Source organism: Clupea harengus, chromosome 5, assembly GCF_900700415.2.
Source record: "Clupea harengus chromosome 5, Ch_v2.0.2, whole genome shotgun sequence".
Classification (NCBI taxonomy): domain Eukaryota; kingdom Metazoa; phylum Chordata; class Actinopteri; order Clupeiformes; family Clupeidae; genus Clupea; species Clupea harengus.
In genome coordinates this window covers 22742181-22806577 of record NC_045156.1, presented here as the reverse complement: position 1 = coordinate 22806577, position 64397 = coordinate 22742181, and the positions used below count along the sequence as shown (strand labels likewise).

Genomic DNA, 64397 nt, shown 5'->3' with positions numbered 1-64397 from the left:
CGGAGGATTAACTCTTTCCCTGCCTGCCTCTTCCTTTTTAAAACAAGAATTTACAGCTGATTAGCCTGCGCAGCTGAAGGCAGCCTATCCCAGAAGGGAGCGCACCAAAACATTTATGCAAGGCCTGGCGCAAGGGCTCCTTATGAAAACCATGTGTGGTAGGGAAACCGTACTGAGGGGGTCCCACCACAGACAGGGGGGCTGTAGCTCACATGAGAACACATGAGGGGGAAATGGTTGGAAAATCAGAACATAGAGCAGGGTGGTGGGGGACGTGAGGGAGTGTGTGTGTGTGTGTGGGGGGGGGACCCCGCTCATTTGATCTGGGCACGGTGATAAATAAACAGAAGAAGTGGATGTGACACGGGAGACCTGGCTGTGGACTTCCAAGCCTCGGCTGAAATGGCTCCCAGGTTCACGTTCGGACCAGGCCTCTGTATCAAGTCCTCTCTTCCCCTTCCTCCACTCCCTCACTCCCTCACTCACTCGCTCACCCGCTCTCTATTGCTCCCTCTCTAACTCATCCTACTTGCCTCTCAGTCTCTCATATACCCCCCCCTCTATCTCCCTCTCTCTCTCTATCTAACTATATCCCCCCCACCCCCACTCTGTCTCGCTTGCTCTCCCTATTTATTTCTCACTTTTTCCTCCCTCTTTCTCTCTCTCCCCCGTCCCTCTCTCTCTCCCTGGCTAAATATGGAAAAAAGAGAAGTGGAGGCTGATTTAAATTCAGCAGCAGGCTGACGATGAGGTTGGTGGGCGGGGGGGGGGGGGGGGGGGCTGTGTTATTATTGGGGTACCGAGCAAGGCTTTGGCACAGCGGGCCTCAGTAATGGCAGCGCCCCTGTGCGCGCGCCATTCCCGCCACGTGCCCACAGAGCACACAGGCCCCTACCGCAGGTATGTCCCCCGTCTCCACGGGTAACCCCCGCCTCAGCCAACGAGCTGTCAGAACCTGTCTCTTCTCCCTTCAGCCTAACGAGACCTGACCAGCCCCCGACCAGCCAGCGACTTGGGTTTTTGGTTCCACTAAACTCCGGCTGAGGTATGGACCACCCCACCCCCACCACCACCACCCCCACCCCACCCCCACCCCTCCACCACCTCCATCTCCGGCTTCCCTTGCCTGGTCTGATAGGGCCTGCCAGCTTTTGCTGGTTTGTTTCAGTGGAAAAGATCATCTTCTACTAGGGCCGCACTGAAGCGGAGCCAGGTGGAACTGGAATCGGCAAATGTATACAAAACATTAGGAGGCCAGAGTGGTGGAGGGAGCCGTATGTGGTCAAAGTCAGCATGGAGTGTGTGTGCGAACATGTGTTCATATTGCTGTATATTAATTGGTCCTGAGCCAGGAAGAATAAGGTCTCATTGAAGACTCCCGCTGTTAAAAACTACAGCACCCAGGTTGCTTTTTGTATGAAATACTTTCTGGGGCCAGTGGTTACTGGGATATGCTCTGGAAGCAGATGAACGGATTAAAATATGGAGCTACTACACATTTACTGAAAACACAGAACAAATAAGAATTGGTCATGGATCGCATTTCCTATGAAAGGAAATTACACTGGAGTGAAATTCATATTCAATATAAACACATAGGCAGCAGAGGACAGAAAGAGTCATTGTGGTTTAAAAATGACACAACAGTAATAATGCAATGATATGTTTCCAACCTTTCTCATCCTCACTTGGCACTTTAAGTACCCTCAGTCTTCCACTAACACGCATAATCTCAATTTCAATTGTGTGTGCAAGCCATGATCAGAGCATTGGATGATCTTTTTTTTTCTTCAAAATGTCTATCTTGCACAATTTCCCGTCATGTGTCTTTGGTTGAAAAGGAAGGCAACAGACGGGGGTGCATTCCTCAAACGACTAGCTCTGGAGCTGCGTAGAGATGCTGGGACTAGCCCACGGAGAGGGGCGCCCGCTGGGCCAACACAAACACAGCAGTGCCTCTCCAATTAGAGACGGTGAATGCATTGGACTCGGTGCCCTGCCAAGGCTCATGCATGCAATTAATATTGCCCTCATCACCGTAGCCTCGTTCAAACCGATTGGTTTACAGTTCAAGGCATGCTGATTCCTCCCCCCCCATCCCCCTCCGTTTCAACTCTCTGCCCCGCCGGCACCACCACAACCCCCATCCCCCCCACACCACACACACACACACACACACACCCAAACAGTGGATTCTATTGCCCTGCTCAGACACATATGTGCGCGCATACTTGACATGGTCATTCTGAGCTGAGGGCAGACAGGTCCAGCTGTGGCGGTAAGTGCAGAGAAGATCTGATACAGAGGTGCTGAAAGTTGGACCCCAGTGTTTTAAGTGCTACAAATCTGGTTGAGAGTGGTCAAGAGTGAGCGTAGGTGTAAAAGTAACCATGAATTTGAATACATGTTTTGTGGACTCTACATGTCAAGTCAAAACATATTTGCATGTTATTGAAAGAGACCTCTGGACTGTGCTGGTGTGGGGCCCACTATACAGGGTGTTTGCAACATGACTGAACGGTGTTGCTGAAAAGAATTTCAAAGAGCTTGCAAAGAGTTTGCCAACATCACTCTTAGTGATAATGAAAACCCATCTTGAAACATTCATCTCTAGGTGGAGTTAGATGTAATCAAATTCAACACTTAACTCAATTTAGGAGTTGCTACCATGGACCTAATCGAACAAATGGAAGCAAGAGAGGAAACAGATTACGGTGTGCATTTTACAAACAAAAATAAAGGGTTTGAAATATTAATGTGAATAATAAAGTCTCACATATTTCTCATCACAGCATACGATACAATCAGTCCAATCAGTTCAATGTTTTAACAGAGCAAATCAATCGTGCAGCCACAAATACCCACACAAAGGTACCCTTTCACAAACTAATGGTCACTCACTGATGTGAAGGTCAATGGTAAACTAATCAGCTCTATGGAAGGCACAGGAAGTAATCGTGTTAGCTCTCACTAAGTCTTCTTGGAGAACTTTCATTCCTCACCCACTCTGTCAAAAAGGCTACATGTCAATAGCCACCTCTGTACCCATTTCCTAATCAAACTGTTGAGTCAGTGAGATTCCAACTGCAAAATGGTGCTGTAGATCGTGAGCGACACATACAAATGTACCGTATTCAAACATTACGTTAAGATAAAACAGATTAAATATACTGTGCAATTATTTGTTTTTGTGCTACCTGTGGTGAAAAAACAATAAACACAATCCAAATATCTCAACAGATGTCATAAATCAAATAGAACTCGATAGCTTCAGTAACACTATCTGCCTTTGCTGGCTTATGCTTCCTTCATCCGACACATGCAAACTTGCAAATGTGTTGTTTGCAGTATTGGGTAGCTACACGGATGCACCATAAGACTGAAGTGTTTTAATGCGTCCACTTTTAAACACATACAGCCCAACATGCTGAAGGAGCACAAGGACACAGTGGGAAAAATATCACCTTGCTATAGCTTTTATTCATAAACTAACTGTCTTACTACTCATGCTGCCTGTTGTTGATGTGAGAACAATTTACTCCATCACTCAAATCTCAAAGGTGTATTTACACTCATAGTGTTACAGCTTTTTCAGTTGACAGTGTGCAAACATTAGTTACAAATTAATACCACAATGCTCAGGTTGCTTGTCAGTTTAACAGTCAACCACACCCTTAATATAACATCCCATCCTAGTCTAGACTATCTTCGCTGTGGGATGCAGCTGTAGACTCTCACCTGATCTACTTGCAAAAACCCTCAGCCTACACATACCAACCCTTCCACACTGCCATATACGTATTCTACCCCATACTCTGTGCTAGCATTTACCTGTAATATAAATAGCAGCCACTATCGACATTGTTTTCTGTACCATTGCTCTACTTACCCCTGTAAGAGTAACCTTAAGAACACACTGTGTACACACAAAGCTGCTGTACAATACTTGAATGCTCTCTCCCCACCTTATCCGCTATCACTCTTGTATGTATCATGTATATACCATGTTATGTTTGTATGTATTGTGTACATTTACCACATGTATGCTAGCATGCTCATCCAAATACGTGTATGATTCCATCTGCCATGTTTCTGATTGTACCCCCCCCCCCCCCCCCCCCCTTCTTTTTCTATCTCTACCTCTACCCGGCCGACTCCAAGCAGATGGGCCGAGGTTCTGCTTAAGGTTTCTTCCTGTTAACAGGTTTTTTCCCTTGTCCCTGTCGCCATTGTGCTTGCTCTAAGGGGGTTCAGGCCCTGGGCTCTGTAAAGTGCCCTGAGACAATTTTATTGTTTTGGCTCTATATAAATAAAATTGAAGTGAATTTAATTGAATTGGCTTTATTGTAAGATGAATGGTGCTGCTAGATGGCCAAAATAAACAAACAAACACTTTCAATTTTCTGATAGCCCTTTCAGTTCATTGGACAGATGCAATTCTTTCCTCATTTAACAACTAAAGCCCACATTTTCAATTGAAAACAGCTAAATCATGTGTTAGATGTAATTTACAGTAGAACATACCATATAGAAAAAAAAAATTCTACATGCAAACAAATAAGCAAAATGCTTAGCTATTTTATATTTAGCAGAAAGATAGTCAGAGAGTTAGAAAGATAGCCATAAATGGGTAAATTCCTTTGCAATGTAGGCTACATACTACCATCTAGTGGTGAGCAGCAGAGAAATTAAAACATTTTAAACGATAGGGGGCGGCATAGGAGAAAGTTAACAATAAATCCAAATAGCCGCTCTTGGACTATTTCTTTGATTGTTTACAAATGTTTTGTCGACACAACTTGTAATTTCACCGCTAAGGTTACTTACAGAGTCCAAATCAACACGTTATCATGGGATGTGATGGTGGAACTATTCCTAAAAGACACGAGTTGGTCAAAGGACCTAAGAAGGTCGAAAAGGTAAGTAACGTTACTGTTACGGAACTTAGCTAATTGTAAAACGTACGATAGCGAATTGCTACATTAGTTAGCTAAGCTAGCATAGCGTTACTCTTAAATATGGTATATTACTATATAAACATTGGTCGCACTGTGAAGTATGGATTAGCAAACAAAATAAATGTACAAAGCCAACAAGGTAGGGGTGCATCATCGCTAGCTAGTTAGTTATGAGGTAGACTATCAATGTTAAACCTTTTACTTACACTGACGGTATGGCGATTGCTAACGTCAATGTTAAGTTAACTTACATGAGTGAAATTAGTTTGCTTAGTAAGATGGCGTTTTTTTGTCTGTTGGCCGTGTAAACTTAAGCGGCGTTTTGTGCTGTTTTTATAACTATGATGGTTATCCCTGCGATTTGATACCGTATGTGGATGCACATGACGGTATGTAGTCAGCTATGCGCATAGCAAACTAGCAAGCCATGTTAGCCTAGACACAGCAGTCTATGCATTTTACCATCAAGTTACTAGTGACGTTTACGTAGTTAACAGTTGGTTGTTTTGAGCAGCGTGATGCTCTTTGAAATTGCTAAAGCAGATTGTGCAATCTAGATTATAATGAGCTAGCTACTTTAGATATTTGTCTGCTGTGTGTTGGGTTATATGCCAGCGAAGTTAAAACTCCATTTTGGTCTTCAAATCATACAGCGTGGCTTTGCTGTTCAACCTGTTTGTAAAGCTAACTCTTACCCAAAATTATTTTGCAGGTTGACAAGAATGCTGCAATTGCTGCCCGATGGAAGTACTGTGCACTGAGTCAGGAAAAACTGCGTCGCCCTATAGTTTCCTGTGATTTGGGAAGGTGTGTCTCACGTTTCACTGAAATGGATTTATTTTGATTCAACTGAGTGCTCATAGCTCATAGTGATGTGAAACTTATCAACGCTGGTAGAATCACCCTGCCTTTTTAAATGGCACATTTGTCATGGAAGACAATGTATTCTCGAAAGGACTTAGACATTAATAAGTCAGCCCATTTCGTGTATTACTTTGTCACTTTGTTATATGTATCTTCATATGTAGGTTTTACAACAAAGATGCAGTGATTGAATACCTTCTGGATAAAACTGCTGAGAGACCCAACATTGAAGTGGCAGTGCACATCCGTGGCATAAAGGTCAGATTCAGAATGCTATAATACTGTGTTATTTTGTGATCTGATCTCAGGACCCCATGATTCTGACACCATTTCAAGATTAAAGCTCGTATGATAGCATCTTCTGCAGAATATTTTTGAGTGCACTCATTCGGGGTAGGCCTGACTCACCAAGTCAAGGTCTCCTGCAATTCTGTAGAACTGGTGTACAGGAAACATTGTAGATTGTATTATGGTAGGATTGTGACTTGCAGCCTCTGTTTCAGTGTAGGCTTGGTTTTGCACTGATATGCCCCTCTGATGTGTTGTTGCTGTGAAGCACCACTGTGGTCTAGTGCAGTGGTCACCAACCTTTTTAGGCCCAAGATCACCGACCTCTGCCTTGGTGACAGGCAAGATCTACCTATTGAGGCATTGAGAGAAAAAGACTGTCCGGACTCCAGACTGTACTTACAACTTAACTTTTTATTTGGCCTAATTGTAATTGAATGAAATCAAACACTTTGGTCCAGCTTTCAAATTGATGTGACCAAGAACACACTAAATTACTTAATTTCAGTGCAAAAATTATTTGTTAACCGCACACAATATGAACAAGAAAAAACACATTTGCAGTGAGCAGGCTGGATATGAACTGTTTTATTTATCAACTGAAGTTACAACACAACACTGATACATTTCTCATGTGACTCAAGTCAGTGTGATGGCTGTGACTGAACAGTCTGAGGTGTCTGTCAGTAAGCCGGCTCCTGTACTTAGATTTGGTGATTTTTCATCTGTGAAAATGCCATTTCACAGAGGTAGGTTGGTCCAAAGTAGGCACTCACTTTTAGTGTTCTCTCGGCTGACAAGTACCCAAAAGTCACAGTCCCTTGACCTGGCTTTCAGCTCTGTCATTTTGCATATCAACCATCTCCATGTCCACCTAACCTGGCAAAGCAAATGCTTTCTGGAATTTGGCTGCAACCTCCTCTGTATCAATAGGCAGGAATGGGTTTGAAACAAATGCAGCAATATCCTCCATGACGTCTAACTCACCAAAACGTCGACTGAACTCTTAGGGCCAATGATTTTCTGTTTAAAAAAAAATGCATTTTCCGTTTCACATTTGGTGAATTCCGTTTATTTTTCCGTTTCAGCTCATTTTGTTCACCCTGAGGTAGATTGATGGCTTAAAATGAGTGAATAATATGTGCCCTTCTTAGATTGTTGTTTGCCAGCCATCAACAGAACAGAAGACTAAACATTTTTTTGTTTTAAATGCGATTGGGAAGACGAGCGCGTGAATGTGGCTTTAGCGGAGATCTGTTGGTCAACCATTGAAAAGGGGGGCGTGGCCGGAGCAGAGTTCAGCGCAGACGTGACATTTTCTCAGTGGTTTTGTTCTTTAATTAATGTTTGTTCATCGTTGCAATCGTTGTTGTGTTTATTTGAAAGAAATATAGCCTTGCAGCCCAAAATACAGGGGAATTTGGGCGATTTGTATGCACAAAATGATGTTTCCGTTTCAAAGTTGCAATTCCGTTTCAAAGTGTTCATTCCGCGAATTCCGTCCGTTTTCCGTTATCGCGGAAAATCATTGGCCCTAAACTCTGCTGCCAGTTTGTCCAGGTGCACACAGTACTGCTCAGGGTAAAAATCATAATTGTCTTTGATGGACTGACATTTTCTCCAGGTTGGTAAAGTGTGTCAGCCTCCCTTTCTTAAGATGTGTGGTCCAGACACAGAGTTTGGCCTTGAACGCATTCACTGCGCTTATCATGTGGGGCAGGTGCCGGCTTTGCCCGTGGAGCTCGTTGTTGAGTGAGTTCAGTTTTGACTTTAGGTCTGTCAGAAACCCCAGGTCCAGTAGCCACGCATCATCTGATAGTTCCTCGTGCTCCTCGTTCCTTTTCGACAGAAACGCCTATATCTCAGGCAGCAAGTCAACAAATCGCTGCAGCACTTTGCCGCGACTCAACCACCGGACATCAGCATGCAGAAGCAGGTCTCGATACGCGGAATCAAGCTCATCTAATAACGCCTTGAATAAGCGATGCTGAAGCGCTTTTGCTCAAATCGAGTTTACCACTTTGACCACCAGTGTCATAACATGAGAAAAGTCCACAACTTTCCCAGCCAAGGCTTGCTGATGAATCACACAGTGATACTTCATGAAGTCGGGGAAATCCAGATCATTACGGCACAGTGCTATAAAACCAGTGATTGCCATCAGTTTATGAATGGGGATGTTATTTTCACGGACATAGCTTTTAAACACATTGTAAATATCCTCACCTCTCGTTCTCTGCTTTAAATGGAGAAGAGTGAGGAAGTCCTCCTTTGTTGTAAAGTCCTGGAAAGCCATTCTGACAAATACAACAAGCTGAGCCGTGTCATTACATCCAGCGATTCATCAAACTGCAGTGAATAATATTCACAGTGATAAGTCCTTCAACACCGGTTGACAAACGTTCTCTGAAAGTAACTCGACCCTTCGTGTCCCTGTTGCAGGACCAAGCGGTACAGCACTGAATGCAGCTATTATGTCCTCTAGGTTTTTGAAGTTGCTGCAAACAGTCTCTGCGGTGACGGCCATTGCTTCCTTAAATAAATCCCCATCTGTAAAAGGCTTTTTGTGTTTAGCCAAAGGTGGCCAATACGAAATGACGCTTCAGTTGCAGCCTTACTTTGAGAAGTGGGTTTTGAGAAAAGCGACTGTTGAGCCTTCAACTCCACTTTCAGCTCTTGAACTTTCTTGGCGCGGATTGCGATCTTTGGTGGATATCCGTCTTTGAATTTCTGATGGTTAGTGTTGTGGTGCCGCTCCAAATTCCCTCGCTTTGACAGTGCCTGTGACTCGCGATCGACAGGTTGGCAACCACTGTTCTAGTGGATATGGCTAGTTTCCCAGCTGTGGGCATAGCACAGAAGTAAAAGTTCAATTGAAGAAAAAAAACTTTCTAAACCAAGGCACTGCTTAGGTTAAAATGTCTTTATTCTGTTGACATGTCCTTCGGTGGACTGATAAAAATACCCACGTGTAGCGGCTCCTTTTGCTGCATAGTACAAGTGTGCTGAGGAAAGTATATATGCTCAGCTCATTAGGCAAGAACACAAGTGCCTCTAATTAGACTAAACCCCACCTCCAACACAGTTCGCTTGGCTAAATGTTCAAACCAAGTAAGCCTGCAGTAACTAGACATCTGTGAAGCCGACTCAAAAAAATGCACACTTGACATTGATTTATTCATGTGTAGAGACCGATCAAATAAACCATCTATCTAAAACGACTATCCCAGTAAAGGTTTATAAGGCATTTCTACTTTAAGACCTGGACATTCCATGGCTTTAAAAGACCAGATCTGAAATGTTTCATGTTAAAGTAACAACTTCAGTCTGTTGCCCCTGCGCATAGACTTTTATCTTGACCTGAATCTTTAATAGACAAATGGTTGCTGTGGTGTGTCTCTTTAGGGCCGAGGTACACTTCTGGACACAGGACACAGCTTTGCACAATACGGACGTGCGCATTGTGTTTTTGTGCTTTTGCAGACAAGTGGATATGGACAAGCTGACCTTATTGTATTGAGGACATGCAGACTACTGCACAGTTTCGCACATGTGCAGGGTTTTTCCTGGGTCAAAATGGGTCTCCGGTGCTCCAAAAAAAAAATTGCGCGCTATGCGCGCACAGTCTGTGTTACCGTGTCACCTTATTAGCTTACATTTTACCATTTCATAAATAATGGAGGATATGCTTGAGGAAATCAATTTGCTTCCACTTTAGATTTAAATAGATAGGCTAATAGATTGACAATAGTCCAAGCCCTGTGGTGCTATCATGTATGGTTCAAAGATTATCAAGGTTTACCTCTTTACATACAGTACCAGTCAATTGAATGGGAAGGTGTGTCCAAACTTTTGACTGGTACTGTATATATGCAAACTACTGAAATGTATATCAATATAATCTAGAACTAACCAGTGGTCAGAAATGGAACACACAAATTATGAAATTCAAGTTTATCTATTATTACTATTCATTTTTATTTATACATACCTACATACCATTCTTTTTGTTTTTATTATTAAAACTGTCCACAAATATGTTTAATAGTGTGTTTAACTTCTATTGGCCCACCAATGGAGGCTGCGTTGGAAATCAAACTTTTGACAGCATTTTGAGTGGAAATTTAATTTGCATTTGTACAGGTGTATTCGTGCACGTCGGGCTGGCCCTCGCAGCGGAACGACAGTATACAACCGCACCGGTTTATCAATGATAATATTAATATTATTATATTCGAGATGCAACACAAATCTATCCGCTCTCCTCAGAACGAGCTGAGCTTTCATTGATAAACCAATGCGTTTGTCTGCCTCTCCCGAGGCCCCACGGTCTACTGGTACTCGTTCAAACGGGTAGATAAATCAAATAATAGACTACACCTGTGTAGGTCCTCAACATAGCAGATATTGTAATACATTGAAAGCCATGAATACTGAAAATGGAATGTTATGCTCAAAATCACCGCCGACTGATGAAGTCAGGATGCATACGCAAGTTGAGTGATTGGCAGCTGGCCGTTCTGTCCGTTCTCGCACCTCACAGTTGCGTATTGTTTAGACAAGAAGACACGCTTATCAACTCGATTACTATTGATCAAAACGGAACGAGGTTTCGGCTGTAGCCTATAGGCTACTTGAAACATACTATTGAGAACATATTCGCTGACATGCATTGCACGCGTGATGAATTGCGGCTTAATGGTGTTTTGACTCACCATCGACTTCAAGGCAGCAGCTGCCTGGAAGGCGCATCCCGCCTCCCGGCCCCTAATGTGTTGATAAAACAGCTCTAGACTGTGTTTTATCGCAAAATATAGTCGCTGGCTCATTAAAATGTAACAAATGATTAAATCCAACATAATGCATAATGATCCGATATTAAAATACATCTTTCCTGATCCACCTATGACAGTGTTCAAAAAGGCACCATCCATAAGAGACAGGCTCGTAAGAAGCTACCTACCAGGTTCCAAATCAAAAACATGGCTCAACAAAGAGCTTCTGGGGACTTTTAGGTGTGGTATTTACAATAGGGGTGTGATTCTCTCATGAAAAAGTCGATCCGATTCGTATCTCGATACATGGGCACGATACGATACAAGAAAAGATGCATGTTGATAAAAAGCGATTCAGTGCGATTCGATGCGATGCGATTCGATGCAGTTCAATAATTGAAAACACCGCGGGCCATTCTGACTGACCTAACAAGACATTAGTCTCTGCGCACAGGCCTAATGCAAAACTGCTTCATGTTAACCACAACACTGTATTATAACCATGATTCTCAACAATATTGATTTGCAGAAGTGGTTTCAACCGCAACTGGCCTTTAGCTCAGAATATCTTGTGCAGAAGCATGAAAACAGTACGTGTTTATTGCAGCAAGAGCGTTTCACAGAACACATTCTTTCAGCATTGCACTTGTGTCTCTTACACAAGCATACAATGGATTATACATAATAACAACATAGTTAAACGTTTATATATATATATATATATACACACACACACACGTACATATACGCCTAATGGTGTGTGTGCGCACGCCTCTTAACTAGTAACTTACGTGCACTAGGGCCCTTCATAATAGCATGCACTGGGGCCCCTCGTAACTACCTTACGCCACTGTGCTATACACTACCCATCCATCCAATCCGTTGACCTTGGTAAAGTCAAGATGAAGTGTCCTCTTTTTCATAAACTCAAATCTGGTCACCCTAATTGAACGAATGCACCTAAACTTGCATACAGAAACGCCCCGCCAGCTCCTTATAAGGGCATGCAATTGCAATGTGTGCACACTCCACAGGCAACACGAAAGCAACTTCAGACTGATCAAAATCATGTCAAAGCGGAAAGTGAGGGAAATCCTATCCCAAGCCAGAGACCGAAATTGGATCTCAGAAAAGGAATTTGCCTTCCTAATGAATGAAATAAATGAAATCCTCAAATTCCATATTTCTACATGTTACCCAAGATTCATACAAAAGGCAAATTCCTTTACTGAGATCCGATTTCTGTCAGAACCCTCCTCCTGCCTCTGATTGGTTGTTTTGATTCAGTTGCTGTGGATGTTTGCATATGATGTTAGGAGCACAAGGTGGAGCCAGAGGAGTCCAAATTATTTCACAGATGATCGGTCTCATGTACTACTATCAGGACATAATGACAGTTTTAGCAAATATGGCAAAGTTATTTTTGTAAAGGGTTCACTACTGCAGCTTTAAACAATTAAAATCATATTCTTATTTTGAATCCACAAGGCAACATCTTGCATTTGTGAAAACCAGATTAAAGAAAGTTTTGTGCTAGTCTTTTTAAGTTCATGTCACCGTCATGGTCTTATAACTAATTTGTTTCTTTAAATTCATTCAAGATCATTGTACCCGTCAACTGATTGGTCAACTACAAACTTAGGCTCCTGGAGATAGAACATATCTGTCGCTGTATCAAAAAGTCAGTCATAATAATCAGCACCGCCAATGGACCAGAATAAAATATGTACTGACTTTCCTTTTCTTGTTGTTTGATTGTTTGTGTGCCTGCACAAATGAACAGGATATTAAGGAGCTGAACCTGACAGACAACCCAGCCTGGGCGGGGGAGCGGAGCAACACCAAAGGGGATCAATATGAAGACATGAACTGTGGCATGTTCATCTGCCCAGTGGTCGGTGTGGAGATGAATGGGAGACACAAGTGAGTTAAACTCCTTTGCTCGAGTGCGATCAGTTGCTGTTACACACACAGATGCTGTGATCCATGAAGATGCATTAATCCATCGGTGCATAAGGCAGTTACAGTTTCTTCAGTTAAACGATTGAACGTCGATCCAGAGGCGGAAAGCGTTTTGTCGAGTAAATGAACGGGCAGGTTTTCCAGTTATCAAATAACTAACAGACTAAATCCATTAATCATTTCTTCTTTTCCTATTCATTCTGTGCTAAGATTAGGGTTGGTTACCGAGAACCGGTTCCAATACAACCGGTCTCTACCCGGACCGAAATGCAACGCAGATTTCGGTGCTTCCTTTCGGTGCCTGAGCTGATTGAAATAAATAACAGCAACAAATCATGCAGCTAAATGAACAAAACTTACTTAAAATGTTGTCTTATGAACAGGAATTCAATCAATCAATTTGTTTATTTGATCAAGAGGGAATTCATGAACATTAAAATGTAAATGCACCCAATTATAGCCAAAAGGCTAGTTTCCATTGGCAGTCCCCCTGCCAGAGTGAAAAAGGCTATACAACCTAAAAAAGGCATTAACGTATATCAAACATAACATTGACAATAAATAAAAAATAAATAAAAATAAATAAGATACAATAAAATACAATCTTATCATACAAGTTCTACTGCTTACCCACTAGTGATCACATTTTTGGTTATTTATCAACCATGTTTTGAGATTACTTTTAAAACAGTTAAATGAGGTTGATTCTCTAATGTTCTGAGGGAGATGGTTCCATTCCCGGGCTGACCTAACTAATTATTTCAGGCTGCAACATGAAACACGGAGGCTGGTTCCAAAACAGTACAAAACTAGTGATGGCTAACGAGCAGTAACGTTAGTGGCGTATATCTATCTGAGTACGATCTGTATGAATAATGTTTTGGGTTGCTAGGCAGATTTCGTGGGGCACTTTTAAAACTGCCTCATCTCCCAATGTAAATTTTGGCCTGTGTCGCGCACGCTCATTGGTGATTACATAGCAACAATATGACAGTGAAGAGCAGGAAGCATTTCACAGAGCAAGCACAAACAGAGCTAGCCATCAATTAAGCTGAGAAAATGCCGAAAGATAAATGGTCAAAAGTGTGGCTGTATTTCGCACAAAAAGATTCAACAACGCGACGTGCAGCAAATGCAACAAAACATTTGCGTGTAGAGAGAAGGCAAGAGTCACATACAGATCAGCAACTGGGTCAATGACAGACTGCAGACTAAACGGAGATGCCAGCAAAACTAAACCTAGTCTCTTAAAGGGTAAGTACAAATTCATGTACCCAGTGGGTTCAAATAACAAGATTAAGTATAAACAAGATAGAAAAGATAGGTATAAACAAATCAGAAAATGGTGAAATTTCATGAAATAAATGCAAACAAAATAATACATTTTTGACTCCGAAGGCAAATATATCCTCATATTTCTGCAAAAGAATTACTGAAGTTTAAAGCTGTAGTGTGTGTGTACAGACTGTGTGTGTGTTTTGTATTTATTTAAATGTATTTAAGTATACTGTAAACTGTTGTTAACAGTTAATATATTGTTCATAGTTTGAAGTTAAAAGGTTTGAAGCTGTAGTTTAAAGCCAAGTGTTTTGTATTTACACCGCGTTCCACATTATTAGGCAAATTGTATTTAAGGGTCATAAACATTCATTTTTTGGTTTTTCAATTAAACTCATGGATGGTATTGTGTCTCAGGGCTATTTGGATGATTGAAATCAATCCCAGACACCTGTGATAATTAGTTTGCCAGGTGAGCCCAATCAAAGGAAAACTACTTAAGAAGGATGTTCCACATTATTAAGCAAGCTACATGTTTCAGGCAAAATGGGGAAGAAAAAGGATCTCTCTGCTGCTGAAAAGCGGCAAATAGTGCAATACCTTGGTCAAGGTATCACAACATTGGATTTTTCCAAAAGAATTGCCTGTGATCATTCGGACGGTGAAGAAATTTGTCACCGATTCACAGCACAAGCGGGTTAGGACAGACAAAGGCAAAATAAGGAAGATTTCTGCCAAACAAATGCGTAGGGTTAAGAGAGCAGCCACTAAAATGCCATTGAATAGCAGCAAACAGGTGTTTGAAGCCGCTGGTGCCTCTGGAGTCTCGCAAACTTCAAGATGTAGCATTCTCAAGAGGTTTGCAAGTGTCCTTAAACCTGTTATTCGGCCACCCCTAAACCAAGCTCACAAGCAAAAAAGATTGCAGTGGGCTCAGGACTACATGAAGACTAACTTTCAAACTGTTTTGTTTACGGATGAGTGCCGTGCAACCCTTGATGGTCCTGATGGATGGAGTAGTGGATGGTTGGTGAATGGCCACCATGTGAATGGCCACCAGGTGGCGGAGTCATGTTTTGGGCCGGAATCATGGGGAGAGAGCTGGTAGGCCCCTTCAGGGTCCCTGACGGTGTGAAAATGACCTCGGCAAAGTATGTAGAGTTTCTGACTGACCACTTTCTTCTGTGGTACAAAAAGAAGAACCGTGCCTTCCGTAGCAAAATCATATTCATGCATGACAATGCACCATGTCATGCTGCAAAGAATACCTCTGGGGCATTGGCTGCTATGGGCATAAAAGGAGAGAAACTCATGGTGTGGCCCCCATCTTCCCCTGACCTTAACCCTATTGAGAACCTTTGGAGCATCATCAAGCAAAAGATCTATGTGGGTGGAAGGCAGTTCACATCCAAGCAGGGGCTCTGGGAGGCTATTATGGCATCCTGCAAAGACATTAAAGCAGAAACTATCAAAGAACTCACAAGTTCAATGGATGCAAGAATTGTGAAGTTGATATCAAAGAAGGGGTCCTATGTTAACATGTAACTTGACCTGTTAAGATGTTTTTGATTCAAACTTTTTTTGATTTCAGTAAATATGACCTCCTAATGCTGCAAATTCAACAAATGACATTTTTTTGTTCTTTACAAATTACAACCTATAAAATATCTTGAAACTGAAATTCTGCATAATAATTTGGAACACTGCATTTTGAGTTTTTTATTTTTGAAAAAAATACTGTTATCATTAGGAGGTTTGTTCAATAAAATTTGAATTATACTCTAACAGTTGATGACTTGAAAATGATACTGACTGACTGTGCATTACTATTTAGGAAAATCTGAGCAAAGTGTAATTTGCATAATAATGTGGAACACGGTGTATTCATATTTATAGTATACCTTAAAGTTACTATATTGTTCAATTTGAAGAAAAAAATTTGCCTTGGCAATAAAAAAAAGCCTTTTTTTTATTGTTGCCAATCGTAGTTTTGTGCTATTTTTTATATATTTTTTTTAAGTATCGGTTCAGGCACCGTTTAGGCACCGGTATTGTTTTAAAAGTATCGGTTTAGCACCGGTATCGGAAAAAACCCAAACGATACCCATCCCTAGCTAAGATAATAGCCTGTGTGGAAAAGGTCTCTATCAAAGATCTTGGGTAACAACTTCCTCAGTCTTGTAATTACAGACTTTGATCATCCAGGTACTTAAGCAGTATAGAATGTGACATTACTAAAGGAGTAATTACAAAATTATTTGTATCGAATTTCCCTGACTATAAGTGGCACATTTAGTTGATGGGCTGGTCCTGCAATTTATATTCTGTGTGGTTTTCCTCTTATCGACACCTCCAGTTAGTGGAATAGTGTAGAAGTCACACAGAGGATGAAAAACCCAGTGATGCAGAATGAGTCTGGATTTTTTTGTATCTTAATGTGGCTTGTTATGTCTAGCAATGATACCTAGCCTATGTTCTTTAGGCTAATTTAATCTGGAAGCAAATAGTGTTTCCAGCTAATTAAAAAGCAATTCTCTTGGATTCAGAAATAGAATAAAATAGAAATGCAACTTATGTTTATGTATATAATATATATTTGTGTGTGTGTGTTTTCCTCTTACCAATACAAGTGCTACTAATACACCGGTGTGACTTGTAGTCCAGGAAATTCAGTTAATTAGTAATTACTACAGGGAGTGAGAGTGAATCTGTGTTCATCTCAGTTTGTCTAAGGGATTCCATGAAATAAATGATTAACAGCTCCTCAGTATCCCAGGGTGCTGTCAAATGGCCCTCTGATAAGGCGTTTACTGCAGGGTCCTCTCTGGCGCTGTCTCAGAAAGAGTGGGTGGGTGCTGAGGAGAAACTATTGATCATCAAGGGAAACTAAAACATTAAAGAGCATCAAATGAGTTAAGGAGTGTAAACCAGTAAACAGTAGCAGGGTTTTTCCTGGGTCAAAATGGGTCTTCGGTGCTCAAAAAAAAAATTGCGCGCTATGCGTGCACAGTCTGTGTTACCATGTCACCTTATTAGCTTACATGTTACCATTTCATAAATAATGGAGGATATGCTTCAGGAAATCATTTTGCTTACACTTTAGATTAAAATAGATAGGCTAATAGATTGACAGTAGTCCAAGCCCCATGGTGCTATCATGTATGGTTCAAAGATTATCAAGGTTTACCTCTACATATGCAAACTACTGAAATGTATATCAATAAAATCTAGAACTAACCAGTGGTCAGAAATGTAACACACAAATTATGAAATTCAAGTTTATCTATTATTACTATTCATTTTTATTATACAAACCTACATACCATTCTTTTTGTTTTTATTATTAAAACTGTCCACAAATATGTTTAATAGTGTGTTTAACTTCTATTGGCCCACCAATGGAGGCTGCGTTGGAAATCAAACTTTTGTCAGCATTTTGAGTGGACATTTAATTTGCATTTGTACAGGTGTATCCGTGCACGTCGGGCTGGCCCTCGCAGCGGAACGACAGTTTACAACCGCACCGGTTTATTTATCAATGATAATATTAATATTATTATATTCGAGATGCAACACAAATCTATCCGCTCTCCCCCTGAAAGAGCTGGGCTTTCATTGATAAACCAATGCGGTTGTCTGCCTCTCCCGAGGCCCCGCGGTCTACTGGTACTCGTTCAAACGGGTAGACAAATCAAATAATAGCCTACACCTGTGTATGTCCTCAACATAGCAGATATTTTAATACATTGAAAGCCATGAATACTGAAAATAGAATGTTATGCTCAAAATCAGCGCCGACTGATGAAGTCAGGATGCATACGCAAGTTGACTGATTGGCAGCTGGCCGCTCTGTCCATTCGCACACCTCACAGCTGCGTATTGTTCAGACAAGAAGACACGCTTATCAACTCGATTACTATTGATCAAAACATAACGAGGTTTCGGCTGTAGCCTATACTTGAAACATACTATTGAGACCATATTCGCTTACATGCATTGCACGCGTGATGAATTGCCAATCATTGAACAGAGGCTGCTCCTAGCTTGCCAGTTTAGAGAAGACGTTGGTTTGAATTTGAGCAAGCAGCTAGCTAGCAGTTGCTGACATTATCTAGCTAGCTAGCAGTTGCCTACAATATCTTAAAAAAATACTTTGATAGTAGGCTTAGTGTTTTATTTAAGCAGTGTGTTTGTGTACCTATATATCCTATGTGTGATGGTTAGAATATTAATGCCATATACAATAACTCACTTATGAGAGCTATCCAAAGACTGGTGGCTGCCTTAATGTACTGTATTTAGCAGTCAACCTTCCTTACTCTGTACGTTTAGATGCTTTACAGGTAACTGTAAGCCATTAGATGCATGAGAAATAATTCATATCTATAAATAACAGCTCACCTTTATCTTTTTAACCAGATTTGTAAACAGGTTGCGATCAATATTTTGCAGTAGCTACAATAGGCTACCTTGGTTAAATATCGAATTACGGTAGATGCATGCTAGCATTGCGCTAAATAATTAAGACAGCTAACATTAATTAGTGGTGTTAACATAAAGTCAGTTATTGTATATGGCATTAATATTATTCTAAAACACCTTCACTAGTTGTTTTAACCAGATTTGTAAGCAGGTTGAAAACAACATTTTTGAAGTAAAGTCCCTTGGTTTTAAACAGCTAAAAGCTAGCTACATTAAGTTGCTTGCTCAAATCTCAAATCCAAACCAACGTCTTCTCTAAACTGGCAAGCTTGGAGCAGCCTCTGTTCAATGATTGGCTCAGGGGGTGGGAGGTGGGATGCGCCCTTGAAGTCGACGGTGAGGGCTCAAAACACCATTAAGCTGAATTGCGCCATAAATGACAGCTTTTTTCTATAAATTTTTTTTAAATTAAATGATTATGTGCACAGCCTTACATACATTTCATAAATGGTAATTTATTATGACTTTGGATATATGATGGTTATGTAAATGAGTGCACATATTCCCAGAAGATGTCCGTCCGAATACTCTGTTCTAGTACAAATTACTTTAAATGCAGATTACATACATCACAGGCAGTTCACTCAGTCTTTGTGCCTGGCACAAACCATTTGTGATCTTAATAACCGTATGACCTATGTGCATTTGAAGTTGTACACACAGGCATGACCACAACTGCAGCAGGTCTACTGCAAATAAAGTAAAACGGTCATCTGGACAATATTTCTGCTAAACATGAATCATTTACATCTATAGTTAGGATTTTCTATCATCAAGCTACTGAAGGTACCTCGTACACATTCCCAGAACAGGTGTCCATCTACCACCTTCTCATCAGTCACAGGCAGTCACATCAAACATGCATTCAGGTTGAGGAGCTGCTCCTGTTGGTGCCACGAGGGACAAGATATAACACAACAACAATACAATAGCTAAATTAAAGATTAAGAGTACAACAAAGTGCATTGGTATAGAGCAATGGTTCCCAAATGGTGTGCCGTGAGGCAAGGCCAGGTGTGCCGTGGGATTTTGTGACGGCCATACAAATTTTGCAATAAAATATCAGAATTGATGGCTTAGCGCCAGATAAGATTTGTAACAAAATATCAGCCTTCGTGGCACATACAGCGTACAAGTTAATGAACTTGGTGGCGCGTTCGAACAGCTCTCGCGCAAAGAGCGGAAGCCGCAACACACAGACGCGCAAAGAATGTTACCTTAGAATGTCCTGTCAAACAACAACAACGGCTTGCGGTTAGCTAGTTTTGCTCAAACGTCAGAAAGACAGAAAATGGATCGCTTTATTGTGAGGAGCAAACCACAGATAGTCAGCGTAGAAGAACCACCTAAAGAGAAAAAAAGAAAAACTGTCAGTAGACAGTATCACGAAAGCTACCTGTCTTATGGCTTCAGCTGGACCGGGGATGTCAACTGCCCCCATCCCGAGTGTGTCATCTGTCGGGAGAAGTTGGCTAATGCTAACATGGTGCCAAGTAAACTGAAGAGGCACTTGGAAACCAAACATCCCTTTCATGTTGAGAGAAACTTGGCCTTCTTTAAAAGAGCAAGGGATCTGAACCAGAGGCAGCAAGACCGTTTGTTGGACTGTGTTAAAGTGTCTGATAAGGCTATGGAGGCAAGTTATATGCTAGCAGAGCTTATTGCAAAGCAGAAAAAACCACACACAATAGCGGAGACGCTCATCCTCCCCGCTTTAAAAAAAATTGCAGGTGTCATGCTGGGAGAAACTTCAGGTCAGCGGCACATTTTCTCTACAGGTAGACGAGTCAACTGACATAAGTGGGGCTGCCCAACTTCTGGCAAACGTCAGATATGTTGATGGTAATTCAATCGAAGAGACTTTTTTCTTCTGTAAAGAAATGGAAAGCCACACAACAGGGGAAGAGATATTCAGGGTAACTAATGACTATTTAAAAGAGAGAAGTCTGACATGGGATATGTGCGTCAGTCTTTGTACAGATGGTGCGGCATGCATGACGGGGAGAGTGAGAGGTTTTATTGCCAAGGTGAAAGCACAAAACAAAAATATTGTGACAAACCACTGTATTTTACATCGAGAGGCATTAGTTGCCAAAACCATGCCCCCGGAGTTGGCTGAGGTGTTGGATCAATCTGTGCAGGTGGTGAATTACATCAAATCAAGGCCCCTTAAGTCTCGCCTATTCTCCCAACTGTGCGCTGAGATGGGAGCTGACCACCAAAGCCTACTCCTCCACACAGAGGTATGTTGGCTGTCACGGGGGACAGTCCTGTCTCGTCTGTATGAGCTGCGAGAAGAGGTTTTGGAGTTTTCGATTGAACACCCTGTCCCACATAAGGACAAGCTCGCGGATCAGAGGTGGTGCACCAAGCTGGCTTACCTTGCAGATATATTTGGGCTTCTCAACGAGTTAAACGCCAAGCTTCAGGGCAGGAATGAGAACATCCTATCGTCCACAGACAAGATTCGGGGGTTTATGGGCAAGCTTATCCTGTGGCAGGAGGCTTTGGAACAGGGCTCCATGGAGATGTTCCCACTGGCATCAGCCGCGCCACAGGCAGCTAGGGAGCGCGCTTTATTTGCGGAACACCTTCAGATATTAAAAGACAGGTTTGAGCGCTACTTTCCACATGTGGCCGACATCGAGGACTTTGACTGGATTCGAGACCCATTCAATCAGGAATCCTCAACAGAAAAGCTCATTTTGAGGGAGAGAGAGGAATGTGCAGAGCTCCGTATGGACCGCACAATGAAACTCAAATTTAGTGAGCTCCCACTGGATGAGTTTTGGTTGGCTTCTGCATCAGAGTACCCAACCATCTCCAGCCACGCGATTAAACAGCTACTTCTTTTCCCCACTACCTACCTATGTGAGTTAGCATTCTCTACTCTAGTTTACATGAAGAGCAACAGGAGGTCACGCCTCTCCGTTGAACAGGACTTGCGAGTGGCCCTCTCTTCAGTACCACCAAGAATAAAAAAAATCTGCGAGCAACGACAGGCACATGTTTCTCACTAGCTTGTAAGTAGGCAAAATAGCAAATATTAAATAGCAAATGTACAATATAAAATGTTTAAATGCTGATTCAAATATAAATTAGTAGTCATTTTACAAACTTTCAAATTAATTCTTGAATTATTTTGTCAATAAATATTTTATGAGTAATATAGTTTTTTGTCAAATTGTATTTGGCATTAGTTGTTAAAAAAGGCCATAGTAAGTACTTGTTAAGTTGCCCAGTTAAGGCATGTGTATTTAAATGACCATATATCGAAATCACGTTGGTCACATGACTCCACTCCGCACGTTACAATTGTTTTTGGTTTGCTTTACGGCACATTCGGATGGAGTGGCAGCTTGCTCCGGGAACTTTTGCACTTTCTTGTACTTGGTTGTCTTTAAAGTTTTTTATAGTGTGGTACCCTTGTATATAGGTCACTTCAGTCATACGTGGAAGCCACGTTGTATGCCAAGTGAAACACTGTCATTGTTGGCCTCACGAGGGCTAGTTCCCTGTATAATTTATTATTCAAATGGTACTACAGAGTTATGTATTAATGTATATTTTCTGTTTGTGCTTTACCACATACACCCACCTACACCTCAATGCATTAACTGTTTTTTACAAGTATTTAATACAAAGAGTTATGAATCAACTGGATATCCAAGTCTCCCTTTTTTTCTTCATTCTAATCCGATGACCCTCAGTGATTGCACCTTTCCCTATAACATTAGTAAATACAAATAAACGTTTACAGAGTGATGACACATTTTATAGAGGCTATTTTGCACGGATATGAATATAGGTGTGCCTTGAGATTTTGGCTTGCCCTTTGGTGTGCCTTGGGCACAAAAAGTTTGAAAACCACTCGTATAGAGTACTCCCCCTCAGGTGCGTTGCAAATCATTTGTTCGAATGAAGTGACTAATGTGTTAATATTGCACAATGAATTCCACATTTAGTGCATGTCTGAGTTAAATGTTCTGATGGCCGTTGGGGGAAAAACTGTTCCTTTAGACGTGTGGTCTTTGCTCTGGAGGACCTGTACCGTCTGCCAGAGGGCAGGAGAGTAAACATGTGTTGGTCTGGGTGAGATGAGTCTTTCATGATGTTATTGGCCCTGCCGAGGTAGCGGGAGCGGGTTGATGACCCTTTGGAGGGCTCTCTTGTCTGCCGCAGTGCAGTGTGTTGTCTGAGCACCACACTGCCAGTTTCTGTACTTTATCTCTGTAAGCTGATTCGTGTTCTCCTGAGATGAGTCCGATCACAGTAGTGTCATCAGCAAATTGACCATTTTGATCATAGTAATAATTAAACATAATAGTTAGTGATGTCGGCATTTATAATTGACATTTCTAATTCCAATAAAGCGTACAGTTGGAATGCACAATTAAGGTGTAATACCATGGCAAAATGAATACACGAGAACAGAAAAGTAAAATTTTGGTCAATTACATATTTGTACCTTTACCCCAGCAACTTGCCAAGCCCCTCAGTTTGGTGATTTTTCTCTCTCTTGGACATAATATGTCGTGGTTCTAATTTAATCTCGTATTTGATTAGACCATCAAATGAATTTGTTAATTTGATTTGAATTATGGCCATCTTTCTTCAGAACAAATAAACCTGAGGCTGCACTACTCAGTTTAGCAAGGTTGGCCTTATGGTCATTTATTTTACTTTAAGAATCTATATGTTAATTAAAAAGTTCCTCTCCTGCTTTTATTTAGTCTAGTTTCTTCTAGTGATGGTGACGCCACAGCCATTTTCTAGATTTAGGCGTATTCCACGGACCCAACCTGTTACTAGTTCTGGTGAATAGCTCCGAGGCTGCAGTGCTGCCATGGATTGCTTCACTCACCAGCTTGTTTGACCTAACTGGTTCAGGGACTGAGTGCCAGGCGGGATCAGGACAGCCATTCGGTCCAGCGCAAAGGCTGAAAGGCAATCCACCGCTGTATAATATAATGTGACAGTTCTTCTATCACCGTCCAACCCAGGTGATTTAGCCAGGTACCTCAAGACTTGCATACTTTTATTTTTTCATTTTGAAATCAATCCTAGTCACGCGGTAATACTGTTAGGTGTATTTGTATTAACTCTTCTAATTTCATAAGAGGCTGGGGTAATTTACTGTATTCGGAAAGTAAATGTTGCTTGCATCTTGCAAGCCTGTTGGCCTTATTATTGCCATACTATTAATGATATAAAAACAGAACTATTATCTTTAGCCAATTTGGTAGAGAACAGAAGTGATTCTGAGACAAATTATTCCATTGGGTAGTTCATTTGAGCGAAAGGACACGTACAACAGCCCAAGGAGATTGGAATAGGTGTTAGCAGGAACTGCAGCATTGGGTGGAAACCTTGGGAAGCTTTAGAATTGCTGGAAGAAATGCACAAGTTAGACAGGCAATTCTGGGCATTGACTCAAGCCTGCCTAGTCAGCTGCAGTTTTGATTAGGGTTAGGCTTTTGTCCTTGGGACTGGCCAAGTATAAGTCAGCTGCTCTTTTGATAAGGGTTTGAATTTGGTCCTTCAGACTTTCAAAAAAAAAAAATTTGTCTGAGGATTCAGTGTCAGATGAGCTGCACTGATCTGATACCAATGACGACAACGCTTAAGAAAATACGGTGGAAGCTTTCCCAACCCCACGACCAACATTATTTTACCTCATGCCGTATTTTGTGGCATGAGCTACAGAAGTTGCTCTGGTCACTTTCTTTTCGGAAGTTGACTGCTATTGTTTGACTTGTTGGCGTTACTGGTATTCTTGTAAGCAGTTTCAGAAGAGACCTCAGTGTTTTAACTGTTTGCTACATGAGCGAACAACAGATTTGGCAAAACCACACTGTCTAAGTGTTCCTCTGTGGAGACAGAAACATCTTTCACAGCAGAACACTTTGCCAAAACCCATTCGTATTCTACCACATCCGTAACATTTTGTAGAAAACATACCAAACTTTCTGGTTTTCTTTTTTGTGGAAATGTCACCTCTTGTTCCAGACGATTCAGCCATTGCGGTAGATCTAACACCGTTTTCAAAACCACAGTTCAGACACACGCAATATGGCTTAGAAAAAAATATTGACAGTTTTTGACAGATAGTGAAGAACAAGGGTGACATATGTCAATCAATCATAGAATATTTTAATTATGATTGACTGATTTGACATAAAGTAAAGGATAAGAACTACTTATATTAACCTTTTGTTCTGCTAAAATGATTCTAACTATAGTCTGTATATTACTTGTGTGACCTCCTTTAGGTTTTGTTTTCTGCAAAGCTGCGGTTGTGTATTCTCGGATCGTGCTATGAAGGAGGTCAAAACTGAGATCTGTCATAAGGTAAGAGTGCATCAGCTCGATTTTACATTTTCTTCCATGTTTCTGAAGGTCGGGTTTTGAAAGTTGAAAATATGTTCTCAAACATTGTCATAGATTTCAAACACTTATTTTAGTTTGCAAATGTGTCTTATTTTCCTTAAATAGGCACATGTGTGATGCTTTATTTTAGAAACTTAGAAAGTGAGTGTGTACCATTTTATGTGTGCTGTGCATGTTTTTTAGAGACAGAACTGGCATAAAATAATGGACTTAATGGTATTTGTCAGGGTCCTCGTAGAATAAGACCATCAAGGCTCTTTGTAGTATGAAAGAATGTATGTTGACAAGCTCCGAGCGGTCAGACTCACACTTGAACTGTAACCTTAATCAGCATGCAATGGAAGCCTAACTTGGAAGTTCTCATTGGTTGGTTGGAATGTTGGTTCACCACCTCATGAGGTTTTCCAGTAACCTGGTTTTGCTGTCTTATCAGATATCTCTATCTTTTTTTTCTTTTCTTTGTTTGTTTTTCTTTCTTTTTGGAATATTGGCTTGGAGAGTTTGGAACCCTGTTTTTTTCACAGATCTAATTATGAAATCTACACATAGGGCTTCTAGACCACATTAGATGCAATAACATTCATATGGAGGCATAGCTAGGATTAATATAAGGTTTATCAGAGGTTATTGTCTGTTATGAGGTTGTTGTCTGTATACAATACAATCAGATTTTTACAGTAAGCTTCAGCATTCAGTGGAGACAAGGTTCAGATTTTATTGTTGGGTAGGAGGGGTTGTTGTATGAAAAAATAAATTAAAAGGTATAAATAAAACATTTGAAACATTTGTGATTGCAAAGTGTTGCCATTTCCCAAACTTAATTTCATTTTTTTTTTACCTGTTTCTTGTTTCTTTTTTCTTCTCTTTTCTTTCTACGGTATCTGCCTCGAGAAGAACATAATTGTAATTCTCCACTGCACTGTCTATAAGTCTTTAATTGCTGTTGAACTATTGTGTTTCAAAACAGTCCGTATTTCATTTGAATGAGGCCGATGCTTCTTCCCGTGTTCATCTGCATGAGATTTGCTTTGTAAAAATGCCTATGAAATGAATGACCCAAACCGGTGCACTATGTATCTAATTTGCCCGGGATTACCGCCTCTTACTTAATCTGTCTGAGTGGTTTATGCATGCTTAGAACATGTCAACATCATCATTTAAACTTCGAAGAGAATGCTGTGTCTTGAACACTGGTGGGGATAGATAGGATGCACCTGACCTGCATGAGATTTGCATCGGTCCTAAACCAATGGATTATATTTCTTAAAGGCTCTGTTGAAACAGTGCTGGCAACCTGTTCGATGACACGAAGTCTCACAGGAGGGCTTTAGTGCTCTTCAATCAGTATTTGACTTAATTTACGGAAGGAAATGATGCTAATGAGACCGTCTGCCCTTCCTCTGCATAACAGACTGAAAGGAAAAACATGTACTGACATGTTCATTGAAGTAAAACCTGATTTCATTCAGGACCTTTTTAAACAGTGAAAATGTTGATTTGATTCAGTTAGATAGTATTCATCCGTATATCGTAATGTGGTTCCTCATTGTTTTTAGGTCAAGCAGCTCTGTGTGTTGCATCACAGTCTCTGATCAGATGGGTGTGTTCAGACATATTTGTCTCCTAGCTCATGCATGAATGGAAAATCACTCACTAACTCGATCATGCTTTTTATTTTTTTTATCTCTTATTGTCACTAAGAATATTCAGAGAACATTCAGATGTAGAATTTTGAATGAGTGGAAAGGACCATTCAAGTTAATCCAAGAGAACACCCTGTACTGTTTATGCAGACTATATCACTGGCAAACGAACTGTCAGTGAGCATTTGGCTAGCTTAACAGCGCTTTATAACTGTACTACTTGTTAGTTGTTGTTATATCTGTGCAAATACCAATGAAGAATTGAACTATAACATTGTGGTGATTGCCGTTTAGTGTTGGTTATCAACAATCTGTTCGTTATCCATCACTGGCTATGCAAGAGTGGATGTAATATCAGTGTACTACAAGAAATAAATCAATCTAATCCTTCCTTAAAGCACCATAACACCAAGTTTAAGTAAGTACGAACAAAAGGTTACCTCTATTGGCATTTATAAGATTTCCTGGAGACACAGCAACCGAAATTAATCTAATCTTTAAATAAAAGGTTAAACCTCAGGTAGATGCAATGGGGCTTCTTCAGTTGGACACTTGACTTGTTCTGCACCATGCAAGTTTAACTGTTAAACCACAGCTAAGGTAGAGACAGACCAATTGCCTCAACATATTGGCCATATTTAGAAACTGGCTACCTCAACTGCATTCACACTGCCATTACTTCTTTTCACGAGTCTTACTTTTTAAAATTGTTACATTGGCACTACGCTAGCTGTGGGGTGAAGATCTCATTTCTCCTCTAAGGGATACTGTTGCCATGACTTTCAGTTATCCCTGACATTGTTAAGTGGCTGGCTGACCTCCTGCCTAGTCTTCAAGCTAAAATGAGAGTTATCTTTGCAAGATAGTTTTTTTTTTTTCAGTGATGCTGTTTCATACCAATATTCCAGCACCAGTTGTACAATAATTACAATAACACATCTTCATAGATGTTGATGTATATTTGATATATACATTTACACAATAATACACACATATTTCATTTTAGTCAAGGATAACATCACACCAAGCTTGGATAAGGCGGCCTGGTCTATTTCATTGCACACTATGACCATCTACCCATACCTGAAACGGAGCCTTTCTGGGTACCTTAGAAACCAGATAACCCTTGACTCCAGGCTGTCTGCATGGCTTTTACTCCATCACTTGTCAGGTCAGTGCAGGTTATATCTGCACACTGCCCAGTGATTGGAAACAGGAGCATGTCAACCAAGGGCCTCTCATGATGAGTACAGCAGTGCACTTAAGCACACTCCAGCTGAAAGCTCTACTACAGACTGCATAAATGATAGTCATTGATGGCATACATGGTGAAGTAACCCCAATTCCAGATATTTTTCAACATTTTATTGATGGGGTAGATGTAGAGTGTACACATAGAGTGCCATAATATGTAGTTCCCTTTGTAGAGTATTGCATATTCATATTAAACTCAACTCAACGTTAAGTAAAACAAGGAAAGTATTGTTTCAGAGGTACTCCTGTTTTCCTGAAAGCACAGGGTAGAAAACAAACAGTCAACATCAGTAGTCAATATTAGGCATGTAGCAGGTTTTATGGGAAGAGCAAGGAGATTCTGGATCTGAGAAACTGCATTGCAACAATTTGAACCAGATTGTGTTTTACACAAACAAAGGATCTGATCCGCTTCTGTCTTTCGCATGTGTAGTAAATGGCACACCAAAGCCCAGAGTGCCTCCAGCATTCATCACAAAAAGACACAGTAAAAATGCATGTGATTGTTTTGGTTTGACAGATCTGAATACATTTAGTTGGCACACTTCGCTCCAACACACTTATATATATATTTTTAAATTTATACAGGTAAGAATACACATAATAATTTACTTTTCAAATCACATTTGTTTATAAACTGCTAAAATATATTTTATTCAGATAAAACAAAACATGTCTACTTTCTTATGAATGCCATGGCCTATATGTAAAGCATAAGGGACTAATGTCTGTTTTGCATGTAGGTTAAATGTAATTGACCTAATTTAACACTTATATTTAATAAAGCAAATGATGTTCTCTGGATGGCCTGTTATTCACTGCTGTTCATCTTCACATGAGTGGATGAGGAGGACGGGCTCCTAATTGGATGTTATTTGGGTGTAATGTATCTGAGAGTTTGATTTCATCATGTTCTTACAGGCGTCACAACCACTACTCTCTTAAGAGAGCCTTGAACTAATTATACCACAGCCATCTCTCTGAAGACTGCCAGTTTAACTGCCGGGCTGTGTCTTTACTACAAGTCCTCAGAGTGTTTGTGGTTTCTGAAAATAGGCTGTATTCGTGTACATCTAGGCTATCTGCTTTTTTGTGACCCACAGTCCATTTCGTATGTCATCCCGTGAACTAGCTTAAGCATAGCAAATTGTGTTCCAGCTCTGCTGGGTGGTTACGGCGTTAGCTGGTGTCTACTTCATGTGCTAGGTGCCACGATGGCTCTATGGGCACTGCAGCTTGCCGTAGGACTTTGAGTCTGTGCCACTGTTCCAAACAGTCTAGAGCTTCTGGAAAAGTTTCACTCTCAAATTTGTTGGCAAACATACTTTGCTTGTTGATGATCCAAGGGATATCCTCTATGCCGTAGATGCAAATATCCCTGATATAGTGACCTGAAAAAAAGGGACGGCAATTACAGACACAAATTAGTGTGGGTCTGACCAGATCTGTCGTTTTGTAAACTTTAACTTGTCATGTCAAGTCATGTCTTCTTGATCAATAATGAGCTGAATAACAAATGTATGTTTTACCTTTGCAGCCATTGTGCAGAGACCCTTCATGTTCCTTCCACTTTATGGCACGAATAGCCCCTTCCCAACTTCCATTTACATGGCTGCCTGGTGCATCTTTGGCCAGAGGAATGAAATGTTTTATAAATCGGTTTTCCCTTCATATATTGAACAACTATGACACGTAAAACACCAATATTCACATTGCACGTAAAATGAACACTACAACAGAGGCAAATGAACTGAAAAATATGTGTGTATAAATATATTATTTGAATCTCGGAACTGACTACAGGCTTGAGTGCATTGTGTTTAATCATGTCAGCAGTGAGATTTGCAATGGCAAATGGGACTTTCCCTTCCCTTGTGTATCCACAAGAAACGGAAGGAAATGACACAAGTACAACTTTGATGAAGAAGTTCTAAGAAGAAATAAGATGTGTTAGTGTGTCCGGCCTCTTTGTTTCCATAGGAAATAGAGCTGGCCTCCTCTGCTCCCACAAGTCGCACCACAAGTGTCAGAATGTCTGCTGAAACATTTAACATTTCAGTAAAGATGTCAGCTATACATTTCTCATTTCAGTACCTAGCTCCGAAGTTGCAAATGTGTTCGGGTAGAATAATTTAGATTGTTAAATTGAATATGTATCACATGTTATGCATGTTTGGACATTTTTCATTCTAGGCCAAAATAGTGGAGTGCAAACCCAGGTTAGAGTAAAGATAGGAGCTGGATGCAAACCCAGATTAGGCTAAAGAAGGGGGTTGGGGGTTACAAACCTGGATTAGGGTAAGGTAATACAATGGGAAACGAACCCTTGTCACCTTTGGCACCCAAACATGTTACAAGGTCACACTAGTTTTACAACCAGACAGAATATGTTTCACTTAGCCAACACCCATACACAACTTGCAGTTTACGTTTTCACCCACCCACTGACTAAGGTTCTGCGGAGGTGGGAGGACATCATAAGTGGCTCCAACAATTAACTTAATGCGGTTAACATCCATAGACTGCAATTCCATCTGATATTCCTTTCCTCAACATTATGCCAGTTCATCCACTGCCCTTGCTTTGCTCTAGAGGCCACAGCTGATCGTCTAGTTTCCTCTTCCTGCTCGCGAAAAAAGCCAGTAGTTACCATGTTCCGCTTCCTCTCAACGTAGCCTTACCCCATGCTTTCCAACTGTAACCTAACCCAAACCCTGCTCTTCCAGTCTGTACCTGTCCAATGATATTCCCTATGCTGTAATGTGCCTTGTGCATGTTGAACCAAACAATGCTACAGTGTAGAAATAGCGTGGCACCCAAAGCCATATCCTAGCTGCCTTATTCATGATTGTCTCAAATATATCCACCTCTGAAATAGCATCTTTTTACACAGTCAAAGGCCACCTTACGCATGGCAAAAGCCCAAACTGGAAGCACCACAGTTTCAATTTACCAGGCAAGAAGGTCTTATCAATTGATAGTATTGCTAGTTGATATTGATATCAACTGATAGTATGGTATTGACAGACTTAACAATTCATTCTCTAAGCTCTTCAACCGGTCCTCGATCACTCAACATGGAATTGTGCCACCTTTCTAAACTCTTCACCTGTTTCTACAATAGAGGGAATCACCTCACCATCAATATAAAAACTCTCTTCCAGTTTTCCCTTACTGATAGATACACTTCTGCATTGGCTAGGTTTCACTTTCATCCTTGCCAATTTCAGATTGTCATTCAACTTGTTGAACAGTTGTGTCGAAGCACAACTGAATATCCTCAAAATACTCTTTGAATAACATTGAAATCTGATAGTAACTAAATGCCTTCCACAACAGACTGTGTAGCCAATCAGGCATTAGTGAGGTCCAAAAATACCACCCTCACCCATGCGTTTCAATTTACTCTCCACTCCCTTCAATCCCTTCAAAATTCCTTTTTAATCATCATTGGTCCAACGCCATTCCTTGACTTCAGAATCCCCTGACCATCTAACCTTTGATTTCTGTCCACCGCATGTTTCCATCTGAGTCTGCTTGATTTGTCCCTGCAGTTCAACAGCTGCATGATGTCCTTCAATCTATACAAGTGTGCTGGGTCCTCTTTCAACTGTGGCTGTGGTTTTTGGTGCTCAACCCACCGCTGGACTTTGACTGACTTGAGCTCAATGCGGGGCCCCTGTACTCTTTTGCAGGCATCTTCAAGCCTTTTAGTGAAGCTTCCTTCCTCTATCCATATATACAAACCTGATCAAGAATATATTTCTGATACACACACTTAAACACTACTGTGAAAACAAGCATATGTACAATTTGATCACTATTGTTTCTTTGTACATTTTGGTAAGGTTTCAGTCACTAAAGTGAACTTTATTTGTAACTTGTTTTCACTCACCCTTAATATGATTCAGCGTGACCCAGTAGTGCTCATCTGGGCTGAAAGTGTCCTTCGACCATTCCAAAAAGTCTTTGGCTACTTGACTCTCTAGAGCAAACTCCACAAAGTCCCGGGTCAGGGAGTAGTAGGCTGTACCAAAGTAGATCTGGAGGTTGTGTGGCGGGGGGCTCTTCCTGTGGCTTTTGACGAGCTTGGGTACGTGGGATCCCTGTACCTCCACATAGTGAAACTGAGTGCGATAGCGCTTGTCCTTCGGCTGTTTGACCCCAGGCGTCATGTTCCGATCGCGCCACTCTTTGCTCTGCATGTATCGCACCAGCTCCAGGTTGCTCTGAATGGGAAAGTCCTGCCCACAGAGGTTGATGACTTTCCTCCAGCGGACAGAGGACTTCACCAGGTCGCTCATGCAGTTGATGTCGGCCTGCAGCCGAGAGAAACCGGCGTAGGTCACTCTCTCACTCACTGTGGCCAAGAAAACATTGTGAAAACACCCAGCCAGGAGTTGGATACTGTTCTTGTAGTCCTGGGATGCCTTCTCGTCCACGTGGATGCAGTAGACATTCTGTGGGGCATAAATGGCCCTCAGGAGCCTCACGAACGTCTTCAGCTCTTTGTGGATTGTGATGATGAAGGCCAGAGGGTACCTTTCTTCTTCTTTGCTCAAAGCCTTGGTGATGAAATGAAAATCAGACCACATCTGAGAACAGTTCAGCACCGGAGCTGTGAAGTAGCCCTCCAGATGGCACTCGGTGCTTTGCCACCTTGTCCCATTCCTGCTGTGGCCCAGGGCTTCGCACTGTGGTAGGAAAGGCCTGCACGTGAGGATGCGGCTCTGAGCTCGTGGCGTGTTAAAGACGGTTGCCTTCAAGTAGATGATTGAACAGATAAAGATGCAAATTCCAAGGCAAAAAAGGAAGCTGCACTTGGTGTCCTCCATCTGGGGCATGCTATCACAGCATTAGCCAGACCAGGAGCCCCCCCTCCCCCCTCCTGTAATGGAAACAGTATGTTGTCAGACTTTGTGTACATGGAATAAAATGTAAGACCATTTGTCAGAGTGGACTTGGAAAATTATTATTTTATGCAGCTATGGTAATGTGACCATGAATATATTCATCGTGGTACTTATTCTGGTAGTGCCTGTGGAAGGTGAAAGAAATCTGTGTATTATTTAGTACAATCTTAATTAGAGGTTTTCTTGTAATCCCTTCCAAACATACATCCACCGTTTGTGGACTAAATGTATCCCTGTGAGCAGTGTTGTACATTAGTTACGGATCATTAGTCATCCTTTCCAGTCTGCTGTAGGTGTGATAGCTCTGGAATAGGAGGTAAATTACACCTATGCTATTCGGTCTCTGCAGTGGCTTTTGAACATGTGATTTGTTGATACTCCCCACCTAAACCCCCGCTTGAGATATAGAACCAATGCATTTTCTAGATGTTCTCTTGTAGTCCCTTCTAAACATTCATCCACCATTTGTGGACTAAATGAAATAAACATGTTTCACTGTGAGCTGTGTTGTATATCAGTTAACACCAGGCAATCTCACAACCCCCATGTCATCCTAGAATTACTCAGTTTTTAGAACTTCTGTATGACTGGATAATTACTCATCCTTTCCAGTCTGCTGTAGGTGTGTTAGCTCTTGAACTGGAAAGGGAGAGAAATGCTATTCAGTCTCTGCAGTGGCTTTTGAACATGTGATTCCCCACCCAAACCCCCGCTTGAGATATAGAACCAATGCATTGTCTACATTACCACACTCTTTTGAATACTAGAAATAAAGGAGCCGACGTGGTCTGTTGACCTTCGGGTGTTGCCTAATCGCCTCCCATGGTATACTATTCACCTGAGCCCAGTAGAGCATCTGTCATTGGCTGGTGGGCATCTGAGATTTGCACTTTAGGCTTATCATGGAAATGTGTGGCTTTTTAATGAAATCTCCAGGGTTTGAGCCAGGTAGACACACTTGAGTGACAAACAAACAAACGTTATGGGACGATTACTCGAAAGGGATTTCTTTCTCTTATTAACTATTATCATAACACAGAGGTACAGATCTCTTTCCAAAGAAGAGTTTAAAAACTCAAAGAAGAGCTCTGTCTTGCAGCTTCCTTACTCCTTACTGTGTAAATTGTGTAAATTCATCAGTACCTTGCTTCCATATCAAAATGTTAACTTTATAACTGTTAATTCGGATATATGTTAATTTGCCTCTTTTACATCACTTCATTCATACAGTAGATCAGTAAGCTGTGGAACAAGCTTACATTTGCATTCTTTTATTTTTGCATATTATTATTGAATATTTATTTTGTATTTGTTTTTTGTATGTCTTTATTTTAAGCGTCTTTCAGAACTCTGAAAAGCGCTTTATAAATGTGATGTATTATTATTGTATTATTATTCTACTGAAGTAAAAAAAAAAAAAAAAAAAAAGCAAAGATAATTTACCAAACTAATGATGCTTTGCTTTTTCTTTTTTTATATATATATACACAATATTGCCGCTACTGACATTTGAGTGAAGTTACAACTTTTTCTACAGTATCTTATTTTTTAGTCTTTGATTTGATCTAACTCCTCCATGGCTTCCTCAAAATGTAGCTTTGCATTACTATCAATGTAAAATTATGAGCACTTAAAGGATGGTTTCATGTTTTATCATGTTATAAGGATATCTATTGCAATAATTCAATTCAATTTTATTCATATATATATAGTGGCAATATTGCGCCAAAACCATAAAATTGTCTCAAAGCGCAATAGAAAATGACATCAATCAAAATATTTTAAAAATTAGGAATTCCGGCTATATTTGTACTTGCTTTAACAAAGTTACTATCCTTACATCCAGCATTAAATGCATTTTAAAACCCCTAAAAAAATTAAAAAAATGTAACCAAAAAAACAACAGCCACAGCCTGTGAGCAGAACATAGAAAAAGGCAATAAATGAATAATCTAACTCACGTAATCAGTGAAGAGAAGTGGCCAGTGCACCTGTAGATCCCCAGCTCGTGTATCAGACAGCTGCAGGCAAAGGGGCTCACTCTATGAATGTGCTGCTCTGGATGAGCTTGATCTGAACTGTGCTCTCCACGATAGTGAGCTGTGTATAGTGTTTACTAATCAGGAAGCCACATTGAGCAAAAGGAAATTCAAATTTCACTCAAATGTCCAGCCCCCTCACTGCATAATCCTCCGATATCAACCCAAACCCGCTTTTTATGTTCCACTCACTCACCTAAACAGCAGTGTTCTCGCCAAAGTGTGTGCTACTGTACCTTAAGAGCCTCCTCGTGTGGACATTTTGCGGTGAACAAGGTTAAACATTAGTGAGGCTGCGAGTCCAGGGCCTGGAGCTCTGCGGTGCTGCTGTTCGCTGGCGGCACTGCTGCTTTTGCTTTCACGGGCAGAGAATCAGGTGGCCCTCTGCCGCCTCTGTGTTTCCAGTGTCTGCTAGCCGAGCGGCTACTGTGCAAGGCCACCACTGTTGCTTTTTGCTGTCGTCGTGGTCGTCCCTGCTGCTGCTGTTGCCCGCCGCCGCTGCAGCCACTATCACTCTGCGTGTGTCTCTGTGCGGGTGTTTGTGGATGTGTGTTGCTGTCCTCCTCTTCCACCCCCCACCCCCCCTCTGCTCAGGAGCAGCTTTGCTTCCATTCCCCATGAGGGGACATGGCAGAGAGAGGGCCAATCCAGCATAGCAACCAGCCAAGTCTCCTCCCACTCTCACCTCCCCACCCCTCTCCGCCACACACACACACCACACAGTTTCTCTTCTGACTGTTTTTCTTCCCTCTCCCTCCCTTGTCCTCATCCGTATCTTCTTTCTCTGATGTTTCACTTTTCCTTGCCATGTTTACTTTTTGATATTTACAACCTGAAAGGCTTGTCTACTCTATTATTGTTAGTCCAACTATCGTTCTCTGTTCTCTTTCCCGGCATTACCTCTTTCCCCTGTTGGTGTGCAGCGAATCTGATCTCTGTTGGAAACCTCAAACTCCTAGCTCTGCGAGTCGCTGTGAGTGAGTGGACTGGTGCGTGTGTGCGTTTGCTGCCTGGGCAGCTTCAGAGATTAGCCCTCTTGTCTGAGTGGCCAACTCAGATAGAGGTCACATTCAGCTTGCCATGGCATACAATAGGTCCCCTGGTGGTGAATTAGTTTAGCTGCCTTTGTCTTTGTGTGTGTCTGTGCACGTCAGAGAGAGAGTGAGACAGAAACTGAGAATGGAGCTGCTGGAACCCTATTGTTTTTGTGTGGATTCTTATTATTATTGCGGTTTTCTTCTTTTGTGAAAGTGTCTAGGCAGCAAAAACTGTATGTCGTACAGGCAATGAAACTTGCTATATAGGTTGATGAACTAGGAGTGATCTCCCACAATTGTAATTACCTCAGCACGACTCTAGGGGGTGCTATAATAAGTATATTTATCTCATGTATCTTCGTTCCTCTGATTCCTGAAAGCTCCAAAATGTAATGTAGCCATTCCCGCCAAATTCCGCCCGCCAAAATTTGTAGGAGTGGCCCATAATGACTCTATGGCCTATATCTTGTGATGTAATGGTCCAATCTTAACGAGTTTGATACGCACAATAACTACAACATTTTTTGGATGCATGCCAAATCTCCTATAAATAGGGGTGCTACAACAGATATATGTCAACATCTCAAGAACCGCTTGAACTAAAAATCTGAAATGTGGTATACTTGGCCCCGATCAATCATCCGATTTACAGAAAATGTGGTGTGTCTCATCTCCAGACCATGCTGAGCTGAGAAAATTGCTGATTTGTCAAACCTTTCCTAAGTTATGAGCCAGTGAAGGCATTAAGGCATTGGCCCTATTGACTCTATTGCCAGTATCTTGTGATGTACAATTTGATGTGGTTGTACTTGACCTATGCTCACACAACAAAAATAGCCAATCAAATTTCAGCAGTCCATATTTGCCAGTGTGAATGGCTGATTTTCATGAAATTGAGTCCGCTCATTGATAATGGTTTACTGAACAATATTGATAATGGTTTACTGGTTCAATATTGCACTCAGAGATGGTGTTGCATTGTTTAGTATTTGTGTGTTTGCTGTTGAGTACTTCATGGCCCTTATGTTCTATGGTGTAGCGTAGTCCATGAAAGCCAACATTTTGAACCACTTTCATACATGGATTTGTGTAATGTACAATCTAAGTTATTGGTATAGATTGGATGCCATTGTACCTCCTTCATGGTTGCTCAGTTGATATGTTACGTGTCCTATAGTAGTCAAGACCAATAATGTAACAAATAGTTTAAATGATGCAACCAGAAATCCTACCAAGTATATTTGCATGATTCCTGTCCAAACTGATCAGTCTATGATATCTTTTATGTAATTTAATATTTTATAATTCCTCTTTTGAATCATAGAAAAATATTTTAGGAACAGAAAAAAATCTCAACTATACTGTTTGCATCTCCACTGGTGACAATATCAACATCAATTGCTTTCTCTGTGCTGAAGTAGACTCTTGATAGCCAGGGAAGAATGCTGTTACTGATTTACTTTTAGCAGGTATGTAAACACTGCATTGTTAAATACGTGTGTTTGCCAGTCTAACTTTCCTCTTGCCTCCTGCAGTGTGGAGACACGTTCCAAGAGGAAGATATCATTGTTCTTAATGGAACCAAAGAAGAGGTGGAGAAACTGCAGGAGCGAATGGAGGAGAAGAGGGCCAAAGCCAAAGCAGGAAAGGTATTCACCTTCAACTTGTACTTGGTCTTGTCAACATTTCAGATACCACCTGACATGACTCGGAATGATTGTAGGGAATTCTTTTCATTGTTGCACAGCTTGTTTACTCGTGTGTACACGCATCATTATGAGCAATGACTGATATTTGTTGCTTCATAATGAGGCTTTAAACTGCTTAGCTGTTTTCCCAGCTAATAGTCATGTATCCTTCCTGGCTTCAGGGAAACAGTGGTGTGAGAACATTTTACATTTTAAATCCCTTGGAGAACTTTGTAAAACTGAATTAATATGACCTATAATGTGGTCAGATCTTCATCTGAGATATTAAAATGGATAAATAGAATCTGATAAAATATTTATTCACAACATTGGATACTTACTCATTCAATAATTGACTAAATGATCCAATATTAAATTACTTTAGTGTGAAAAAGTATGTAAACCTTGTAAGGACACCCCTTTCCAAACCAATGGCAGAACTGGGAGTGGCCGAAGGATTCAGCGTGTTCGTCTCTGCGCTTTGCTGACATATTTATTAAAGGACCCTGTCTTGGTAAAACTCAATTAGGAACTCAGCCCTAGTTCCTGGTTTTTAATGTTATATCGCTACCCATTATGTAGGCTGACCTGAGGTCATTTCTTTGGATGCCTACAATCTGTTTTGACGAGTACCCTCTTACTTTTTTTAAATAACTGGTTTCTCCTACAAATAGTGTGGCACATGATTTTGCCACGGCCGATTTCTATCTTTTGGCATATTCCACGGACACAACCTGTTACTAGTTTTGGAGACTATTTAGAGGCTACAGTGCTGTTACGGGGCTTACCAGCATGTTCGATCTAACTGATTCAGGGACAGAGTGCCACGCTGCTGCACGATATCAGTATAACCATTCGATCTAGTGCAGAGGCTGGATGGCAATCCACCGCTGTATAATACAATATAACAGTTCTGCTGCAGCGTGTCTAGCCCAGTTGATTAGCCAGGTACCTCAAGACTTGCATTACTGCTTTTAGGTTTCAAACTAATCCTAGCCAGTCGTTGCGGAAACACTGTTACCTAGTAATACTTTGTTTGTTAAGAATTTCTGGAGAGGCCACAGTGGATCAGAGCATCACAATTTATTTTGTCAGGTACAAGTCTACAAGTCTTAGGTACGAGTCTAAGGTGAATAATCTAAAGTTACAAATATAAAAGAAATGTATGAAACTACCTGGCTGCTCAGAAGATGATGATGATGATGATGATGATAAACTTTATTTGTATAGCACCTTTCATGCAGCTCAAAGTGCTTAACAGCAAAGAAATTACGTGCACAAAGAAATTACCTGCACAGTGATCCACATAAAAATAGACATCAAAAGAACATAAAACATTTTTTTAAATGAACATTAAAACAGGGATAGAGTGCATAAAGATTTAAGATAAAAAATAAAATGTATAACATAAGATAGAAAATAAAACTCTGCAGAGATATAGTTTCAACCCCTTAATATCACGTTTTATTATATGGCAACGACAGTACGAGCATTCTGATTGGCTAATGGGCATTCATGCCAGCCGCGTATTGACCTCCTCGCCGGTCTGCCGGTCTGATAAGTATTCTTATTGCCCTCCTTTGACGTCATCTTAAAAATTAGCGATATTGATAGACACATTAAATAAAAAATAAATAAAATACAAATAAATTAAAATGTATATATAGTGCAAAGTCGTAACTAGTTAAAGGCTTAGGTGAAGAGGTACGTTTTTACTTTTCGTTTAAAAATATTTAGCAAGCTGGCTTCCCTGATGTCTATAGGCAGTATGTTACATAGCTTTTGGGCGTAATTGAGAAAAGGTTGCGTCCCTGATTTTCTTACGGCTGTTGCTGGGAACCTCCAATAAACCAGCATTAGATGATCGCAGTGTTCTTGAAGGCAAGTATTTGACGAGAGTTTGCAATGTAACGTGGTCCTAGCCCATTAAGGGCTTTGTATATAAGGAGAAGGACCTTTTTAAATCAATTCTAAATGTTACTAGAAGCCAGTGCAGAGCGGCTAAAACTGGACTAATGTGCTCTCTCCTCTTGGTTCTGGTTAATAGCCGAACTGCAGTTTTGAATGAGCTGAAGTCTCTCAGTTGTTTTTTTTGGGAGGCCAGTTAGAATTGCATTACAATAATCAAGTCGGCTTGAAATCAAGGCATGGATCATGATGGCTACACACATAGAGTGCGGGAGGCTCTGGCTACAGATTACTCCCAGTCCTTTGGCTATCTTCTCCTTAAATACCCATTTAATTTAGTCCCACATCTAGTATAATAATTAATGACATGGACAGTGGTGTTTATGATGGGAATCACACAGTCAAACTGAAAAATAGAGGGGGTTCTCACCCAAAGAGAGGGTTTGTTCCCTCCAGAGGGGGGTTACCTACAACCCACAGAGACCAGAATTGTCATGTTTCTGAAATCCATGTTAACTAATCTATTCAGCTGCAGGACTGAGACCAATGTACCACTAAGACCGAGACCACTCAAATGAACCCAAACATGACAAAGAACTCATCTTCTAATGCAATATCTCATTTAAAACTCTTAAATCCATTTTCCTGCCCTTGTTTAACCCTTGCATGGAAAAGCACAAGGAAAAAAACAGAGAAAAGTGATGGAGATAAGAACACCAGCAGGGGTGTGGGAAAGTCTACCAAATGGAACAATGCAGTTTTGGGGTGTTGTTAGAGGCCTATTCTAACAGCCACTGACCCACACCTAATGAGTAATTGCAACTAGAAGGCCATCTGTGTTTTTACAATCCAAAGATCCCCATCCTGCCTTACAACCCCTCTTTGCAATTGTTGGTTTGAGCCCTTTTAACAACAATGATGTCAAACAAACATTTCCAGTAGATGTTGGATCAGTTGAGTACAACAGTTGGGAGGAAGTTTGGCCCATTGCTCCATACAGAAGAACTTCAGATCAGTCAGTTTGTTAGCGGGCTTTCGCGCATGACGCTCATTGGGCTCTAGTTTGGCGGCGTAAACTCCGTAAAAATGGCATATTCCGCCCGGGTGGGTTGACTTATCTGTGATAAATACAAAATCTGCTTATCTGACAGGAAAGATTTGTGCCAATCACATACCTCCACTGTTAATATCACGTTTCTGTTTTTGGAAGAGTGGCACATTTTAAACCTATATTTCTGAATTCATAAAGAGATAGCATTTAGGTTGGTCCAGGTGTTCAAATTCATCAACATAAACATTACTCACAACCTCCAATGTCTTATGCATCGGTTTCTTTCCAACCCTGAGCTCTGTCTCTGGGGTATGCAGAGGGATTTACAGTGTATTTACACGTACAGTCACCTGTAGCCTCGCCAGCAAGTGAATGCCTTTATCTGTTCACTCACCTGTTCGGTTTTCACTCACCTGTTCGGTTTTGCTGGGGTTCTGGTATGTTCCCAGAATAAAACCCATATAAAGGATACAGTTTTAATTGAATTAACGTTGAAAACCGTAGTTACCTGAGACTAACCTAATAAGCTAAAGATGCATCACCACACCATACATATCCTATCGGCGAGTGGAGTGAAAGTTAAAGAACTGAGGCTCCTGCTGAACCTGCTGTTCAAAATATCAAACCAAGGCAAACATTCACAAACGTCTTCAAACGTCTTCCGTTTGCGTTGAGTTGACTGCGAACGTTCAAAGAAAATGCGATCGCCTCGAAATGTTCGCCTCTGTTTGCTGAATTTGAAGGCACCTCTGGGTTTCCTTCTTAAACCTTTAATTTCCATAGAAAATAGAGCTGGCCTCTCCTGCTCCCACAAGTGTCACCGTAGCAAGTGCCTGAATGGCTGCTGAAACTTTTAATATAAACAAAGCTATACATTTTTGTTTCAGTAACCTACCTTGCTCCAAAGATGCAAATGTGTACCAATAGACAAATTGAGATGATGAAATTTGAATGTGTATCATATGCTTTGACATTTTACATGCTAGGGTTAAGTAAATTCATTGGGTGCTTTGGCCTATATGGGATAGGCAAAACATTTAATGATCATTAACAATATAGCAGTCAGCTTGAAGGAACGTGGCTTTGGCATTTTAAAACGTATATGGAAAGCTACGATTATAACAATGCTTTTGTTTATTATTACTTTGGTTTATTCCTTGGAAAAGCACTCCTGGCAAACACTGTCCACACCCGCTCCGATATCGTCATTCTTACATTGTAATCTCGTCAGATTAAAGGCAGTTAATGACGTAATTTTAGTCTACCAAAAATGTAATGACTAGTGTCTACAGCACGGCGGCCCTACTCCATACATTATTTACCTGTGGTTCTTGTAGATGGTCTATATGTTCTATGTGTTCTGCGCCACTGCCTGTTTAAGTGCATTTCTAAGCTTTGTTTACTCTTTGTTTACTCTCTAAGTTTGATGTAATGGATTGCTCAATGCTTACTATTTGTCATGTGTTTTTTGTTTTGTCCACTGCTTAGAAATCCAAAAAGAGTAAAGTGCCTGAAACCGTTTCCAAGTCCGAGGACTCACAAGGTAACATGCCTCTCTTAACATTTCCTGTGTATGTAGTGTTGTAATTGTTATGCCATTTATAATAAAATCTGCTAGGAGGGATGACATTTTCATCCTGGGACACTATGACAACAGCCACATTGCAGGGTCCATTAGTTGTAGGAGCAGTGACAGAAACTGAGAGACTGCTCATTTGTATTTGAATCTGTATTAGAATCTGTTGTTTAGTGACTATACTTCTCTGAGGCTGTGCCCTAATCAATAACATCTGCTAGTTGTCATGCTCCTTGGTAAGTGCTTTGGGAAGAAGAGGTTTTTCAAATATTGTATTCCATCTTCTTAGTTATATACAGGCTTGGGAAGTAACGGAATACATTGAACGGCGTTATGTAGTAAGGATACAGAAAAAAGGGTAACTGTATTCCGGTACAGTTACAAAAGAAAATACGTAATTAGATTACACATACTTTTAGCAAAAATTGGGATTATTAACAGGATTACAAATAGATTTTAAAATGCAGAACATTATACTATCATCCCGACACGTCACGAGAAGACAACAGAGAAAACTACAAGTCAATATGATGACCTCGAGTTCAATAAATGCTTTCTCTGTCTGGAAATATAGACACTATTTTGTCCTCTAAGCTGAAAGTGGGAAAAACATAACAGTGCGGTGCACCTGATGGCTCCCCGCGGAGAAAAAAACTGTCGTTGTCCAAGGACTCATGTCAAATTTCATGAAGCATTTACAGGCAAGACCAACACTGCTAATGTCTACACAGACATCCAGTTAGCTAAGGTTAAAGTTGGTTTGCTAACCTGTTAGTAATGCTTGCCTACTAACGTAATGAAAAAGGGGGACTGTGACTGGAATGATCGTGCTTGGATAAAACACAAACCCCTGACCGAAATATGTTCGTGGTAGTTTAATTGAAGTTTCAGCGTGATGTGAGACTGAGTAACATCTGTTTATTAACAAAGCAAGTTTGGCTACATGTAAGTTAAATGCGCACCTTTACCGCGACTATCACTTAAACAACATTCAAACAGCATATCTAAACTATACTACTATACTATACTACTCTGTGGGTCCGCCCTATATTTTAACTTGGAGCCCGTAGGTCTACTGTCAGTATTTACTTTAAGAATTTTTTCTCTTTGACAGTTCAGAAAGTGGACTCTTGATTCATTAAACATACTGTAAATCTGTGCGGATTTTATTTTGTATTAGCCTATGCTTTGTAAACTGTGGTGTTGTGCACTTTCAATGTAGGTCTGTAGGCTGAATTTTCATAATGACAAGCAGATTTGTCTTTAAAAAACACTGAGCAGAGGGCAGGTTTAATTCTTAAAACTTGGTTTCCTCATTTTCTTTTCTACGGTTACATTGTGCTGTTGACTTACAGAATACACTTAAGTGAAAGCCATTTTATGATGATTTGAGGTCAGACACGAAGTGAGGGGAGTGAAGGGTTTAAGTAGAGAGGTGACAGGTGTGCGTGATTAGTACTCCGGTGATTGTGAATGAGACGGAGTCGCGTGAGTTGATGTCGAAAGGGGAGCAGAGTTCAGCGCTGGCGTGAACAATACAGCACTCATGCCCATTTTCTTTCAGGGCAACAAACTGAACCAGTTTGCATTTCCGCCCAGGAGGCCCACGCGATATTGCAAAGGGGATTTAAAATGTAAAATGATGCAAGGTATTTGTTTGTAAAAACTGTTGACAGTGAGATAGTGTTCAACTACGGTTAAGAAAAGTGGGGGCTGACCGGTTTATTTTTTATTTTCAATGGTTCATACTTTCTTCTGTGTTGTCGCAAATGATGTGTGATTCACTAGTAAAATATCTCGGTGAGATGCTGCATTTGGGCCCAAAAAGGATATCCTGACATTCCAATCAATACACTGGCACATAAAAAGAGCTTTACATATTTAGTTCAGTTTGTTGTCTAACACATAGCTATGGCAATATAGTACATTTTGATATTTGTAGCATACTAAGTTAATTTCCTCAGTAATAAGTAGGACGCCCACACTAGATGTTATTTATATACCACTACTACTGCACAAATGCAGAAAGTATGTCATCTGAAAAAGCTGGTGTGTGCCCTTATAGGAGGGGTTTGTGGATAGCACAACCACTTCATGAAATGCATGTGACCATTGAGTTGCACGGTTTCTGATGCTGGCAGTACTTGTCTTTGTCTTCAAGGTTGAATGTTTTTCAGCATTTATATCCATCACAGACATCAAAATGGAGAAAACCACCAATATACAGTGGATAAGGCTATTGATGTCTCTTTTTTGTTATCTTCATTTGGCATTGAGGTATCCAAAAGTAACGAAAAGTAATCAAGTTAAATTATTTTAATATTGTGATACTTGGATTAGGTTACTGAATACAATTTTTAACAGGTAATCAAGTAATTGTATCGGAATACAAATTTTACAGTAATCCTCCCAACCCTGGTTATATATGCAGCTAAAAAAGCGCACTTCACAGGTTATGAAAGTTTCCCTGCGTTACTTGCCAAAGCGATAGCAGACATTCCTCCAAAATTCCTTTTTTTTTAATGATTTTGTTGCTGTTTCGTGCCTTCTGCTTAGAAAAATATTGTAAAGTTTCATGTTTTGCATAGCAACTTATTACTTGCTGACTTCAACGGACGACTTGCGGAATGATATGGACGATGTGAATTAGAAGCACAAAACCCGTTGCCAATGGCAGCGGTCATTCATTTTTTGCAGCGGTCAGTATAAAAAAATGATTAGGCCTCCAAACGGGGGTGGTTCGGCTGGCTCATTCAAATCAATAGAACTTTTTGCAACATTCTGAGGAGCCGGATAATAATTGATTTTAGTCGCTCTTCAACACTGCCAAAATACTTCGCATTTCTGTTACCACTCTCTGCTTTCTCCATGTCTTAAAAATTGGGTTTTTGAGATTTGGGTTATGAATAAGTCAGCATTTTGGTTTATGTTCTTTCCTGAAATGCATATCATCAAAATGCAAATTGTAATGCAGGTTTGACTGGGCATGTCTTCAGTCCACCAGCTTGCACTGCTGTCTCTTGGCACTCTGTCCTCTCATGGTCACCTCAACTGTCCTTTTTATTGTTTCATATCACTTGTTTTGCAGCCCCGGGGCCTTCCGACCCTGTGTCCTCCGACCCTGTGTCCAGCTCTACATCATCTGACCCCTCCAAGGCAACCAAGCGTTCCTCCACCACCACTCCTACCACCAGCAGCACCACCACCACCACCACCACCACCACCATTGGAAGCAAGAGGTCCATCCAGGGAATGAAGGACAAGACCGAGCTTTATAAATCGCTCTTCACCTCCCACAGTTCTGCCAAACGCACTAAAGACCAGACATCAAACTGGGTCACTCACACCCCCTATCACTTTTGAATGCCCCCAGCTGTTACATCCTCTTGTTTGTATGGGAATAGCTTTGCTTAGATTTAGATTAAGATTTAGCTTAGATTTAATTTGGTTCTTTTTCATTCTTTCTGTCTGATTTCTCTCTTGCACTGTCCATGCAAGTTGACTTTGTGAAAGAATGTCTTATAGTGGCACCATTTTAAAGTTACCAAAATACCATTTTATTATTATTGTCGATCTGTAATCCACATTAATCGTGCTGTTGCAGTGGCCTGCTTTTTTCTCATTTACTTTTGTTGTACTGAGGTCAAATCAAAAGATATCTATGGTTTTTTTTTTTCCTGCAACTCCTCATAATATTTGAGAGCAAAACAATAAAGTCAGTATGAGCAACATTTAGTGTCAAAGTTGTATTTCAGCCTAGAAATTGTTTACTGTTGTATTGTTGGCATAATTCAACCACAGTTGCTTGCCTGCCGGAAGGCTGGAGGCCCCTACATACCCGGAGGCCCCTATTTTGAGGCAGTAACAGCTGGCAGAAACAGGAGTGCAGGCGCACTGCTCAAGCGATAACGCCAGCGGTACAGGTGTGATCAAAGGCACTAAGTGGGCAGTGCCAGGCTGAAGTTAATTAGTGAAAGGTTTGATTTAATGCTGACCAATACCATTGTCAAGCAATCCCTTTAAACTGAATGCGTCAGACTAAATTACAATGTAAGAAAATGGTAATCTCGCCGTGGGTTCTGAACCGTTTTACAAGGAATAAACCCGAGTGTTTCTTCTATTGTTCCAAACAATTAAATCCGCAACGTGGATGTGTTACATAAGGATATAATACACAATACAGATGCTGCTGTATTTCTGCCATCCATTTAGTATTGTAGCCTTTTCATTTAAAAGACCAATATGTAATACATTTGCTGCACTAAAACATAAAGTGAACATATGTCATCAGAGATTAAGAAAACACGCTACCAACAACAATGCTACCGCTAGTATACAGGTGCATCTCAATAAATTAGAATATCATCAAAAAGTTGATTTATTTCAGTAATTCGATTCAAAAAGTGAAACTCATATATTATATAGATTCATTACACACATAATGATATATTTCAAGTGTTTATTTCTTTTAATTTTGATGATTATAACTGACAGCTAATGAAAACCCAAAATTCAGTATCTCAGAAAATTTGAATATTACTTTAAAAAAAAGTATGAACACACAGCACTCAATACTTGGTCGGGGCTCCTTTTGCATGAATTACTGCAGCAATGCGGCGTGGCATGGAGGCGATCAGTCTGTGGCACTGCTGAGGTGTTATGGAAGCCCAGGTTGCTCTGATAGCGGCCTTCAGCTCAGTTGTTGGGTCTGGTGTCTCGCATCTTCCTCTTCACAATACCCCAGGCGAGTTTGCTGGCCAATCAAGCACAGGGATGCTGAAATGGGATGCTGGAAAATGAAATCCGCATCTCCATAAAGCTGGTAAGCAGAGGGAAGCATGAAGTGCTCTAAAACTTCCTGGTAGACAGCTGCGCTGACCTTGCACCTGAGAAAACACAGTTGACCAACACCAGCAGATGACATGGCACCCCAAACCATCACTGACTGGAAACTTTACACTGGACCTCAAGCAACTTGGATTCTGTGCCTCTCCTCTCTTCCTCCAGAATCTGGGACCTTGATTTCTAAATGAAATGCAAAATGGACTTTCATCTGAGAAGAGAACTTTGGACCACTGAGCAACAGTCCAGTCCTTTTTTGTCCTTAGCCCAGGTGAGACGCCTCTGACGTTGTCTCTGGTTCAAGAGTGGCTTGACACAAGGAATGCGACAGTTGAAGCCCATGTCCTTGATACGTCTGGCTCTTGAAGCACTGATTCCAGCTGCAGTCCACTCCTTGTGAATCTCCCCCAAATTCTTGAATGATCTTCGTTTCACAATCCTCTCAAGGCTGCGGTTATCCCTGTTGCTTGTGCACCTTTTTCTTCCACATGTTTTTCCTTCCATTCAACTTTCCATGAATGTGCTTGGATACAGCACTGTGAACAGCCAGCTTCTTTAGCAATGACCTTTTGTGTATTACCCTACTTGTGCAGGGTGTCAATGATCGTCTTCTGGACAACTGTCGAGTCAGAAGTCTTTCCCATGATTGTGTAGCCTACTGAACCAGACTGAGAGACCATTTAAAGGCTCAGGAAAACTTTGTAGGTGTTTTGAGTTAATTAGCTGATTAAAGTGTGACACCATGAGTCTTCAATATTGAACTTTTTCATAATATTGTAATTTTCTGAGATACTGAATTTTGGGTTTTCATTAGCTGTCAGTTATAATCATCAAAATTAAAAGAAATAAACACTAGAAATATATCAGTCTGTGTGTAATGAATCTATATAATATATGAGTTTCACTTTTTGAATCGAATTACTGAAATAAATCAACTTTTTGATGATATTCTAATTTATTGAGATGCACCTGTATTCTCCTTTTAAGATTTCGGTTCCAGAGCGGATCGTCTGTTTGTGTTTTGGTCTGAGTGATTCCGCCCACTGCCCATTTTTCCAGTACCATTTCAACACACAGAGATGCAAACTGGACCAACAGAAATGTTTGATTCTACCCAGCCAAAAAAGCCTCTGCATCCTTTTAAAAAGCTGCATGTCGACAGCTAAGAGCCCAGAAGGATTTTAAGACAGATGACGCTGAATCTCACAGATTTTCACTCCCTATAGCATAGAATTATAATAACTGCTGTGCAATACAAGTGAGAGACTGCCATGTTATCCATGGTGCCATGATAGTGTCGCTCAACAGCTGCAGCTTTGGTTTAAGCTGGCATGTCTGCATCCTCCAAAGCAAACAGTCAGTGGCCACAGCGGAGAACCAGACCAGTCTGACTCTACACACTACTGAGTGAGCAGAGCTCAATGCTAGGGCATAGCAGCAAGGGACATAGTAGGCCCTTTCTCACTGCAGGACTTCTTGTGCTATATGGGCATGGGTGCTTCTTTTGGTGCTTCAGCATCTTGGATATCAGCTAGATGTATGTTAGTCTGGCACAATTACCACAGCTATGTTCACATTCAAGCTCCTACAGTGTAATTATATTCCATTTTCTGTATATAGTGCCAATAGCAATTCAAATGGTCTCAAGGCACTTTATAGAATCCCCTAGAGCAAGCTCTAAGGCAACGGTGGCAAGGAAAAACTCCCTCTTAACAGGAGGACACCTTGAGCAAAACCCAGCTCATAAGGGGGGACCCATTGGGGCCGGCCAGGTAGAGATAGAGAAGGGGGGGGGGGAGTCAAAAGCAAGCAAATTAATGAATACATGCATCAGGATAAAAACATATTAGTAACATATTATGTGACATATATACATGATGCATACAAGATTGCATGATATGAAGATGAATATACATGATACAAGATTGATAATGGATAAAAATGGAGAGAGCCGTCATTTGGTTGGAGACCATCTTTGTGGGTATACATTGTGCTCATACGGTTACTATTATAAAAATAAGCAGAGCTACTGTATGAGGTAGAAAACGATGTCAATGATGATGTTTAGATTACAAGTAACTAGGCTGGCACACGGCATGTATGTAAGACGTATCATAAGCAGGGTAGACATTGGTGGGAGAGGGCAGCTGTAGCCAGAGGGTTTTCTGCAGGTTGATCAGGTGGAAGGACTGCAGCAGCATCCCACAGTGCACATAGTCTAGAGTAGGAGGGGAACAAAATAGACAAAGTGGGTGGACCGAGCTAGGTTGCCTTATATGCATATAGTTAATTAAACTGTAGGTTGGGGGTGATTAGGAACAATGGTGTCAGAGCCCCCTGGAATAACAAACCCGGATTAGGGTAAGGGAGGAAACTGGGAAACTGGGATACAAACCCTGGTCACTTTAGGCACACAAAAAGAATGACGTAATGAATTAATGTGGCCACTGCATCAGTATTGGTGACATGGCACAATATAAAATATAATAATAAAAAGAAAGAAGAGAATGAGAGGTTGTCCCGCATGGTGTATGGGAAGCATATTGCAATGAGTGCCAGATGCATTATTCCTAAATGCAAATAATCTGTTATGGTGGAATGGAAAGGCTGAGCCTAAGAAAATGTCAAATAACTGTTAAATGACATGGTAAAAAGTACAAGCAGTGAAACAATGAAATAATAATAAGAGGTGTTAGTATTAGTGTTATTATTAGTAGTAGTAGTAATATAACTGTTATTGTTATTATTAGTAGTAGTATTATTATTAATAATAATGATTATAATACTACTAATAATAATAACAACAACTACTGCTACTTCTAACTGCTGTTCTTGTAGTTGTGTTGTAATCTTTTTTCATTTAACGCCACATTGAGGCATTGTCTAACTCATTGTAGTCCCTAGATGGCAGCAACGACTTGTGGAGGAAAGGTCGCTTTTGTAATTTATTGCAGTTGAATTCCTGCCTAATAACTTCCATCATTCATCTTAACTGGAAGATTTTGTCATTTGGACGTCGAAAGATTGTATCTATCCTCATTGTTTATTTGATCGTACATAGTTGTGTCATGCAACTCGGAAAACGCAATTTAGTGGGTAAGAGACCTGAAACACTTATTGCATTCTTGTTGACACAGCCTTGGCCCAAGGAGTGACACCGACTGTTGCAGACACATTTTAGTGGACTCATTACATGCCGTTGAACCAGAATCGATAGGGAACAGTCAATGTGAGATGAATACAATAGTTTATCTAGAAGGCCTCCACACATGGGCCAATTCCTACTTGGCTGAAGATAAATGAAGACTGTTTTCTGCCGGGAGACAGGAGATGGAGGTTCCCGTCTTATCGTCGCATGAGTCAATTTAATGCTTACAGAATAAAAATCAGATTAGGTTGGTGTAGAGAGGAAAGAGCTTTATCAAATCTGTGATAATGCTGCATCGTGAGTTGAAAGGCCCGCACAGTTAACCAGACGGGTTTCCTAATAACGAGTAATCTTAGCAGCTATGAGTGTTCTCTACGAGTGATTCTAGAAACGTTCGTTAAATCTTTACACATGTTTTCCAAACAAGCGCATAACAAGAATGTGCCCTGCTCTTAAGTAGTAGGCCTACTTAGCGGACGCTGTCCATGTAAACAGTGCTGAAATTTCACCTATTTTGGTGATATCAACTGACGTCACAGCTGCCTTTTTTTAAACTTCATAGGACCTACATGCTAATTCACTTAACCCTCATATAGCAAGAACGCTTCTGGGTATCCAAAAGGGGAGGTCGAGGAAGAGTGAGGAAATAAGGAAATAAATATTGTCCTATGGCTGATTTTGACGCAGCACAAGTTTTATACGCTGTATGTTCATTACTCCGCTCTCGTTGTTTTTTTTTATTTTGTATTCATATTTTCAATACTTTTTCCCTCTCTCTAATGGAACTTCGTTCCCAAATCTCCTCCACTGCCTGCATCAACTTGTGAGCCATAGGTCTAGGGCCCTAAATAGGCTGCAATATGCCCCCACCACCTCCCCTTTCAAAAAGGTTAGACAAAAGCAATTTTGTGTCCATAGTTTAATCATATTTCTTTGAGCTTAAAATAGATTGGATTTTTTTAAAGGAAAAGGTGATTGACTACATTGAAATATAATAAAGGACGAGAACCTACCGATGCATTTCAGTTGCATTGATAAACGTATTGTTAGTTGTAATTTCCCTGTACGTCCTGCTGGTGACCCCAGTGAGAAGCCACTATTATCCCTAGCCGTCTACGACTATTCCGGAGCACACGTAAATCTACGAGCATTTTCAAGTAGGCCTGCTATTTAGATACGATGCATTCGGAAAACGCTCCAAAATTGTAAAGATACTTTAAAAGTCTTATTCTACGAACTGCTTAGGCTTGTGATACTTTTGGGAAACCTAGTAGGGTATAGGTGAAGCATTTTAAGACCAATAAATAATACAAAATAATAACCAATAAAACTTAACTGAAAAGCCTATTTTTTTTTAATTAACTGGAAATGTCCCCGACGTAAACAATTCTAAATTCATCTCATACAGTAGGCTATCGCATGCAACATAGGCCGGCCTGTGGTGATTTGTTGCTCTTTTCGTTCAACGAATTGAGGACCATTCTCGGTTTTCCTTTTTTCTTTAGTAGCCTAAATTCGGAGATTTTGTGACCGTATCAACTCCGGTGATCAGCTCCAGTGATTTGAATGCCAGAGAGCGCCAACGTTATACTGAAGCCTCTCAGGTGTTTCACTTTGAAGCGCATGCGCGTTCGAGTGCATCCAGGTGTAGTCAGCGATGCAAAGACCTTGTGAAGCCATCAGTCGCTGTTTTGCGGCAGGACTTGCAGATCTATCCATGCAGATGTCTTTACTAGACAGGTTAGACTGGCGGGTAAGTTACTCAGTACTTGAATAATGCCAATCATACTATTGCTCACGCCTTGATTATGAGACAGCAAAGACTTTCCTGACAGAACTGTGAAGATATATGCTACGATTGTTCATGTTTTGGCTGCTCTGGTTTTATGTCAAGGGAATACAATTATGGTAACCGGCCAACTCGAAACAATGTTTTATTTATATACTACTATATATAGGCCTACTTGGACTTTCGAACATGTCAAAATAGTTACCTGTCACGAGAGAAGCCTATGAGGGTTGGAGTCAATGATAGCGCATCTTAAGAATCCATTGTAAAATATTGGATGTCAGCCGTTAAGACGAAGTTAAATTAAAACAGGTGTTGTGGTAAGCCAACAAAATAACAATAGTGGTGCATTGTTCCATCCCAACTGCATTGAGATAATTATACGACAAAATAATTCCTTTATATCTACTTAGATAGGTATAAAATAGGACGGAGACATTCTCTCAAATTCAGTATACAATGTCCTACAATAGACTACTGCACTGATGAAACACTGACTGACCGATAAGCTGTTCAAAAAATTCAAATGATTTAGTATGTAGTTTATGCTCATGCAAGCTTGTCCAGTACTGCATACAACACCGCACATTTGCTGCGTTGCAGTTTTGCATAGCATCATTTGAGATTGAGATTCCTGAACCGAACTCGTTCAGTGCTGTAAAGGAAAGTGTGTTTTGTGTGTTAGACAATCCTCAGCACATAAGTTTTCGACATCTCTTACCAGCACATAAGTATTTTACTACTAGACTTACTCAGCAGGTAAGTCTTTTTCAAACCGAGAATCACACAGCCTCGAATGAAGAAGGTTGATATGCCATTCTCCCATTGGCCTTATGTTCTGATGTATTTCATTTGTTTTGTTTCATTTAATTTGATTTGATAATGTTAGGGTTTCCCAATGGAGAGATATTGTTATCAGTGCTTAGATGAATTTTCTCTTCGATATATTTATCGAATTAAACTGACTAAAGAGTAGTTTGTTTCAATTCTAACGACATTTTATGACATGGCTCAATTATTATCATTATTATTATTATTGACATATTTTCGTATTATCCTTTCTGATTTATTTCGTGGGCTAAAATCAAATACGAAGGTAGCCTTATCTTAAAACGAAAAAAAAAACCTAACCTACGTGATGTTCGCCTGGTTGCATACATGAAATAAGGTGGAAATGTGTTATTTTAGCTGTCGCATTTCTAAAGCATTGCAGTGTACCAGATTTAAGCAGTGAGATAAACATTATTCAACGGATGAGTAGCCTATACATATGTTGACGATGAGATGTGGTGGGCCTATCACATGTTGCTCTCGGTAAGTCTGACCCCAATATAGTCCCAGAGAAAATCAATTTGTGTTCTGTGTTGAGATTCATAACAATGCATCAACAAAAGACCAAAGACAATCGCCATCTTAATACGGTTATATAAATACAGGAAGGTTAAATGACTGTTTTATCAGAATACCTTGAGCTAATTTCAAGGCCTTTCTGCCATGTAGCCTAGAACAAACTTCTAATTGACACAACAATGCATAGGCTAATGGGTGCATGGTTCTGTTCTGTTGATAAATAATGTAGATTAACTGTCAGAAATATTAAGAAACGTGAAGGAATGCTTCTCCATTCAAACGTTTTGTGACATGAATAATTCTTCATTGAATTAAAACCAATAGGTAAGGATCACTATAATTATGTATTATTCGACAGACATTGGATACTGAGTAGTAAATCATAATTTCAGTAAATCAGTTTAAATCTGCAACAGTTGAACACATTTATCCCAGTTTCTTGTTATTTAGTTATTTAGTAACCAAACTTTGTATTTGCTATCAAGGTAGACGGACAGTGACTGTATTGGTCCTCCATTGTTGCTGTAGCCAATAGGCAATATCTATTTCCGAGCGTTACCCATGACATCATCAGAGAGTCACGCCTACTTGTACTGGCAATGCAAATATAGCCTAGATCTGAAGCGTTTTACGAAGAGTGAGAAGTTCCGTGGGATTGAACCAAAACACTTTGGCCATCAGAGGGAGTAGAGTTTCTTATTTCTGCAGTGCAACGCTTTTTGGTGTGTCACTTGTTTCTGCAACGTCTTTAGAAACACGGGACTTATCTTTGTAGTCATTTCGAACAGTGTTGGGATCCGTGCTTCAACGATAGTACAACTCTTCAGAAAGAATATTTTTACGGTTACAGAAACGGCGCTTCGTGACTTAGAACGAGTTGATGCCTATTTTCTTTGAACAAATATTTAAACTATCTGGATTAAGGATTCGTGGACAACCAACTCTTCAGTCAGATCTTTCTTCTTGAAATTTGGCTGTCTAAAAATGTTGTGGAAGCTAGCAGATAACGTAAAGTACGAGGAGGACTGTGAGGTGAGTGGGCCTAAAACTTTAAATAGACTGCAGATTACACCTTACTCACTGGAGTCGACTCTTTTTTTTACAAAATAGAAAAAGGTTTCGATTGGGCTGATGTAACCTAATGGGCTATAACCACTGCGGGAAGACAGACAACCATACTGGCTACCATCAATTGTCTAAAGTTCTGTCAGCTCTGGTTTCAATAGCCTAGGTTAGGCCCACAATTTTTAATATATGAATGTATAAATGTATTGTGTTTTAAATAAAACACAAACACATTCCTCGCGAATTGTGTGGTATTATTCTATAAGTAGGAAACGTACAACTTCAAATGGCCTACACTTTCAAAATATATAAAAACGTGTTGCAACGTGATTGTTTTACTAATTTCTTCATTAAGTATCTGTTTAGTTTTTTCAAGCAATTGGCCAGTCGAATCAGCACTATTGCTCTGATAGTATAGGTAATTTATTTACAGCAGGCCTATGTCATTACGTTTCCTTTTCTTGGATTTCTTTAAATAGTATTTTTGTTGTCTTGTCGATTTGTTAAGAAACTTGCTTTCCTCTTACATTTACTTTGAGGAAGAACGATTGAGACAGCTCACATAAAGATGGGCCAATTTGACAAGCCACTGACACTCATTGGCAAATGCTGAGTATTTGGCATTTACCAGTGGATAGCATTTGTTTATTCTATAATACCTCTGCTTTTGCTTCATCCAACAAAACTGTGTGGCTATTAGGTTACCTTCCTCTATTTAGGTTATGTGTCCGCCTCTCTTAAGCTTTAGCATAAACTTAGCCAACATGTTGTGCAAAGCTATGTTTATATCGGTACATTTTGCACATTTAAAGATACCCATCAAGGGTCACTGATATTACTCAGCCATAGTGACAACCATTCGATATGGCTTTCTGTTTTCCGGTGAAGAGAAAGATAATATATAGTCTTGGCTGAGTAGAGGCAGAGTTTAAAGACCAGGAACAACTGTTATAAGTTGAAAATTTAATTAGCAGAAATGTAACTCTTAACCAGTTGCATGTTGGATAGTTGCTGTTAATTTACTGCATCTGTAAATTAGCATGTTGCCTCACTTATGGATCATCTGAGGTCTTACAGTTTCGACCTGACTGTTGTCTACCTTTACCGTTAATCCGAACATAACGTCCGGGATAAAAACGTAAGCCAGAGAATATTTTGGAATGGCCTGTATGGAAAGGCCTATTTGCCATTGTTATTTACTTGCTATTATTTTATATATTTCCATCGATCCTCTGTGTATCTAGTTTTTTATTGATCTACTGATCTTTTTTTTCAGGAAAGACATGATGGCAGTAGTAATGGGAACCCAAGGTTACCACACTTGCCCGCCGTGAGCCAGCATCTCTATAGCCCGGCTCCATCTCTGTCGCATTCGGGCAGCTCTGACTTCCAGCCGCCGTACTTCCCTCCCCCCTACCAACCTCTATCGTATCCTCAGTCCAGCGACCCCTATTCCCATATTAGTGACCCTTTCAATATCAACTCTATACATCAGTCCCAAGCATCCAGCCAGCAGCAGTCATGGCCTGGTCGTCAGAGTCAGGAGATTGGACCCCGCAGCGGCCTTGCCAGTCAGATACTGGGTCTGGACGGTGGCTCGTCAGGGTTGAGAAGAGAAGGATTTCGACGACCGGAGCTTCTACCTTCACATGTCCAAGGCATCGACTCTATTGGAGAGAACATGGGACTACACGAGATGGGTCACGGTTTAGACGATGTTCAGGTGGGTCTCAATGACTATGTACGGTGCTAATGAATAAAACATGTCTCGGGAAAACTAACTATGACTGGCAAAAAACAAGTTTGGTTAGGTTGTTCCCACTTCCACGGAATTGAATGCTTGTATCCTGCAGATGCATTCTTTTGTGTATAGAAGCAATGTGATTAATCAAAACTTTACTTTTCCTACAGCATGTGGATGATCACAGTATTGGAATGGCAGACCAGACAGTGATCAAAAAAGGTTGGTTTCAAGGTTTCAACTTCATTGCTGTTTAAATAATATAAATTTGTTTAAAATTGATCAGGAAAAAATGAAAAAATCTATTAAGCTGATTTTTAGAGAAAGCGTTTTACACTACAGTGTTTGTGGCACAATGGAAACGTATGCCTTTCTAATTGTGAACTGATGATGCAACAAGTTCCAGAGAAGAAACCACAAAGTGCAGTATGGTGAAGATAGTTGTCTCGATGTTGTAAATATAACAAACAAAATAACTGAAAAAGTATCAATCAGACTTTTTGGACAGCACTTTGTGGTGTTAAATAGTTACTCTCGGTGAACCAGCTTTTTGTTCTTTGTGGCTTACTGCTAGGAAAAAAAGCTAAAGGAGCACCTATACGGCTACTTGTATGGGGATTGTGAGGTGTGTTGGTTGTTCTGGTTCATATGTAAATCCTTAATCCCTTTAGTCATGTGGTGCACTTAAATAATCTCAGCTTGATCCAGAGTGCATTATAGTTCCAAAGTGAGAAAGGAAAGCTAATTCAGCCAGGTAGAATTCTTTGAAAATGACAGGCTAGCTGACTGACAAGCTGTGAAGGTTGGGCAATCCTTAAGACACTATGCTGATCCCCATAGACTCCATGTCTTGAAATATTTGTTGTTGAGGACGGCGATCTCTGCTCTTTTCAATTTCCACTGAAGAGCTGTCACAGGATTTAGTTTACTGCTGTCTCACTGGCACGCACACACACACACAGAGACATGCTCTCACATATGTATACACATATACTTCCCAAGGATAGTTTTCAGGCAGCTATACTTGGGGTGTGGCACTTTGCATAAATTCAGACGGTAGTCAGGACAGTCTTTTGCTCTGACTTGAAATATTGCTACGAGAGCCAAGATATTTCTACCCTGGGTTCAATGAATATAAAACTGTCTTTGCATACTGTTTTGTACTGTTATTATCTGAAGGTTTCCTATCGGTTTTATGAATACATTGATTCAGAATTCACTATTATGAAATAATTACTTTGAATATATGCTTTACTGATGCTATGAAACTGTATATTTTTTTATTTTTCTGGTACGACAATTTGTTTTCCTTCCCACTAAATATAATTTTGAATTCTTTGAAAAAAATTATAATTATACAATAATAAACACAAAACAGAAAAACATCAAGACATGCTGATTTTCTCAGAATTTTATAGATACAGCTCTGTAACATATAACAGATAAACATTTAGCATCATATTTAGCATCACACTCACAATTTTACATTCGATATTTTTTGTTTGTGATTTAGTGTGGTCAACTGAGTAGTAAGAGCACACAGGGAGTTTTGCCCTAGTTCCCAATAATCAACCTGCTCGCTTGTGATTCTTGTCTCAGTATTAGGACTAAGAAGTGGCAGGAACCATGATCGTTTACAGAGGACTTATTTTGAGGGTGGCTTTTTTGCGGGTGAGGACTAAAGTACTTGCAGTATGTGTTAACCTGTAGGCAGACTATTTGTCTTGAGAGCCAGAGACCTAAATGATACTGCATGGTTGTGTTGTTCCTGAAAAGACATCCCAAATTTATGAGGTGGAAGGTCTTTGGCAAGTGTGATATTCCATCTGCAGTGCACGAGTTGCTCTTCAAGACACATGGGTATGCCCCCACCCCCAGTGGTGTGTTGGGAGCTCGGTGGAATGGCCATGAGATTGGGAATTGTTCTCACAATATCAGATGAACAGATCAGTGCCCATTTAGCCCTCGGTCCACTGTGACTTTTTAACCTGGGCCGTTTTCAGGCTTCATGCTTGAATTTATCATATAATTCAGCAATTTTTTTTAACTCAGTGGTCATTTTGACAAATAGCAATCAGGCTTCCGACCTCACCACAGTAATGAAGTGGCTCTTAAAATAAATAATAGAAGTGTTGAATGATATACAGCTGAATATTTGTTCAGGTAAAATAACAGTTTTGGTTTTACTAGATATCAGTGCTGCATTTGACACTGTAGATCATAGTATACTGCAGGACAGGTTGGAAAATTGTGTACGATGTTCTGGGGCAGTCCAGAAATGGCTGAGGTATTATTTAGAAGGCCATGGTGACTTTTTCACCTTTGGTCTGATAGGGTGGCTATGACCTGCAGAATCATCCAGGGATCTCCAGGGACCGTCTCTGTCCAATCTCTATAAACTTCCTTTGGGCCAAACTCTACAGAACAATAACATTGATTACCATAGTTATGCAGATGATACACAGAGGTATCTGGCACTCGCACCTGATGGCTGCACCCCAATAGACTCACAGTGTCAATGCAAATAAGTCACTGGTGAGCCAAATTAAATAACGGGAAACCGGGATTATTGTGTGGACTACTGTAATGGTCTTTTAACAGCACTTCCAAAAAAAAAAAAAAACATGAAACAGCTGCAGCTCATTCAGAATGCTGCTCCTGTAGTTTCCAGGACCAAGATAACAGAGCACATTACTCCATTACGGAAATCTTTACAGTGGCTTCCAGTTAGTTACAGAATAGTTTTAAAGTGCTGCTACTAGTCTACAAATCACTGCATGGTTAAGGTCACGAAAACATCTCTGATATTTGTAAAGAATGTGAACCGAGTAGGGCTCTTAGTTTCATGAACTCAGGTCAGCTAGTAGAACCCAGAGTCACCCAAATCAAACATGATGAGGCAGCATTTAGCGGTTTTGCTGCATGCAGCTGGAACAAACTGCCAGAAGATCTTTGATGCAGCAATTTTTAAAACCAGGTTAAAAACATTTCTCTTTTCATGTACCAGTGATTGTGCTCAAAAACCTGCACTTACTGCACTTGAAGTCTGGAATAGTAGACCTTTAGTGACTCCCGACAAGGAAGTGACATCTTGGGCTTATTCTGTGCTTTGAAAGGGATAAACACACAATTTGGGCTACTTCCACTATGTTTTTATTCTACATTACTTTCTTTTAGGTGTATTATTTGTCTTTTAATTATATTACTATCTTTTAATCCTGTTTATTGTATCTCATTTTGCTTGTTTTTATGTAAAGCACATTTAATTGCCTCTGTGTATGAAATGTGCTGTATAAATAAACTTGCCTTACCTATCCTATCCTTAGAAAAGATTATTGTATCGTGGGCAAAAACGGTGGTTATTTTTGTCATACCTTATCTTATACCATAACAGTGTCTGTGACGGTGTCAATGTATGACATTTCCGAAGTTGTTGCTAGCCATTTACCCTTGGCTTAAGACCATGATCATTCAATATTAGTTAAGAGAAAATGAAAGGTGAAAAAATAATAGTAAGGATTCACTTCAGGGGGTAAACTCCCTCTCTATGCTCAGTATGTTCAACATTTTCATCTGCAGTCAGAGGCAGAACGTTTCGCTTATTGACTCTCTTGCATCCTTCATCTCCAGGTCCCGTGTCTCTACCAAAGGGGAATGCCCTTGGGCTCCCCTACCAGAAGGAGTCCCTGCTGGGCATGGTGTCCAACCCCACGGAGGTGTTCTGCTCAGTGCCAGGGCGCCTCTCGCTGCTCAGCTCCACGTCCAAGTACAAAGTGACGGTGGCGGAGGTGCAACGGCGCCTGTCTCCCCCAGAGTGTCTCAATGCCTCCCTGCTGGGGGGTGTTCTGCGAAGGTGAGTAATGTCAGCACACACAGACACACACACAAATACTTTGTGCTTGTGTTAGCTGCGGCCAAAATGTGCAGAATTTCCTAGAACAACCTATGACAAAACGAGTGCACATACAGGCATGTAAACGCATGGTCTTTCTCAACCCTAGTCATCAAGATTTCACCCTCAGGTCTGATTCAAAATTAAACAAATTTAACTATATCAAAATGTCAACATGAAAATCAATATGACTTGTTTCAAGGTTGTGTGCATTGAGATTATAGCTTTAGCGTCAGTGTCTTGGGAGTGTGAGTGTTCGCGGCATGTGTTGGGGTTTGCTTGGCTGATTTTGAGTGTCGCAGAGCAGTTGACCTTGTGCCCCATATGTCATCAGTCAGTTGCTTTGGGAGCTTCAGTAGAGTGTTGGGTAGTGGGGCTGGGGGGAGGGTGGGGGTGTGGTATATATCCCCCTGACCAAAATCGGTGTTTTTGCTAAGAGAGCATGATTTCCTTCTCCCATGTGCCTCTGCCATACATGCACGCACACACACACAAACACACACACACACACACACACACACACATGCACACAGATAAACATAAGCACACCCTCACTCTGAGACACTGTAAAGTAGGTCACACAGTGACATAAGAGGGGGATGGGGATGGGGGGGTAGGGGGGTCGCTCACACGCTTCCCCAAAGAAGCAGTCTCTGTCACCCACCACGGAGAGAGCGAGGCCTGGGCCTCAGTCATGTGGAAAAACGAATCGGCCACAGCAAGTGGGGGATCTCAGTGTGTGATTGTGCGTGTTTTTTAGTGTGAAAAAAAATATATACCCCTTGCAAAAAAAAAATTGTTGGGCTAGAACAATATTCCCGTCAGTGCTTGTTAGGTCAAAAAAGCATCCTTTTGTCTGCTGCAGTCGTCCTCTGGGCCGGGTGCCTTCTCTTGTTTCTCCTTTCCTTGTTTCATCTCTGTTACTGATATGAAATCATACATGCCCCTGGGCTGCATTTGTGCAAGGGACATTTAAGTAGTATGAGGAATTTCTTTCAGCATAATGTGACATTTAGACATAGAGAATAAGCCTGACATGTCATGATGCTTTATAGTGCATATGTTTTGTGTTGGGGAATGTTTTGTGTGTTTGTAGCTCCTACAGCAGTCTCAGTTTCATCATCATCTCATTTTTTCTCTCCACAGGGCCAAGTCGAAGAATGGTGGCCGGTCCCTAAGAGAGAAGCTGGATAAAATTGGCCTGAACTTACCTGCCGGACGGAGGAAGGCTGCTAACGTCACATTGCTCACTGCACTTGTAGAAGGTACGCTACTATATCATGTCTTGAACGTGCACAAACATGAGTTGTATCAGTGGGAAGCATGCACATGTAGCATAGGCTATTTGTAGCACTGGCTATATGTAGCACAGTCTTTCAGCGCTGCAATCATAGGGGTATTCTTTAGTGTTGTTCTAGTGTTGTTCTGAGGATCACTTAGCTGTGTGTTCTTAATTAGGTTCTCACTCTCCCCCTTCCATCTATAATTATAAACATAAAAAACATTTCCCAATTCCCAGCAGTCAGGCAGGCACTTTATGCCAGCAATGACAACATCTAAAATGTCTACCCCTAATATTTAGTGGTAAATAGCTGTCCACCTGAAACTTGAAGAACCGGAAAGCAAACTAGTGAACTGTTGTTTATCTGTCCAGTGTTTTAAAAGGTGTGATTGTCGAAGCAAAGTTGAAGATAACGAAGCACGTGAGAATCATATAGAACCTTCTAATGGGCTCTCTTGATAAAAGGCAGTGCTGTTCATTCACTTAGTTGACATTTATCTTTGTCCTCTGGAACATATCCAACTAATGATTCATAAGTGATCGGGACTTTCTTACTGGAATCACGAGTGTGTGAGTGCCTCTAGCCACATGGAATACTTTTTTTTTTTTTGCTTTTCCATGGCATTCTCTGCCATGACCAGGCGAGTGGTTAGAAGTGGGGACATGACTGCGAGGCTGTGTTATTTAGAGACCTTCAAAGCTGAAGCGAGACTTGTTATCACGTGTTTGTTTGCCAAGAGGAGCGGCTGACCTTAAAGACGGAGAAAGTGATGTGCGTGTCTATCAATAAGACGCTCTGTCGGCTCCATAGGCCTCTCGGGTGCCTGTGGCCACATAAGCCCATTAAGAGCATACAGGATGACTCCTCCAACCCTACACCCCACCCCCAATGCTCAGAGGGTGTTATCATCTCTGAACACCCCCCCCCCCCACCCCACCCCCCCAACAAGAAACATACACACACACACACACTCATACACTTTGCCTCAGCAAATGAGACGAATAACTGATTTGTTCGATCACCGCTTGGCATGCTTTTTTGCATCTCTGGGCAGATGCATGTGGCTTGGTGGTATGATGCTTACATCATGGTAGTCAGGAAGGTCACCCAGGCCTAACTTCAGTTCTGTCTTCTGTCTCATGTGTAGGAGAGGCCGTGCACCTGGCCAGAGATTTCGGCTATGTGAGTGAGACGGAGTTTCCGGCAAAAGCGGTTGCAGAGTACCTGGGCCGGCCACACGTGGAACGTAATGAGATCAACTCCCGCAAAAACATGCTCCTGGCTGCCAAGTAAGTCACCATGTGAAAGAGTGATACTCTCAGTGCCTCATCCATAAACCCTATGTGTAGTCTGCAGATTTAGCATGCAATGCATGTTACGATTGACTGAAATCCACGTATTTAGTTTTTTCAGTGTTCATTCATTTTCTATCAGAATGACTTTGTGATGCATTGCAGTCCACACCAGAGACTAAATGAATTACTGTACATACATATTGTACTTGTCTCAAGTGGAAAGCGACTTCTGTACAGTATTGTAAGAACGTGTTTGTTTCCCTCTCCACTCAGACAAATCGTTAAGGAGTTCACTGACCTGCTGAGTCAGGACCGCTCCCCGCTGGGGAACTCCCGTCCCGCGCCCATCCTGGAGCCTGGCATCCAGGGCTGTTTGACCCACTTCAGCCTCATCACCCACGGCTTCGGCTCCCCAGCCATCTGTGCCGCCATGACCTCGCTGCAGAACTATCTGAACGAGGCGCTCAAACAGGTGGACAAAATGTACCTGAGCTCGGGCAGCGACACGCAAGGCTCTTCCGACAGCGGCGGCAAAACCTCAGAGAAGATGGACAAGCACAGGAAGTGAGGGGCCTGGGGCCTGGGGGGCCCCCCGAACCAGACAGGAAACAGACTGTCCCTCCAGCTCTTACTTTTTTGCGTCTGAAACTACATTTACTTGTCACGTGTTTGTCGATGTTTGCTATTTCAATTTTAGAACCTGATTTTGTCCACTTGTCACATACCTACCCTCCAGATCTTTGATATCCAGAAAAAATTTTCCCTGACATTTTTGAAAGAAAAAAAAAGACATTTCACACTTCTTTTATTTTTGCCCGTTGGTTGGTCTCTCTGAAGTTCTCTGGGTTCCAAGTGTGCAAGTGGTCTACAGATTTTTCTACAACAATAGTGGCCTTTGGGCAGTCTTTTTGGCAGAGGACAGAGCAGGCTTGTTTTCCCGAGGACATCATTTCAAGATGGCTGGCTGCGAGTGTAAACTCTCTCATACTTTGATTTTGTGTGTGTGTGCACGCACGTGTGTGTGTGTGTGATAGAGAGAGAGAGAGAGAGAGAGAGAGAAAGAGAGAGAGTGTGTGTGTGTGTGCAGGAGGTGGAGGGCATGCAGTTTCCTCCCTCTTTTCCATAGAGGTGCTGATTCCGTATCGGACACGCAGAGAATTGATGCTGTATTTTAGAGAAGACGTTATTTGTTCTTTGCTTGTACTTTCAAATGTCTTCAATGGCAACAGTGTTATTGTGTTTTTGACCATGGGAGTGATATAAGTTGTTGTATGTGAGAGTGAAGTGTATGCATGGGTATGAAAGAATTCATTATGTGTTAAATAATAGCTAATACTGAAATAGTACACTAAAAAAAAGTGATGAAAAGTCTCTGTCATGGTAAGAGGAACTGGATATCAGTTAAGTGTGAAATTAAATTAATTTACTTTTTCAATTAAATCATAGAAATTCCGAAATTTTAAAAGTACACTTAAGTGCGTGCTAATATAAATCATTTGAAAGCCATTTGTTGTATGCATGTATGTCTGTATGTATATACATTTGTATATATTTCTTTTTAAAGGAGTGCTTTAAATTAGAAATTGGAGTAAAACTGAGGATTTTTCACTTAACTTCCCCTGAATGTAAATATTTTCTAATTTATGTTGTAATTCAATGTGATCTGTAAATATTGGTACAATGCTGGTGTAAGGTTTAACTTTTTAAAATGTGTTAAACTTTTGTAAATGGGTTAGTTTTTTACCCTTTAGTGGCTAGACAATGGGAATGATGTGCTTCCCATGTATGTGTAAACTTCCAAAGGTACTGGGGCAAAAAAGAATAAAAACTTGATGCTGTTTCTAATTTCATTTGTCACAGTCTTGCCATTTTATATATAGGACTGT

The 64397-nt window shown here is 40.8% G+C and overlaps 3 protein-coding genes across 4 annotated transcripts in view; 2 read left to right on the top strand and 1 right to left on the bottom strand.

Annotated features, from left to right (window-relative positions):
- The first annotated feature begins 4754 nt into the window (after positions 1-4754).
- On the top strand, positions 4755-45837 carry rtf2 (replication termination factor 2). Its single transcript, XM_012822607.3, has 8 exons — positions 4755-4919; positions 5671-5765; positions 5987-6080; positions 12669-12808; positions 24880-24958; positions 37419-37532; positions 42019-42073; positions 45195-45837. The coding sequence occupies exons 1-8, from the start codon at positions 4851-4853 to the stop codon at positions 45467-45469; spliced, it is 921 nt and encodes a 306-aa protein (XP_012678061.1). The 5' UTR covers positions 4755-4850; the 3' UTR covers positions 45470-45837.
- On the bottom strand, positions 27581-35527 carry gcnt7 (glucosaminyl (N-acetyl) transferase family member 7). 2 transcript variants are annotated; one of them, XM_042707860.1, is made up of 4 exons: positions 34769-35527; positions 31790-32782; positions 29424-29519; positions 27581-29285 (listed from the first exon to the last, which is right to left on the bottom strand). In XM_042707860.1, the coding sequence occupies exons 2-4, from the start codon at positions 32736-32738 to the stop codon at positions 29074-29076; spliced, it is 1257 nt and encodes a 418-aa protein (XP_042563794.1). In that variant the 5' UTR covers positions 32739-32782; positions 34769-35527; the 3' UTR covers positions 27581-29073. The 2 variants fall into 2 exon arrangements, with proteins under 2 accessions (XP_042563794.1, XP_042563795.1); XM_042707861.1 differs by having other exon boundaries at positions 35083-35527.
- A 7895-nt stretch (positions 45838-53732) lies between the features above and the next one.
- Positions 53733-64397, top strand: part of tfap2c (transcription factor AP-2 gamma (activating enhancer binding protein 2 gamma)) — an 11269-nt gene continuing 604 nt past the window's right edge. Inside the window, exons 1-8 of the mRNA XM_031568130.2 lie at positions 53733-54267; positions 55577-56023; positions 56212-56263; positions 57641-57712; positions 59672-59894; positions 61080-61198; positions 62364-62505; positions 62785-64397. The exon at positions 62785-64397 is cut by the window's right edge and continues 604 nt beyond it. Coding sequence (XP_031423990.1) covers positions 54220-54267; positions 55577-56023; positions 56212-56263; positions 57641-57712; positions 59672-59894; positions 61080-61198; positions 62364-62505; positions 62785-63079 — 1398 coding nt within the window. The 5' untranslated portion in view covers positions 53733-54219 and the 3' untranslated portion in view covers positions 63080-64397. The remainder of the gene's footprint in view (positions 54268-55576; positions 56024-56211; positions 56264-57640; positions 57713-59671; positions 59895-61079; positions 61199-62363; positions 62506-62784) is intronic.

Bases quoted from the DNA above. Each gene is read 5' to 3' on its own strand.
- rtf2 (XM_012822607.3), top strand. From the start codon at position 4,851: ATGGGATGTGATGGTGGAACTATTCCTAAAAGACACGAGTTGGTCAAA. The intron at 5,766-5,986 runs GTGTGTCTCACG...CTTCATATGTAG, and splicing joins GTTTCCTGTGATTTGGGAAG to GTTTTACAACAAAGATGCAG. The intron at 37,533-42,018 runs GTATTCACCTTC...TCCACTGCTTAG, and splicing joins CCAAAGCCAAAGCAGGAAAG to AAATCCAAAAAGAGTAAAGT.
- gcnt7 (XM_042707860.1), bottom strand. From the start codon at position 32,738: ATGCCCCAGATGGAGGACACCAAGTGCAGCTTCCTTTTTTGCCTTGGA. The intron at 29,520-31,789 runs GTGAGTGAAAAC...CTCTGGCCAAAG, and splicing joins CACGCTGAATCATATTAAGG to ATGCACCAGGCAGCCATGTA. The intron at 29,286-29,423 runs GTAAAACATACA...CCTTTTTTTCAG, and splicing joins TCTGCACAATGGCTGCAAAG to GTCACTATATCAGGGATATT.